Genomic DNA, 60,948 nt, shown 5'->3' with positions numbered 1-60,948 from the left:
CAGAGCCCGTCTACGGAGAGCCTCCCCACTCTCTATTAATCCCATACAAACCGAATTTGGCTGCAGTTCACCAGAGTTCACCTAGATGGCGATCGCGGGCGAGTCCAAAATACATGGGGTCCTATGGAGCTACATGGCTACATTTATTGTTTTCACCTGTTTAACAACTGAAACCCTCAGATTTTAATATATAAAATATATATTAAATATATATTATATTAAATATATTAAATATATATATTAAATATATCCCGAGAAAAGTGGATTTTGAGGGGTACAGCTCCATAGACCTCCATTCATGTGGACTCGCCCACGAGCGCCCCTAGATGCAGTACCACACCGGAAGAGTTCCGAGAGTGAAGGTTCTCCCCTTATTAGACCTCTGGTACCAACCCTTGCCCCTCTGTTATGGCCGCTGCATTAAAATGGTTTAGTCCTGGACGACTCGTCAGAATTACTCGGTAAGTCTGATCTTTTATTTTTTTGCATTGTTAAGTTAACGTTACCTCTGACGTTATCGATGGTTTAGAAGTCATGCAAATGATTTCTGAAACAATTGTTACTGTATGTCGTTTTCGTCCTCTGGCTTAAAGGCCGTGTTGCAGGGTTCATTTTCCAACGAATTTGCACAATTTGCTTGTTGATAATAAACATTTAAACTGTTATCCATTGTATTTGATGTTGTTGGGTATCACAAAACGGAATATAATACGAAAAAGCAGGTACTATTTCACAGCGTTTGAAGTGATTCTCCTTTCCCCCACAATGCATTGCATTACGTCACCTTGGGGAGTCTACAGACCAAAGCCCACCTTGAGACCCTTGAGAGTAATGAGAGAGGAGTAGACGAGTAAGGGATTGTTCAGCAGTAGATAGCGCAGATTATAGATAAATAGATAGGCTATAGATAGCCTAGATATGTATATAGACAGGTAGATAGATAGGTAGATAGATCATGTAATATGCTGGTCACAGGGGAGCTCCTCGACTAGCGGCCAAAATGCACTCGCTTCCCTAGTTACTGCAGCTCTCCACCAGTTTCCATCGGGACGGCACAGCCCACACAAGCACCTGCAAAACTGCGACTTGCCCATATTATCTCCCTCTTTGGTAAGCCGTACCCTGACGATGTCAATGGCAATCAATCACGAGCAGTAGTTATCGAAAATATTCATGCTGAAGACACGACCAGCCTAATCGGCGGCGGCTAGAAGCTAAGTAACTGGGGTGGCTCACAGGTGGGACTAAAAAGTTAGCCCAGCTAGCTATCATGATGCTTCATATTCTGATCTTCTGACTAAGTTTGCCCGGTAGCCTACTTATCTGAACTAACGACATGATCACCATCACTAGATATAAAGAAAATGTTGACTTTCATTCGGTGCTGTTCACTGACAGTAACAAAAAAAGTAATGTTATAAGCATAATACATTGAACTGAATAGGTGCATTATGTAGCCTATATAACGAGGCCTCTCAAATTCAGAAAATTGCATTAAACTAAAATCGGAAGACATTGTTATCTTTGTTAGACCATAGGGTAGCTGTGATATAAATGCTGTGACGAAACTCGAAGTGTAAATATACAAACTTTATGTTGAAAGTGTAACCGCGACCGTTTCCCATAGGAATGAATGTAAAACATACCCTTCAAAACGAGACCTCCCGAAATTCAGAAAAATTACTAAATTGATATCAGGCACCGTTATTACCATTGGTAGATCATAGGGTAGCTGTGATATAAATGCTGTGACGAAATTCGAAGTGTAAATATACAAACTTTATGTAGAAAGTGTAAGCGCGATGTCCATTGAAATGCATTGAAATGAATAAAGCGCAGATCAAGTAGTCCCCAAAGTGACGTCATCACCGAATTGCGTACAAAAAACGCGCTAATGCTAAAAACAACAAAAACTGGCATTTAACACCATTTGGAGACATTTTTAAAAATGATATACATATATTGAGTGCTTTATGTACCCATTAATCAACAGTGGTGGTTAACCTGCAACACAGGCTTTAAAACGATATCAGTTGGTAACGTAAACTTAACATTGATTTATCTGCTGGAATTTTGTGAGTAAATGGCTCCCCACTAAGGGCATGACTAATTTAATTCGCGCAAATCCAACCCCATATGACAGAACTACGTTATGGCATAATAATGTTAGGACCTGCAACACGGCTAAGTTAACGTTAACGTTATTAATCTTTACAGAAAAACAGTAGCAGCTAACGTTAAAGGCAGTAGTTAACATGTCAGTTCAGCCAATGTCTTAGCCTCAGTATGTTGCGAATGCAGTAGACCAATATTTCTCAAACTTTTTCAGACCAAGGACCACTTATAAAAACCAAGGACACCTAAAAAATAACCTCACGGACCACCTAGTTAAAAAAACAACAGTAGCTACTTCAACAGTATATTACACAATAGGCCTACTCACTCGACTACCTTGCCGATTGTCTTTGCACCTTAAATTCCCACATAGCAAAATTTGTCTGGCCCACCTCTGGGCCACTAGGCCTACCTTGCCTCAGGGTTGCCTCAGTGTTGGTCCACTTCTTGGTCCCCGGTCCAAAAATGGCCCAGTCACTGATAACTGACACAAAGAATTTGCTCTGGCCCACGTGTGACCCACACACAGTAAAATGACTGTTATTGTTTCTCTTGGCCCAGGTGTGGCCCACACACAGTAAAATGACTGTTATTGTTTCTCTTGGCCCAGTTGTGGCCCACACACATCAAAGTGACTTATTGAGTGTTGGCTGAATGGCTGGGTCCCCGGGCCTGTGCTGGCCCACACACCATAAAACTGATATGCTGAGTGTTGGCTGAGTGTCGGCTTGGTCCCCGGGCCTGTACTGGGCCACCCACTATAAAACTGATCTGACTGAGTGTTGGCTGAATGTCGGCTGGGTCCCCAGGCCACATGTGGCCCATTAACTACCAAAAGTACTTGAAAATAAACAGAAATCCAGAACTAAAGCTAGATACATTTTTACAAGATACTTTTATTGACAACAGGGTTTCCCGCAGGAAATGTGTTAGTCAAGGTGGTAGGTCGTAGGTCTCGGGGGTGGGGGGGGGTTCTGGTATCGGTTGCCATCCGAGCGAGGGGGGGGGGGGTGTTCTTGTATCGGTTGCCGTCGGTGGGGGTGTGGGTGTTGGCGTCTTGTTTGTGCGATACACTACAGACTGTATATTTAACAATTATTTATTAAACACTACAATTTTGAAATAAATAACCAGCTTCTCAAAATAACAGTTAACAAAGAACAAAGTAACAACACCAAACAAACTATACAACAGTATACAAATATTTCAAACTAATTTCAACTATTACAAACTATAGAACAAGTGCAAAAGAAAGTGCAAAACAACAAAATGGGCAAATGTGATCAGTCACTACTTATGGCAGAGCTGACAACTAGCATTGTTACAAGCCATCCTCCTTGGCTTTAAAAAGATCATTTCAAGGGCCCAGTAATTGCACTGTTTTACTATTGGACCATTAATGCTTATCTTCATGCAGGCTGTCAGACTGTTGACCTGCAGCCTGTTCCGCAAGTCTGTCCTGATCTATAGACCGAGAGTGAATGAAGTTTAGATCATTTGATAGTTTTGTGTTCCATATGGATGGAATTTGACCTCGGAGCGCTTTTTAATTTAGAGGCCGGAGTGGCCGCTCTGTTCCGCTCCCATACCGCTCACACCACGAGTCTGAGGCATGCCCACTAATAAAACCAAGACCATTAATTTTCAAAGATATTGGCCATATAGCCTAAGTTCGTTGATGGGACAAAGAAATAAGAGCAACGGCAATATATTTCACTCAGAACATTTATTTTAAAAGATTGCAACACTGATAGTGCAACAACAAACAAGCTTGGCAACGTTAACTAAAGGGATCAGTAATTGCCAAAAGAACGAAAATGACAAATCACGCAGTCGGCTAAATATTTTAAACTTGCGCCAAACGGATGAACCCAGCATCGGTGCGTCGCATAAATTAAAACACAAATTGAAGCAACATCTTGATCATTGGACAACCCTACCACTAAACCTTTCCATAGGCCTGCAACGTTTATGACATAAAAAGTGGAATATGAACGCATTTCATCACACCTGACAATTAAATGGAGCTGTGGCTGTTCGCGATTTGACTGATTCTTGAGATCAAGGAGCGAGATATTTGCACCGCTCAGCTCCGCTCACTAGCTCTGATTCGGAGGCATATCACGTATGTAAAGATTATAAAATCTGATTATTTTTTTTCGATTCATGACACGTTTCTTCTTATTTTTTAATGCGTTCTGCGGAGAAGGGAGATTGGCGTTGGTCACGTTTTTTTTTGACGACGTAGTTAAGGCGGCAGGCTGGTTTTGCCAAGGCGGCCGCCTTGACTGCAAAGTACTGCGGGAAACCCTACCCGATTAGATTAGATTAGATTAATCTAATTTTCCCCCCAATTTCTCTTGTAGATAGAGAAAAACTTGTGTATAGGAGATTCACAATTTTGTCCTCTACTCAGTGATAAAAACAGAATAAATGTATCACCTTTTGTTCAAAAGTTATGATACATTTATTAGACCTTTGCAGACAGCACGAAACATTCCATTTTTTCATACTTGACAGTGTTTCCCACAGAATTGGATTCAATTTGTGACGGTAGCTGACTTGGACAGGGGGGCGGGGGGTATTAAGATCGTCTTGGTAGTGTATAGGTCTAATTGAGTGCCTGTCACTTTAAGACTTTAAGACGAGTAGCACAGTTAAAAGGCTGCTGATGTGTGGATTAGGGCTGGGCGATAAAACGATAGCAATATGTATCGCAATAGACAAGTAACCGATATCAATAAAAAATAAGTTTAATAGAACATTCGATAATTAAAAGCAACACACACCTCCCGCCTTTAGCCATAAATAAATAGGCTAAATATAGCTTGCATTGTAGTATGTGCAACTCTACCAGGCGATAGAAGTAGGCCTACCTCAACACAGACTCTCAATGAGTCCTTGCCCGTGCACTCTCTCTCTCTCTCCCTCTTAACAGGTGCATCCCTCCTCAGCATGCACACGTAATCCAAACATTCACAATCCTGCAAGACAACTGGCTAAATTGCTATAAAATTTGGTTAGCATCATTAGCACGCTGCACGAATTTGTTCAAAGCTGTTGCATTTAAATTGACTGCTAAATTCTAATAATCTCAATCGCGATGCAAATGGAAAAGTATTTTCCAAGACTCAAACGGGCCTGTCCCAAGGAGAAAAAGTATTCATTTGAAACTTAAACACACGTGGGGAAACTGAACAGTCCTAACAGTAGACTAGGCCTATGATAAACTAGCAAATTAAGCTACTTTGTTTACAATATTTCCAGGCTTCAACCAGTGCTGCTTTTCATTCAGACTTATGTGCACATTTATTTATTTGAGTGTTTTTCATGATTATGTTGCTATTTCTTTTCCCTGTTTGCTTTGATTGATAACTGTGGTGATTAAAATCAGAGGAGGGTTAAGTTTAAAATAAAAGTGTTTAAATTGAACCCCCCCCCTTTTTTAAAAGAAAATCAATAATTATCGATATCGACTGATATGAAATACTTATATCGTGATACAGTTTTCAGCCATATCGCCCAGCCCTAGTGTGGATGCAATTCATAACGTTTTCTACATAGTTAAAATAAAGGTTCGTACTTCTCCTTGGGACAAGCACTTTTGAATTTTGGAAAACACTTTTCCATTTACATCGGGATTTTGTAAACATTCAGTGTCAAGAGTCAATAAAATGAGCCCTTCAACGAAATGACAAGCAGCTGTAGGCTAAGCAGGCTAAATTCGACATCCAAACAGTATTCTAACGTTATTTTTGAGATACTGCTTGATTGCATAACTGAACTTAGTTTAGTTTCTTCAATGTAGCCTATGTACTCTGTTGTGATAAGACCTTAGCAGAGTTAACTTCAATGCAGCAGTTTTGAACAAATTTGCACAGCATGGTCACGATGCTAAGCAGATTTAATAGCAATTTAGCCAGACGTCTTCTATACAATGCTTCTATGTGGCAACAACAATCCTTCAACAATTGTGAATATTTTGTTAAATGCACATGCAGAGGAGGGGCAGCCTGGGGGCAGCAGGCTACTAGAGAGAGCGGGGTGGGGTAAGGAAAGGCTGCGTGCGTAAAAAGTGCAGCTCAATGGCAACGCAAGGATTTGATCTTATATTTAATTTAAATGAAATTAAACATAGAATATTAATCTGTGGCGGTCGATTTTGATTTCATGACGCCCCGCCACAGATTAGTCAATACATGGGAAACACTGCTTGATGCCCTTGTGAGACAAAAAGGCTTATTGTGTGGCCATGCTACATGGCAGAGATAAGATATACCCACCATTGTAATCAGGAGAACTAGCCCTTTAAAATGGTACATATCATAGTTAATACGTTTGAGTGTAACACATATTGTTTTTAAACAATACCTTCAAAATTCAATTCACAAAATTCAAACACAAACTCAAAATAACCACAGAAATATCAATTTGTCAAGATTAATTAGTGGTGGGCGGTATACCGGTTCACACCGTAAACCGGTGTATATTTTCGTTATGATAAGAATTTTTAATATACCGCCATACCGGTGTATTTGATTACACAACGTTTGGAACGCTGCGCCGCACGACAGTGTTTCAGACGGGACTTTTTTCACACGCACGCATGGTGCGACTGCGAGGCAGGCATAGTGAGGGTAAACACAAAACACCTTAAGTTTTTCCCCTGAAGTATGACCCTTAAGGTTTAATTTATCCTTAGGTAAGGGGTTTATTTAAGGGTGTTGCACAGAATACCTTAAATTGTTTCTTTAGTTAAGGAAAAAACGTTAAGGGATACTGCATTGAAAGGGATTTACCGTCACAAAAATTCTATTGAGATTGTTCATTAGCTGTAACTAGCTGGCTAGTAGGTGATGTCGTTAGTTAGCAACCCACCGAACACAGTGAAGTTTAATGATCTTATCATTCATCTCACCTTAAGAATATTCGTTGAAATTATCCAGGTAGCAAGTAAAGCATGTTATAGACATGAACTGAGCAATTCTAGCTGGCTAGTTAGAAATGATCCTGACTGTCATCAGTGCACCAAAACGAACTTTTTTGTTAATGTTTTGCCTAGCGAACCGAACCGAAACTCATGGCAGGCTAACAAGACATCGACATCTACATGAAGTTAACGTTAGCCTACCACTAACGTCATGCAAACCACACAATAACAATAAGGCATGTTTCTAATAGGCCTATTTGACAGAGTAAGCATATTAGCAGAGAGGTTTTATTTTAAATTGTATAATTTTCAAAAAAGTATAATTATTGCAAGTTGCACTACTTTTTGTATTGGTTTTATACGTTTTATTGGTTATATAAGATGTTTGTGAAATTTGCACAGTAAAAGTTCTGTATTTTGACTGCAATTGTCTTTGCATTCTGATTAGATTCTTCATTAGAGTCATGAGTAGAATCATGATCTTCTTGAATTTCCCCTGGGGATCAATAAAGTATCTTATCTATGAGTGTCTCTTTGTAAACAGCATCATTTTCTGGGGCCATGCAAAACTGCATTACCACTAGTGTGGAGTTATTCTACATCATGACAGTAAAATAGACCATCCTTAGTCAATGTACTGCAGCAATTCCTCTCTCAACCTGTAGAAAATGCTGTGAACATCTGATTATGCATGAAAAAAAAAATACCGTCATATACCGTGAAACCGTAAGAATTTTGAAAAATACCGTGATATACAGTTTTGGTTATACCGCCCAGCACTAAGATGAATCTTACTTTTCACCTAATGTCTATTGTAGATATAGTGTGTAAAAGATAGACAGTGTTGTGTTCTCCTCAGTGAAAAAAACAGAATCAATTTATCACCTTTGGTTCAGAAGTTATGATTCATTTACTCATAACTGCAAGTTGCAGTAACAAGTATAATTTCTAAAGAGTAGGAGGTTTTCCTTTCCTGGTTTGACATCTGACCAAAAAATACACAGATATAATGGTCATGTAACAAATATAAGATGTTTTACCATCAAAACAAGATGCATAGCTAAATATAGGATGTCTTGCTGTACTCTGAAGAGGCTACATCAATTGTGGGGAGGAAAGATAAAGGCTGAAATAAAGACTAGGCAGATGGTAACTGCTTCTCCGTGTGCTTTATTCTACTATGAAAACAAGAATAAGAGGCACTGGCACATGTGTTAGGTTTACAAAAGAGTAAATAAATCATTTTATTTAGATAAGTCTTTAACAATTTTATTAAATAACCAGGAACAACTTCAGGTAAATAACATAAACATATGTTTACAAACAGGCAGTAACTATTAGAACTACAAGAATGACAAGACAACAGTATAACAAAGATCAACAAAACACTTTAACATGGTGAACAAAGCATCAATTCATATTAACATTCACACATATATACAATTAAAACATTAGAAGAAATGCAATACATTTAACAACCATACAGCATACAATTCAATATAATTATCGAAATCATTTGCCATACACATAAGGTGATACACTAACGCCACATTCACACCAGATCTGTGGTGTGTGTGTTGTCACAGCTGTGGTGTGTGTGTCTGTCCATCTAAGCCTAGCAGACTATGAGGTGTAAATGCTACTGGAGTTGCATGTGTTAGAAGGATAGGCAAATTGTATGCTTTCTACCTGACATTTCTACCTGACATGGGACTTGACCAAGCTCAAAATAAAGAAATTGTCAGATAAGAAAATTAGAAATTGAATTACAAATCTAACCAAACTATTATCACTATAATCCCTGTCATTATTGTTATAAGCAACACTCTTATCACAACCAGTTGGGCACACACACACACACACACACACACAAACATGCTTACCCAGCTGAGGCATTACTCTGCTCCTCTAGCACATCATTGTCTTCCTCTTCATCCAGAAGCTACCCATCCATGTCCCATGTCCATGCCATCGTGCCATCGTGGTCTTTGGGGTCATGTTTGCCATCAGCAGTCGGCTGCTTTCACCTCAGTTGCACATACTTCTCTCCCTCCATCTAAAATAACAAAAAAATCACAGGTCTGATAGGGAATAGGTTGTTTAGTTTTATTTTACATTACTTCCACATAATCTTAATCACCACCAACCATGACTTTTTTCACTAAAAGTATTATTGTCACTGGAGGACTCCAATATTGCTTGGAGAGGGAACATTAGTCTCCGAGCTCACTAAGTGTTAATTGCCTTGGCTTATAGCATACCAGCTTACAAGCAAACATTGATTCATGAACATGAGTCAGGAGATATGACAGAAAACATCTAGCATAACAGCATATGCATACACATACACACCGTGAATAGGCTATATGCGTAAAGACAAAACACCCCCTTAGAAAATAATGTGTCGATGAGTAGGCTTGGGTGTATGAGCTCCCATCATAGTTAGCCACCCAAAAACCTCATAATCGTAGCAGCCAACCTTACAGCCTAAAAGCTAAACAATACTAAGACACATTTATAACAAATCTTCAGTCATGCATTCATGAAAACAGCAGTCAACACACACGCGCATTATGTTACGGCCATGCATACAAGGTGTAATAACGTGGATAACAAGTAGTAATAACATAAAAAGACTTGTTTTTACCTCAGATGATCCAGTAGTTTCTCCTTTAGACGACGTCAAGATGAACCATGCATAGTGCTTCCTGCTGTTTTTCCTCTAGTGGAGGGAGACGTCAACTCTTGATTTTTCCTTCACGTAGTAAAAGAAATTTGCGCCACAAATCCCTTAACCAATCAAATTAGAGCGTGCGGTCTGCAAAGGGTTAAGTGACATATACGTAAGAGGTCGGAAATACGGGATAGTCGGTAATAGGTGATGTTCCGATAAGTAACTAAAGAGCTCAAAAAGGTTCAAATATATGCCTGGGGTAGGCTACTTGTAGAAGTGACATCCGATACCCTGACCGTGTGAAACATTAACCACACATAACTTTGCATTGAGCCTATAGGATAGGCTGCTACTTTTCAGTGAAGAAATCTGAGTTTGTACGAATATGTTCCCTTTATTTGTGTTCATAACTGGGTCAGTGACGTTTTAGAATTTCAAAACAGTAAAAAAATAAAAATGAAAAGACAAGTTAAATATGGCATTTTTTGTGTAAATCTGTATATTTTTTGATTTTATAAGTGCCCTTTATAAAAAATAACAATATGGCACTTTAATGTGTTTCATTGTATACAGTCCTTGAAAATGTCATACGGTAAAACGAAGTTATTTTTAGAAATAAATTAAATTTGATATTCATGACGGGGTCAAATACAACCAAAAATGCAATACTTGATCTGTTCTATAACTAGTTGCAAATTATAAACACTTCCACCATAAATACTAGATATTTTGTATTTTAACAACAACAGCATATCATCTATTAACATTTGTTCTATTTTTTTGCTAGAAATGAACCAAAAATGCCTTGAAGTTAACTATATATCATACTAGCTCTCCTCCATTATTTTCATTTACCATGTAAACTAATAAAGTATTTATTTTCTTTTTTTTTTAATTCAATCTTTTACCGTATGACATATTTTGCTTTACCGTATAACATAGTAGAATTTCAATGTTTCATTGCATTTTTATGTAATAAATTGATGTAGGCCGATTAAGAATAGTTTTAAAGAAACACAAGGGGTCATTCCACGTCAATTCAACCAGGGCCCACGCACTTAGGTCTCTGAATCATTCTGAAAAAATTACCAGGTGTACCTATGTTACCCAGGAGACACACTGTAAAATTACTCTTATGTAAGATCCATACTCCAAGATACAGCCAATTTTACAGGGGGAGGGGGGTGTCGATTTTGTTCGGCCTCTTTTTTTTGTCAAAGTTCACAAGCCCACAGCGCAAGAACTAAACCATGTAGGAGGCTCAAATTTTGCATGCTGGTACATAGATAGTAATAGTATGTAGCAAAATGGTCACGTTTGGTCTGGATAATCCTGCATGGTCTTAGCTGTCCCTCAAAGTTGATACAAATTTTATTGGAGTTTTTGGCTGGGCTCTGTTTAGGCCTTCAGAAAACATATACTCAACATAGGCTCTTGATTTATTTTCCTCACTGAGATAAGTAGAAACACTCTCACTAAAAACAATGAACAGAAAATAAATTCCTTCAGGGTCTGAAAAATCATTTTGGTTCTCATTTTCAGAGCACCCAAACACCTTGTGGGAATATGCAAAGATTTTTTTATATTTTTTTCTTTATTCTCCATGATCCTTTCTTTTTAAAAACACCAATTTGACTTGTCTTATGCAAATCTTTCTTTTTCACTTTCCACCCTGAACATGGGCAAAATGCACCATTGAGATCAATATGTTTTGTATTTTTTGTGTTTTTTGGGCACAGAGCTGTGTCTTCACAACCGATGCAATGCCAACAAAGTTCTTTAGCAACTGACCAACCTGGTGAATTCATTGGCAGTCTGGAGATAACGTTAACGTTAGGCCTTGTAGACTGCAGTCTGGAGATCACTGGAAGCACAGTCTAAAGTAGGCCTACTGGGCGATCGTGTAGATCCGCAATTCGGTGGACTTTTAACAGCGACCGTTTGTTGCTCCGTGAGATTGCAGCCCTTCACCGTTAACTCTAGTCTACAGTTGGCATGGCAGCTCGCAGGTCAGCAACAGCTCGGCGGCCACGGCAGATCTTTCGCAGAGTAGCCTAGGTCCAGCTGTCCCGAGAGATCCCCTCGACCAGACAGTGAAGTGCAGCACCGCTCACGGATGGATGGAAGGATGTCCGATCACTGATCTATAAAGAACAGTTTGTGTTCTTTATAGATCAGTGTGTCCGATGCCCAGGTAAAGCAAAAGCTAGCCATAGCAAGCTCCCAACGGACAAACGTCAACGACATCAGCTGACTTAGAAGCAGTAAAAAGGACTAAGAATAACACGAAAACTATCAAAAATAACGTAAATAAATAGTGAAAACATTTAACTAGACAAACCGATACAAAAAATAAACATGACATTACATAAAATTACGAACATTACATAAAAACAAACAAAAACATGATGCCAGACGGAGCAGCGTGTCTCGCCAGCGCCCCTGTAACCTAGCAACTGCAACTGCAAGTAATTAATATTCAGTTTCAAAATGGCTTCCAAACTTTGTTTTACCGTATGACAGGGAAAATGTGTTTTTGTGGAACAATTTGGTTTAAATACTAATGACATTTCTGAAAGGTCTAGCTTACTTTAATATTTATCTTAAGACTTGAAAAAATATGCCAAATGAAAAAGTTGATCATTTTTAAACATTTTTAATTATTTTAACCCTTTGCAGACCGCGCCGAACATTCAATTTTTTCATACTCGATGGCCTTATGGCACAAAAAGGCTTATTGTGTGATTATGCTACATGACAGAGATATAATTTACCCACCATTATAATCAGGAGAAATAGCCCTTTCAAATGGTAAAGAGCCACACCCACTGGAGCTTAGGAGTCCCACATTAGGCAGTGTCCCACATTAGGACAGTTTAGTATTAGGGATGCACGATATATCGGCGGCCGATATATTATTAGCCGATAAGTGAAAAAATGAAAATATTATTATCGGTCCGATTAACAGAATTCTGGCCAAGATTTGCGCAGATATTTTTTAAAGTCCTAATTTAGGCCTACGTAAGGTCCGTCCTGCTACACTGAGCTACTTGAGCTTGGTTGGCTATACTTTTTCCTCAATATAATGTTAGTGGTGTGAATGTATTTCACCACTCTTAACAAGATCTGTGGATATGCGATCATTTGGGAATCTGTGCATCTCAAAATCTCGTGAATGATCCACCATTTAACCTTAACAGAGCGGAGCTCAGCCCTATCTAGAGCCGTCTTGTGCTGGTGTGTTTGTACTTTACCGTGCTGGTCGGGGAAACAAATAAACAAACTCGTTAGTGGGACAAGTACATCAGTAGGCCTAGTTCTAAGTTGTGTTTTAGTATTATATTTGCATTACTTTAGCTTGGGTTTTGTATTATTACCTAGAAATATGCTAAGCATTCGTGCTTCAGTTCCAGACAGGTCATCATAATAAGTTATTAAAACCTTCGTGGCTAACGCCTTTCATTTCTGCTGCAGCAGGTTGTGCGCAACAGAGTAGACATAAGATACAGTCTGAGGAGTTGCAGCTTTATTCAGTTACCTGCAGTTGAAACTAAACCTAAGTTTCCCTCACAAACTCTGATTTGGTCGCTATACTGTAGCTTATTCCAAGCTGAGCCGTTTATGAGCATTTAGTCCTAAATGAAAACGATTCAAACTCTCTAGCCACTCACTCGCAATTCACTGACGTCAGGTTCACTTAAAGGAGCCACACATACTGTAGGGCTAGGCTACTGTTATGTTGTTGACTGCTGTATTATTGAGGACTATTCTAGTTCTGTCCATGATTTGGTGGTAGGTAAAATTACTGCAATAAAATTATGCTTATTAAATGCTTTCCCAAAATCACTTTTCACATTTTTTTTCAAGAGTAATATTATCGGTTATCGTATCGGTATCGGCCACAACAAACCAATAAATATCGGTTATCGTTATCGGCCCTAAAATTCCATAACGGTGCATCTGTACATGGCGCAAACAATGGAGCCTCGTTACACAATAGAAATAGTGCAAGCATTTTTTATTATTATTGACAGACAGATCTCTTCTTTTTTTCAGATTGCACATAATGTGTTATCTATTTAAATGTCTTTTTTAAAATATTTGTTTTTCTAAAATTATACTTAAAGAAATCCCAATATATCGCCTTATGCACAGTATTGCAATAGATTGAATCGTGACCCATGTATCATGACGTATCGTAACGCCAGATATATTAAAATATTTTGTATTGGTGTATCAAATCGTTTTCATATAGTTGTGAATTTAACTGTAATTGTGTGCATTTCACTCTATTTGATGTATTTTATTTGATAAATTTACACTTTCATTTATTGCATCAGCGCTGCAAAAGTGTTTGGCTGCCACAGTGTTCAACTGCATGTAACCGGATCAGCCATGGGTGTTTCAATGGAAGACTTCAATAATGCTAAGAAGAAGCTGTCCAGTCTGAAAAATGATCCTGGCAATGAAGTTAAACTGAAAATATATGCACTCTTCAAACAGGTGAGGTTTGCCTACACCCACCAATGGAAGTTCTTATCAGGGATGCCAACAGCGTGCTTTTTGGCGACACTGGCTTTTTTCATGTCATCTTGGGTGACTTGTGTAAATCGTCTAGCAGCTACATCCGAAAAGTTTTTTTCTTGGGTGGGGGGGCAGATTGATCAGAGCGTTTTGGCGGAGAGACTGCTGGTCAAATGTCCGGTACTTGTTATATTGTTATAATAATCAATATGATTTGTTTGTTTGTATGTTCGCTTAGCTTAGCACGAAGATAGTAGGGATGCACGATGATATCGGCCCGACATGGGTATCTGCAGATAAAAGCTTCATAACTTAATTATCGCATCGGCCGATATATTTCTGCTGATGTGCCTGGCCGATAAGGTAAATAGTCTCGCATTGACCAAGGATATATGGATGCAATTCATTATTTTTTCTATGTCATTAGATAAAATTAAGTTAAAAAAACTAACAAGTCAAAGAAAATCTTTCTGGCATCAGAAGAGATAAGTGTCTATGTACCTTGGCTGGGCGATATATCGGTATTACGACTGCGACCGATATATTTTTGAAAACGATATGTAGTTGAGACAATATCGTAATACCAGTATTATGTCAAATAATGGGCCATTTTATCAAAGCCAGAGTCATATTTTGTTTACCGTGATCAGAGGTTGGTGCTGATGCCTACCCAGATAGCAAACATACACTGGGATGGAACTGGGCCACAACTACCACAACGTCCGGCACGGATCTGCATAATGGACTTGATCCGGCGTCCAAACGCACATCGGTCCAAAACTGGTCTGGATCCGTTTGACGGATCTGGTTCCAATAAGGGCTAAGACTGGCCCAGTTCCGTATGATAGTCTGTGTTACTGACGTGTTCCAGATCTGCTTATCATATGCAATACGGGTCCGCTTATTGTGTGTGGTACAGACCCGTTTATCAGATATCAGCTGGCTTTATTTGACATGTGAAATGTGATTGGTAATTAATTATCCTGAAAAATCCGTTTGCTACACATTTGCTAACAGGTTCGTTATAGGTTCACCCAGGCTAAAGTTCGTAACGTTTTCCCAACAGCTCAACTAATAAACATAAGCTAGGCTACAAACACAACTTTACACATAAGTGTCTTATTATTTTTTTTATTCAACAACCTGGCTGTAGAAGTGCAATCCCAGACAAAGTTTAAGTCGTGTTAATTCCATCGTGTTCCCATCAATATTCAGGCTGTCTCAGTCATCTCCATGGTCAATCTGAAACAACACAAAATAAACATTAACAGTTAGCCATTTATTCCTTTTTGAAAATAGGCTAAGTCACAATTACACTTGTTTTTTTTTATCATCAGTGATCCTGTTAGCGTTATCACTGTTTTTTTTTTTTTTTTTTCAAAATAGGCTAGTTATTGTGATGGCTGTTTTGCTCAAGCTAAGCTAGTAGCCTATATTGCTGGAAAATAATAGTATAAACTTACTGTAGCCTAAAGTTATCAATCGCTCGGCTGCTTGTTGTTGTCTCTGAATAAACCAACAGAGATAAAAAGCAGATAGCCTACCTTGAAAAGTTGGGCTGTGTCCTAGTCCAACCCCAGGCTGGCAAATCATGTCAAAAAATGTGAGCAAACCAAAGATCCTTGATTAACGTTACTGCTTGGACATCTGCATGCGTGGCACGAATATGGGGTTGTCTCATAGCACTGTTTGATCTGACACAAACAACACTAATTTTACCACTGCTAGGTAATAATAAAAATAATGAAACGAGCATATGATCAATATTGAGCCAACTATATCTTCTTTTCCAGCCTTACTGTAGAAATGAAGTGGCCATGGGAACATAGTGCACCCCCATGGTTTCTAAATTTGTGCCATTCCAAAATACCTTTTTTTTCTTTAGCAGCCAGTTGACAATGAAGTAAGGAAAGGACAGTCAATTTAGCAGAATCAGCACCTTAATTAATATCATTACCACCTGGGTCTGCTGTGAAAAAAATGGTCCTTCGGCTCATATCCGTATCACAGGTTTCACACAAATCAGTGTTTTGTATTTTAAACGCATTTCCTGACTTCCAGTTGAGTTGCGGAAATCGGACCTGGGACAAATCTGTTAACCGGTGATAAAACAGCATTACTAGCAGAGCTGAAACCTCTATCAGGAGCAGATCTGGCCCACAGTCAGATACCGTATGTCCGCTACAGGCGGATCTAAAGGCTTTTATGCGGATCCGGCCCAAAGGAAATTGCTATCTGGGTAGTTCCATTGGCACATCAACGGCTAGACCGAGAATTCTCGTTGTGAAATCAAAACTCCACTGGAGCTCCACGCGGTTTTGTACATGCAGATTTAAGTTACAACACTTTTTACAGCTCTTCGACTCACGGTAAATGTAATTTTTGGTACATAGCCTAGCTAATTTAAATACACTTATGGGTGCTTGCGTTTAGCGATAAAGCACATCTAAAGTCCTAAGGGAGATAACCTACACGCTGATTTTATTAAGAGGATACCCAGCTAGCACAGTTACGTTGCGAGTACGTTGCTGCAATGTAACTGAATGACCCAAAATACATTGCCACAACGTCGTATCCAACGTTGCCAATCCGTAACTGCAACATTAAGTTACGTTGCAGCAACGTGGAATTGAAAGGTGCCGTTTTGTAACCGTAACGTAAGTTACCGACGCCACCAGTCCTGTTCAGCAACGTTGCCACAACATGCAAAGTGAAAGGTGACAATTCGTAACTGCAACGTAACTCCCCAACCTCGCCACTCCGTAACCACAACATCAGGTGACGTTGCAGCAATGTGGAGTTGAAAGTTGCCGTTCCGTAACCGTAACGTAAGTTACCGACGCCACCAGTCCTGTTTAGCAACGTTGCCACAACATGCAAAGTGAAAGAGGACAATTCGTAACCGCAACGTAACTCTCCAACGTTGCCAATCCGGATCTGCAACATTGTTGTAGCAACGTGGAATTGAAAGGTGCCATTTTGTAACCGTAACGTAAGTTACAGACGTCGCCAGTCCTTAACAACAACTGCAGGCAACATTGCGGCAACGTCGCAAGTGAAAGGTTTCATTATGTAACCGCAACGTAACTTGCCAATCCGTAACCGCAACAATAATAAAATTATAGTATGTGCCTTACATGACAACTACCCTTCTTACAGCACTTGTACATAGGCCAATTAATACCTGTAGGCACAGCAAATGCTTTGATCCGGGTGATATTACTGTTACTGTGGGAGAGAGACAACCTATGTAACATCAGATCCCATCTTCATGGTTATCCATTTTGCTATTAATTGCATACAGTCTATGTATGAACTTACCTTATGTGTGTAGCTGATTTTCAACCATTCAGGTTTGATGTCCTCCAACAAGATACACAATGGAATTGTCAGCTGGACTTTTAAGCAAACCTCAACATGAAATAAGAGACACCTTCCCCTTCCTCCTCATCCCCCACCTTGCATATGCACTCGTCCTCTTACATAGTTTCTTCTATCCATTTTCATTCCCACCTTCAACAACCTGTTTGCTTTCTGAACTGGCGTATATTGGTTTTGTCACATCATTTGAAACAAGTGAAATCAATTTTGAGTGGTTGTGTTTAATCGATGACATGTGTATGTCTATTTCTATTTCATTTTTGCCACTTGTGTTTACCAGTATGGATACAGTACATGAACATTAGTGCAGAATGTGTTTTGAGTATGAGTGTTTAAAGTTTTTCAAAAAATTGTGTTTTACCATGTGAAATGGTTTAAGGTATTGACAACAGACTGAATAATTAGCTTAATGAGTTCAAGCAACTGAGAACTTTCTTCAGCCAATGGATTTTAGTGTTTTAGCAACTGAGAAAAACTGTAAGTACTCATATATTTTAGATGTTACATGTAATGTACATATACAGTATATATCACCACATATGTATTGTGCATACATTGTATGTGCATGGTCTCATATATACATATATTGTGCATATATGTTACAATATATATGTACATATATCTTTACAAATATTACCAATACATTTCCCCATATACATCTGAATACATTATGGTGGATATTTCTAACTAATTTGGGGCAGTCATGGCTTACTGGTCAGGACTTGAAACCGAAGGGTTGCTGGTTCGATCCCCGACCAATAGGTAAAATGCTGACCTGATCACGATGTTGTGGCACCATTCTTCATGGTAGCAAATGGCAACATCATCAGCTGACCAGTTCGCAATGTTGTGGCTACATCACTCACAATACTACATGGCAACGTCATCGGCTGACGTCGCGGGGACATTTCCTGATACTAAATAGCAACATCATCAGCTGACCTGATCATGATGTTGTGGCAACATCACTCACAATACTACATGGCAACGCCATAGGCAGACGCCGCGAAACGTTTCCCATAGCACCAAATGGCAATGTCACAAGCTGACCTAATCACAATGTTGTGGCACCGTTCTTAACGGTACCAAATTGCAACATCATCAGCTGACCAGGTCACGACGTCGCTGCAATGTTACTAATGGTACCAAGTGACAACATTGTCTTGCAAAGTATCTGTGACGTTGCAACAACGTAGCCAGAAGGTAATGTCGCGGTGACCAAATGACAACTTTATGGCGAAGTTGCTGCAACGTCATGTGTTAGCTGGGTATGCACGCGAGGACTCGCGAGCAGTCGGGCATAATTTTTTATGATTCCCAAAACCCCATTCAATCATGCATAGGGATTTTTTCTTACGAACCGGAACATGCAAAGGTAATGGTAATGAACGCATACAAAATGACGGTAGTGTCTATCACACTCTTGGTGAGTGACTCAGTTACGTTGTTTAAGTAGCCTAATTGTTTAAAACGATTTAATTGTTATCGATAGCAAGTTACACATGTCTAGGCCATCATAGGCTACATTTGCTTGTCATGTAGGTATCAAACCCTTACGGTAAAAAACTGCATTGTGTGACAAAACTGCAGGTTTTTTTCTGCAGTAGGCCACTGCAATATTTTTGTGCCCAAAATATTGCGTTGTGCAGTACAATGTAGGCCTGTGTTGTCAGTCAGGGATGACTTATTGGTCTTTTGTTATTTGCACAGCTTTATAAGAGCAGCTGTAGCCTACTATGCCTATTGGTATTGGTACTGTAGGCCTATGTTATTGTTTACACTTTTTTGCACACCTGTGTTAGAGCAGTCTTAAATCATTCTAATTAAAGCTGGTTGTGTTGTCATAATTGTCATGTTGAGTGAATATGAAACACTCTGTTTAAAATATCGATATATATCGTATATCGCCAATCAGCCCCAAAATGTCGGGATATCAGTTTGTTTTGGTCCATATCGCCCAGCGCTAGTGTCTTGCAATGTTCATTTCTATGATTTTGGTAAGCACTACATGAATGATAGACATGACTAGTGAGCTAACGGGATAGTTACCTAGAAGGATCTCTCTCAAGATATAACATTTTGCCAATAGGATGCATAGCTTATTTCGGAAATGTCATTAAACTTGTGGGCAGCCGTGGCCTACTGGTTAGCGCCGGAGGGTTACCGGTTCGAACCCCGACCAGCAAGCATGGCTGAAATGCCCTTGAGCAAGGCACCTAACCCCTCACTGCTCCCCGAGCGCCGCTGTTGTTGCAGGCAGCTCACTGCGCCGGGATTAGTGTGTGCTTCACCTCACTGTGTGTTCACTGTGTGCTGAGTGTGTTTCACTAATTCACGGATTGGGATAAATGCAGAGACCAAATACTTAAACCCAAAAGTAGGCCTAAATGAACTAAATTCCATAGCCTAGGTAGGTTAGCAACACAAACTTGAAAGATGCATGTCAGCAAATCAACTTAACATAGCCTACTATTATTTGTTGCTGTGTGGCCACAGCTTCACTTAAACTAGTAGCCTTGTCTCGCTACTTATCACATGACAGCTGCAGGTGTGAAGAGAAAAGACACATAAGCTACAGGAAGCAGATCAGGGTATTGCGATACTTTAGTAGTATTGGTGCGTTCAATGTAGGCCTACTGCGAGACATGTACTAAAAGACAATTACACATTCACATCACAATCAGGAATTATTTTAATAAGACGGTAGGCCTAGACTAATAAGTATTTTATTTTACAATAGTAGACTAATAAGTGATAATTGTTTGCCTGACAGTCTTTAAAGTAGGCTCCATTTCATTTCCAGGGAAATGTTTTTTATGTTTTAGCCTATGTTACAGCAGGAATTAGTGCCTGGCATGTGGGGGGCGTGGCATCACGATGGTTGCTTCCCATCGTGATGTCTGTCAACCATCACAATGGACGATGATATCGTCCATCGGCACAACCCTTTTTTGCATACAGAATGGCTATACTGAAAAGAACCCCATGCCTAATGAGAATTATGGTGGAGGGGCTGTGCTATTGTGGGGCTGTTTTTATTCCCAAAGGCCTTTGGAACCTAATTAAGGTGCATGGTTTCATGAAGACCAAGAAAAAACCTGAACATTTTCAAAGGAAATCTTTCAATCTCTGCCAAGACACTAGAAGTTGGTCATGATTAGATCATTCATCAGGTCAATGAACCAAAACAAATGTCCAGATCAAAACAAATATGGTTTGCTGAACACAAAATCAAGCTTCAGACATTGCCATCTCAGTCCCCTGATCTAAACTCCATATAATAGTAAAACAGTGGGGTGAGTCAAAGAGGAGAATGCAGAAGTGTAGACCTAGGAATCTGGACGATCTGGGGAGATTTTGTAAAGACGAACGGTCTTAAATCCCTTGCTTTGTATTCTCCAACTTTATGGTGTGTCGTAAGAGAATATTACAAGCTGTTTTATTGGCAAAGGGAGGCCTAAGAAGGTATTACAAGCAGGGGTGCCAATAATTGTGAGTGTAAAATTGTGTGTGTAAAAGTGTTTTTGTTAAAAAATATTTATTTCTTTATGAGATTTTCCTGTTTAAAAAAAAAATTGCTTCCCTTCAAGGTTGGATTTTTCCTATTTTTTTCCATTGTGAGATTACAATAAATCACCAAGAGATGATTTTTTCTGGGTTTTCGCCTGATTTGGGCTCACATTTTTCACGACATAGCTCCCCCTGCAGCTTCGGTAGCAAGTGACTGCTACGCTAAACCCCCACTAGCTAGCGAGCTAGCCATCAAGAAACCAAGCTAAACACATACAGGGCTCACAAAACGGTCGAGCAAACACATTGTTCAAGAGACTATCAAATCAAATTACAAAAACGAAGTTCACCCAAGGGTAGGCTACTTACAATTTCAACAGCAACAAAGCCAAGTCAGAGTCCGTTTTGCAGTCTTCTTAGAAACTACAATCTGACTACATTTTCAAGGCGCGATTCGATACTCCCGCTGAGTTACATCCGGATGTGTTCGGACCGCGACCAGTAAGTTGGATATTCGTTTTTTCCGCAGAGAAGCACTAGGGGGAGACGAAGCACCCACCAAACGACCCAAAAAGTGCTGTAGAACCATCAGAACGACTCTCAATCTGCATAATTAAGGTCATTTTTGCTAAAATGTTGCAAAGGGCTTCTTTAAAAGCATCTTATTGACCTAAAATCATGTTGATTTACTTACCTGTTACAGTTTATTTCATAAGAATGAGAAGATGATTTTCTTTAGCCTTGAATGAGTGGTAGTGGTAGAGTAGATGGACCCAAAAAAGTCATGATAGTCATGTGGGCCAGATAAGTCATGTGTGCCAGGTAAGTTATACTTAATTTGTATAACTCAGTATTATAAGTTATTGATTTGATAAGTTATTTTATTTGATTAGGCTACTCAAGGTCCCTGTAATACACCTAAACCTGGCATGTTGGATTTCATCAATAAAGCCAAATGGGATGCCTGGAAGTCTTTGGGTTCTGTGTCACAGGTTAGTACCTATGTCATCTTCAGAAATATCGACACTTATAAACTCTCTTTATTAAGTCAAGTTTTAGCTTAAAGGAACCATATGTAAGATTGTGGCCAAAACTGGTACTGCAATCACTTTCAAAATACTGAAGAGCGATGTATCCCCTCCCCCTCCCCCCTGACTCGAGGTTGCCAACCCTGATGGCGAAACACTACTGACTTCGTGATTAGTAGATAGGTGGAGGGTGGCGCATCAGGCCAAAACACAACATGACATGATAAAACACAACATCAACATCAGTTGAGGGCTGCAACTTCCTGACCGGAAGTATCCTGGCCGGACTACTGTTAGTGATATAAGTATTTGAAATGAACATGATTTCTTAATGTCTAGTGACATATCAGGGCCATTTTATGATTAATTGAAATATTTTTCTTACAAACGGTTCCTTTAAAGTAGTTTTTTTTTTTTTTTTTTTTTTTTTTTTTTAAACATAGATCTCTGTGGGGCATGAACATAGGGATAGGGCTCATGAACATGCCCCTAGAGTGTAGTGCTATAGCTGCCTGTAAGCTTTAGTTGTGGGCTGCAGCAACTCGAGCTAAGTAGAACCGACTGCTTGCATTTTTTTTCATACTGACAGTACTCCGTGACATTGAGACAGACATCTATGTGAAAATCGTCAGAATTCTCCTTTAAGTTTTATTCAAACCTTATTTGAAGTCCTAGAAAAGAAAAGGCCACTCTTTGTCTCTTAGGAGGAAGCCAAGCAGCAGTATGTGGATCTTATTTCTTCTTTGGAGACAGCAGAACAACCTGAAAGAGTCGCCCAGCCCGTACATGGAATATCCTCCTACCAGACACTACTGGTATCTACACAGGACAAAATCACTACCATTACCCTGAACAGACCACAAAAGAAGAATGCCATCACAGTTGAGGTGAGACATTTTCATTAGGATTTTGGTGGAATGTTTTTGCAATGCTGTCACAAAAATCACGTATTGAAAAAGAAAATCCGGTCTAAGAACAACCCAGGGTCTATTTGTCTATTTTTGGATGATAACAATGGTAAATTTCAGTTTAGGACCAAAACAAACAAAATTGTTGCTAGACCTGGGGGGTATTCCATCAACCTCGCTAAAGGCCAAACCTGGCTTATTTCAGTAAGTCTCGCTAAATTTAGTGAGAATTCCGTTCCATTAATGAGGTTAACGTGAATCCCAGCTTGGTAACCATGGGAATTTATGCCACAGAACTAACCTGCTCCGTAGCAGGTTAACTTTCCAGCTAAATTAAGCTGTGTTGCAAAAAAACCCAATCTGTCGGAAAACGAGTCCAAAAAGATGGTTTCTTCAACCTGTGCTCTCGTCACCTGTAGCCAACTTTAAAAATAGAAGTAGGCCTATAGAAACGTTTTTTTCCGACAGTGCACCAAGCATGGATTTACACATTCACTAGCTCCAAAGAATGTATGAAGATTATACGATTAAAAATGTTTTAACTTCACATGCGTGTGGTTCTAGAAATTGTGCTACTATCGTCACTTACGCTCGTGGTGGTGTAACGCAGCAAACGCATAGGAAAGGAATTCAATTTTTGCGTGTTCGCAGGTTCGCTTCCCATACGAAGTATTAAGGCTACATTGTTTATAACCTTGATAATGGCATTTTTAGTTATAATCTTGGATGAAAGACATATGTCTACTGCTGATAAAGGGTCATGCACATTTGGTAGGCTGTTCAGTGACAGCTTTTCCAGTGCAAGCCAAAGGATAATTATTCTGTAGCCTAGGCAGCTAATAATTAAAACTGCTTCATGTGTCAACGATTGTTCATAATTATAAAATCAACTGTGTGCTACACAGATTAAATACTAGGCATAAATTAAATTGAAAGCCATTGCATTTCAAACAACTTTATTTCAAACACTTTGGGACTTATGGGAGACAATAGGCTATTATGTTGATACTCATTTATTTTATGACCACCTAAACCTAGACAATAATTTAGAGTGAACTCTTTTAATATAAGAACGTAGGCTAATAGATAGTTTTGAATATATGCCAAAGTTGTATTTGAGTTTATACCATTTATTCATTCACTCGTTTTGTTCAAGCATAGACTATAGTCTATGTGTTCAAGAGTGAAGCCAAAGTCAAACTCGCAATTGATTTCAAACCATTAGCATTGTTGTTTTAAATGTATGCTTTCATTATTCTCCAATTTCTGTAGGCAATCTATTTTTTTCTCTCAATGTTAAATTTGATGACTTTCGATGAAAATCCTGTAGATGGCGCTTGCCTATCGAACAGGAATCGTCTAGTATTGTCTTAATTTTACGACATATATCGTCTTTTCGTCAATCTACTGTTTTGGTCTACTTTTCTACCTCGTGCACGAGCAGAGATGAAGCTGAACTAAACCTCGCTTAAATAAACAAGGCCAAGATGCCGCTAACTTGAGTTAATGGAACGGCTTCAGCCCCAAGTGAAAGTCTACGCTAGTTCAAGCCAGGCTATTTCTGTTAAGCGCCGCCTTTATTAGCGAGGTTGATGGAATACCCCCCTGGTGTTTCCCTTTAGGCTTGTTGATTTGAAGTTTTTGCATTGTTTCACGAGTGTCGGGGATTTTCCTGTAGCACCAAAAGTGCGTTTGGCAACTTACTTTAAACTACCTCAGTGTAAAGTGATCCACTCATTTGTGTTTCATTAAGATTAAATTGTTCTTTAAGTTACGATGTAACAAAGCCAATTCCATTTTTGTTGGCCAAGCCAATATTTGGCAAACTCAGCTGGCAATTCTAAGGCTACAAACTGTAGGCCTAGGCCTATACCAAATAATATAAATCAGGGCTGACAACAAACCTGCCCATGCCCATTGCCCATTTTCACCAAATAAGATAATAGGCTAATAACTGTCATTATTTGCTCCGCTCTAAGATGCCCCCGGGTGCGTAAGTAAAACAAAAGCGTGCAACTAAGCACTTTTCTGACTGCGCACATTCTGCCCTTGACTTGACTTTTTATGTGCCATGGAGACAGTTATGTGTTTGGGAGGAGCTACTCCAAAATCAGGTGTTTCTTATGTTAGCAACTCTTGCACTCATTCTGCCACTGACTTAAGCACTTTTCCAACTAAGCACTGCTGAGGGCTGTATTAAGGTCGAGTGCCACTACAAGGTGAAACAGCATGCATATTGTTAGATGCCGACAGTAGGCCTAGTTCTAAATACCTGTAGGTTACACAGAACGTTACAAATTAACATTATAGTAATAGCTTAAAATGCTTAATTCCCATTACAATGTCACAAGGTGGAATATTTCTTTTCTTTCTATTTATTATTATATTTTTTATTTGCCTTTTGTATCTTTTATTGTTCTTGTTTTGTTATTTTGATTATTGTTGTTGTATGTTTTGTAACTCAGTCAATTTCTCCCTGAATAAAAAACGGTTGATGATGATGATTGATATTATGAGAAGCAGCTGCCATTCAAATTTTATTTCTCAACAGTGAGTTTTAAATTATGAATCTACACACCTCAGGCACGTTTTGAGTCTTTGTAAACTATTTGGATATTTGATTTAGTTTTTTTTAAGTATATTTAGTATTTTAGTATTTTTTTATTTTCTACTGTCTCTATTGTGCAGTGGAGTTTTTTTTATATTTATATACTTATATTACTTTTTCTGCTGTAAGTGCATGTTCTGTGTGATGTCTGTATGCTACTGAGATCAAATCAAAGACTTTGATCAAATCAAAGACTGGTTTGTGTTCTATCTGGATTTCAGAAAATATAAGAAAGTGGCCAATATTGAATATTTAATTATGGTAACACTTTATATTAAGACACACATAGACACACCATTAATTAGCTGCTTACTAACATGTATATTAGTAGCATACTAGCCATTTGTTAGTCATTATACGTCACTAATTAATACCTTATTCTGCAAGACCTTATTCTACCCTTACTAGACCCTTAATTAAGAATTTCCCCTTTGTAAGCTCCTAATTACCCCTTATTCATAGTTATTTAAAAAGTTGTTGCATATGAATTATGACCTAAATATGCATGGCTTAGTATGGGGCTTGTAAGGTGGTAGTACCACAAGAACAGTTACTCACCCCTAATAATACTTATCAAAGATGCTCTTTTCAAATGGAACTAGACACTAAACCACAAGTGCTAATAGTGTACAAATAACTCAAGAGGGTCATTCCACATCAATTCAACCAGGGCCCACGCACTTAGGTCTCAAAAAAATCTGAAAAAAATTACCAGGTGTACCTATGTTATCTAGGAGACACACTGTAAAATTACTCTTATGTAAGATCAATACTTTCCAAGATACAGCCAGTTTTACAGAGGGAGGGGGGTGTCGATTTTGTTCGGCCTCTTTTTTGTCAAAGTTCACAAGCCCACAACGTGAGAACTAAACCATGTAGGAGGCTCAAATTTTGCATTCTGGTACATAAATAGGAATAGTATGTAGCAAAATCGTCACGTTTGGTCTGGATGATCCTGCATGGTCATAGCTGTCCCTCAAAGTTGATAAAAAATGTATTGGAGTTTTTGGCTGGGCTCTGTTTAGGCCTTCAGAAGACATATTTATTAGGGGTGTAAAGATTAAACGATACGTATCGGTATCCGTTTTTAACGTGTAAGATACGGCTACATCGATACGTGAAGCCCCGTATCGGAAAAAAACCTGAAATGAACCGGTCGTTATATCGATTTACTTGTTATGAATCGGTGCACAACCTTTTCTGCTCGCTCAGAGGCTCAGACTCATTTACGTTCCAAGCAGCGCGTTCATCCCACTTCCGTTCATCCCACTATACGTGGCACGGAATTGTGGGTAATGCAGTTCGTTTTTGGTTACATTCATTGCCCAAAGTTACCTCATTACCCATACATCTATTGCAACTTAACCATGTGACAACTTGCACTCGGTCGGCTTTTGTTTTTCGAAATCCAGCGCGAAATTAAGCACTTATAGCATTCCTAAACAGCAACGATAGTCTGTAGAGTACCCTTACCTTTGATGAAGGGATTTCCTTAATGTTAAATAATAATTTGGCCCTTGCTGCTAAAACGATGCATAAATTATTAGCCAATGATTTTGTTCATATTCACTCAGACTTGTGGCATTTTAGGTTTCTGCATTAGGTCTACTGTTGGAACAAAATAAGCCCAGAGAGTTCATGGATTTGTACGCCTATTTTATTCTTGTAGGGTAGGCTAGGCCTATATGAGAAAAGGCCAAGAGTGTCTTAAGCACTGTTTTATTTTATTTCGGTATTGTCTTACCTCAACAAGGCTACAGCTCAATGAAAACAATCAGATATAACTCTGTAAAATCTGTCTATAAAAATGTATTTTTATGTTGTATGTGGCTGCTGTGCTTGACTGAAATGTAGACTATTCTTTTTTTCATTTCAATACAGTATATGAAACAAACCTCAGTTTAGATAATCATATTCACACATTTTGTTGCCTAATTGACAACCATGACCATGATAATTGATAATATAAAATGAATGTGCACCTTGAGCAAATTATAAAAAATCTTTCAGAATGGTTTCCATTCTTGAACTGCATCGAATTGCATCGAATCGCATCAGATCGAATCGTACTGAATCGTTTTTTATAAACATGTATCTTTTCTTGTATCGAATCATGCCCATGTATCTAGATGCGAATCGTATCGTCTTTTACATGAGAGATTCACACCCCTAATATTTATACTCAACATAGGCTCTTGATTTATTTTCCTTACTGAGATAAGTAGAAACACTCTCACAAAAAGCAATGAACAGAAAATAAATCCCTTCAGGGTCTGAACAGCAGACCTCACAAGTCTGAAAAATCATTTTGGTTATCATTTTCAGAGCACCCAAACACCTTGTGGGAATATACAAAGATTTTTTTAATATGTTTTTCTCTATTCTCCATGATCACTGCTTTTTAAAAACACCAATTTGACTTGTCTTATGCAAATCTTTCTTTTTTATTTTCCACCCTGAACATGGGCAAAATGCCCCATTGACATCAATATGTTTTATATAGAGTTACCACAGTGCCACTTGTGGTTGTATAGAGTAACCTGTGGTAGCTCTATACAAAACATATTGATCTCAATGATGCATTTTGCCTATGTTCAGGGTGGAAAGTGAAAAATAAAGATTTGCATAAGACAAGTCAAATTGGTGTTTTTAAAAAAGACAGGATCATGGAGAATAAAGAAAAAAATATAAAAAAATCTTTGGTGTTTGGGTGCTCTGAAAATGAGAAATCAAAATGATTTTTCAGACTTGTAAGGTCTGCTGTTCAGACCCTGAGGGAATTTATTTTCTGTTCATTGTTTTTTGTGAGAGTGTTTCTACTTATCTCAGTAAGGAAAATAAATCAAAAGCCTATGTTGAGTACAAATATGTCTTCTGAAGGGCTAAACAGAGCCAAAAACTCCAATAAAATTTTGATCAACTTTGAGGGTCAGCTATGACCATGCAAGATTACCCAGACCAAACGTGACGATTTTGCTACATACTATTCCTATTTATGTACCAGCATGCACAATTTGAGCCTACTACATGGTTTAGTTCTTGCGCTGTGGGCTTGTGAACTTTGACAAAAAAAAGAGGCCGAACAAAATCGATACCCCCCTCCCCCTGTAAAACTGGCTGTATCTTGAAAAGTATTGATCTTACATTAGAGTCATTTTACAGTGTGTCGCCTGGGTAACATAGGTACACCTGGTATTTTAGACCTAAGTGCGTGGGCCCTGGTTGAATTGACGTGGAATGACCCATAAGTCTTTGTAATGCAGAATATGTTCCCTATTCTAAAGTTGGGTCTAAAATCGTTTTTTGTATTTGTGCTAACTTGGCTGTCTGCTTCTTTTGTGCGCTGTAATACACTTAAAAAGTGTGAATAGGAGGCAACTTTAGTTTAGGGAACACATGGGGGTTAATAAGTGCCAAATTAATTCTGAATTAAATGTGAACAAAGACCCAACTTTAGAATAGGGAACATATTCTGCAGGGCACTAGAACATGGGGGGCGGGGGATGTTCACTTTTGCAACATACCTCTATAGTAAAAACGTCACCCAGGGATTACTATACATGCAAAATGAATCTTTACACGAAGAAATGCATTAACATCTCGGGTCTTTCTTACTAACTAATGTTAACATGAATAGTTAGCTAGGCTAACTTACACAGTATGCTTACAAAATGTTAGTTTATAACATCAAGTAGGTGGTTGCGTGCTTAGCATTTTTCTACGAAAGCAATTTTAAGATAGTTAACGTTAGGTCTTGAAAGCCAGTTAGCTAATGCTAACTGCCCGGTGCACCTGCTATAGCACGCTTGAGTTGGAAATGGCGGCATGGTACATGCAATAAAGTTCGATACTTATTAAACTACACCTTTTCCATGCCTTCGTAGTACAAACGTCACGTGGAGATTACTAGTCATGCTAAGTTACATGGAGAAGCAATTTTAAGATAGTTAGATCTTGAAAAAGATAGTTAGCTAATGCTACGTTTTTCTATTAGCAAGGGCTAGCTTCCATTTTGTTGTAAGGTATCGTGTGAATGAGTTGTCAGTCAAACCGTGTTTTACGACTATTTCCATATTATATTTCTAAAAATACAACCCAAACCATATTGAATCAACATTGAGCTGCGAAAGAGAGGTTCACTCACCAAAACGTCTTTGTCAGTTGGGAATATCTTTCCAAGTCAGGAGAAAATGGCTGTCGGTCATCCTCACAGACAGTGAAAGAAAGGTCACCCTCACGAAAAATTACTTCAAGGAGCGGTTAGGTGTCTGCGCATGCGCCATTTACGTGACGCAGCGTGAAATGGAGGTGAACTATGATAACTAGTGGATATGACAAGAAAAAATAAGTTGTACCAATTGTCATTGGTTTTCACCACTAAAACCCAAATATATAAGTTATCTGAACAACAGAGTTAAATTGAAGTCTACTTGGCTAAATATTACAAGTTAACATAACTAAAAGGGAAAATATTTTTTTACAGTGTAGGCAGCCAAACTTTTCCTCGTGCCCTGTCCATTATCATCAATGTTAAGCATGTTGTTTGACAGGCTTTCTAGTTGAAAAATTGTGGTAGTGACAACATTGCTGACTGCCGCAATCGCCTTGTCTAATGCTAAATTAGATTTTTCAATACTCCGAATGAGACGCCTCTGCACACCACATTGGCTATAAGGCATATTAAAATGAAATCAGTTGAAAAATAAAGACTTAGACTAAAGTTAATTGAGACCTCTAAGCTTGGACCATATTAATGCTTAGTAGACTCCCAAAATGGCCACAGTAGAATTCTCATGTCTGTGACATCACCTAGAAATCCTCAATAGACCGGTTTCAGGTCCCTAACAACCGTCGTTTAGGACGAACTCGAAGGACAAGCAAACCCAGAGCCGTATAGCAAGATATTGAAAGAAAGACGCAAGGTGCTTGAAAATGGTTAACTTTTGGCAGAGAAAAGAAGACTGAATTTCCCCTGTGTGGTACAGGAGACATCAAATGCTTTTGTAATGTGTCCGTTCAAAGCTAAAAATGTAAAAAGTTGACACTCCATTTGAGTCGTTTGTTTTAAGAAAGAAGACATGGGCTTGCAAGTAATGTTATTGCATAGGCCTACTATAAGGTAGCCTAGCTTAGCTAATCCATCATAGGCTACTTTCCTGTCAATTAACATCCAGCACAATGCATTTTGTGCATTGTATTTCAGCCAATCGTTCAATGTGTGGCCAGCAGCATAGTCTACTTTATCAAAGTTTATCCTCTGACCCTAGGGGGAAATGATTGTCCACCCCTGTCATTATGTAGCCTTTGAGTAGGTAATGTTCTCACTTTAATGTAATTATGACCGCCGCTACATTAAAGTGAGAACATTAGGTTTAGTCAGATTTTTTATTTATTTTTTTTTTTTTCGCATGCCCAAATTTCCGTCAATGATTCCCAGGACACTGAAAGACCGGGGTACACGAAACTTGGTGGGCATGTAACCCCACATGGATAGCATGGAACCATCGTTTTTCGTTTTGATCTGTAGCCCCCGCTGGACTGGACCCCGAAGGAGGGTAGGGCAGACACAGTTTTCTGTGAATATCTCGAAAACCGTAGGGTTTAGGAGGACCATTTTTTTTTTGTATGTTGATCTCAAGGGGCCATGTCAACCCATTCCATAACCACTCATTTCATGTATAGCGCCACCTAGTTAAACACAAAAAAGTAAAAATGAGGTGTTGTAATTGAAAGTATCTGTGACCTAACATAGTCAAAACTGCACGAAATTGGAAGTGTAGGATCATTATGACACCCTCTGTATGCACGCCAAGTTTTGTGGAATTCCGCTCATGGGGGGCCACACAATAAATTAATTTATGTTACTATACACCAACTGGCCTGTAGGTGGTCGGAGACAGTTTTTCTGTGAATATCTCGATAACCGTGAGGGCCTAGGAGGTCCACCTTTTTTTATGTATGTTGGTCTTAAGGGGGCATGTCAACCCATCCCATTACCACTTATTTCATGTATAGCCACCTAGTTAAAAAAATTAAAAGCAAAAAAATTAGGTGTTTTCATCACAATATCTCTGGCTGACAAGGTCAAAACTGCACGAAATTAAAAGTGTAGGATCATTATGACACCCTCCGAATGCATGCCAAGTTTTGTGTACTTTCGCTCATGGGGGGCCTTACAATAAAATAATTTATGTGTACATTTAGTGACGTACACCAACAAGGATTCCCGGGACACTGAAAGACCGGGGTACACAAAACTTGGTGGGCATGTACCCCCACATGGATAGCATGGAACTGTCATTCTTCGTTTTGATCTGTAGCCCCCAAACCCCCCCCCCCCCCTGGACTGGACCCCCAAAAGGAGGGTAGGGCAGACACAGTTCTCTGTGAATATCTTGAGAACTGTAGGGCCTAGGATGACCAATTTTTTCCGTATGTTTGCCTCCAGGGGTCATGTTAACCCATTCCATGTGCACACATGTGCATAAACAGATACACACGCACACACATACATTTACAGTAATCATACGTATGACACATACTCACACAGTAGACATATGTACGCATGCATGCACATGCACAAACACACATACGCAGGCAAACACACAAGCACGCACACATACACACACACACACACACACACACACACATAAACATAAATTTGTACACGCGCACAATTCAAGAATTTTTCCGTCATCTACTCCCTGAATTTTTGGTCATTGATGCCGGGACAATCAACCACCGGGTACATGAAATTTGGTGGGTATGTAGCCCCACTAGACTTTTACGGAAAAATTTCATTTAGGTCCCCCGGGACCACCACCAACCCCCCCCCCCCCCGTGCTGGGGCCCCTGAACCGCAAAAAAAACCCGTTTTTCCTAAATAACTACCTGAACCGTGGGCACTGAGGATGAAGAATCTTTTATGGTATGTTGGTCTCAAGGGCCCACATCAACCTGGCTCATAATCACTCATTTGTGATTTGCACCCCCACCCGGTAAAAAAATGAAAATGCAATATTATTCTGCTTTAATCGCCCCTATCTTCAGTTAAGATGTTCAGAACTGCACCAAATTTTATGTGTATGATTGACCTGGCATTCTCCGGGGGTATGCCAAGTTTCGTAGAATTTCATCCATGGGGGTCTAAAAAAAGAATTAGGTTATGTGTACATTTAGTGACTGTACACTCATTGGCCTGTAAATGGCGGTGCACACATATACACATGCACACACAGGCACCCACATACTATCGGTATTAGAACGGCCGATACATAATTACAAATTCAGTAGGATTAAAAAGAAAGCCAAAATAAATATTCATCATCATCATCATGGCTGCATTTTCAGTATTGGCTAGAAGTAGTCGTTTGTCCACTAGATGGCGCGATCGTTGCAGTGAGACGTAATTTTGTTGGAAGTTAAAAGTGGGTTGGAAAAACAATGGGCGCTTCATACAAGGACTGTAATTTACGCAGCGAACATCTAATAAGGATAGGACGATGTTCACATGAAGTGTAATTCCCATTTCTTCTTGAAGCGAAATAAATCTGAGGATGTTTATCGGACATGCTTGGTTTTTTTACTGCAGGTGCGTTAATCTTGTAATATCAATAAGGACCTAGGTAATGTTACCGTTAGCGTTGGTTGAGTGATGGAGGCATTTGATTTATTGCATTTGTAGAAAACTATAAATGCGGTTATACCAAGCAAATGTATAGCAGCACTGTTTGTATCTTTCGACTGTCATTTATTGCACGTGCTACAAAATCATTCTGTGCAATGGAAGATTTACCAATGTTACACCGGGTCTGATACAGTTTTGCCTATACATGCGTTGAGACTGAGGCGCCTGTTTATTTTTTTGTTTTAAGTGCGTGCAGGGTGTGAGGGGAATCGATGTGCTTTGATTACAGCTTGGTAGTTGTAGTCTGTGAAATTAAAAAAACGCGTGTGTGTGAAGTATCCAAACAATGACACCTTCATTTCATTATGGCTGCTTTAGCAAAACACCTTAAGCTACTGTGTAGTGGGTCCCATTTAGAAGTGGCTACTTCATTCGCCGCTTTCCTTGACTCATGGAGCTGCGTGAATGTTATTACAACTTTTCGCCAATTGATATGACAGTTTAAGTCCGCTTGATACTGTAAGGCGTAAGCCATTGGTTTCCAAAGGAGATTTTATTTGTGTCGCCAGCATAGCCTATTGACAATTTATGTTGTAAATATGCCTACCTTATAATCCTACCTGTAGCTTAGGGAAGCTAACAGCTTTCTATTAGGATCTAGTTTGTTAGTTACCGTTTTGTCATAACTCCCTGATGCATTTTTGCATTTAGAATAGCCAGAGCGTGTATATCTCAATCGGAAAATTAAACAATATCGGGTGCCTATGGACTAGGCTGGGTGAGCGCTATTTATTTTTTGATTTCTTAAAAGATTGAGCTTGGTCTGATGAAAGCCAGACTAGCCATGGACCTCAGTTAAACAATGCAAGGGAACATGAATCAGCCTATATTTGCACTAACAATAACGGACAAAAGCTCTTCAACTTTGGCCCGTTAAAATGTGTATGAACAGTCTAGCGACGCATTTCATCAAGGCCCATTTGGACATGTCAGTTATTTGCACCACTGGTTAGATGTAAAACAGCATTTCGTTTCAGACTAGGCTACTGTTACTTAATTTGTTCATTAACAATAACGTTTCAGACTACTGTTACGTAATTTGTGCATTGACAATAAAGTATTACATGAACTAAAGATGACTAAAATCTTATGTAGAAGAAGAAACATTCACAAAAAATCCATCCATCCAAAAATGACCTTTGTTTTTGATAGCTGTTGAAAACGGCATGGAACTGACAGAGATGTTTTTGTTTAAAAATACATAAATAAATAACATTATGCTGATACCTTTTGCTTTTCCCAAATACAATGTAGCCTACAGGTGTAAGTGACCTTTCATCAATCCAGTTGCAATGGATGAACTGTGATGAACTGGCCTACTTGTGATTGTTTAGAGATTTTAAAGGTTTTATAACAATGCTACATCTTCTTTGGCTATTCTACAATCTATTCACCTTTTCAGCACCAGTAGGCTACTTTCTGTGCAGCCGCACACACACACTCAGGCATGCCAAACAAGCATACACAAAAGTTTCAAGAGTGGGGGATGGAGTAAAATATGGAGACAAATTGAAGTGTGATTTATTTTCGCGGAACGGATGTACAAGACTGAGCGGCGGTCATATTTTGTACCGCTATGCGGTACATCTAGTTATAAACTAATTGTTTGTGCAGTCGAAGCCCTAACATTTACATTAGCCTAAGCCTAACCTAACTTTAACGTTACACTGACTGGCCAAATGTTTAGCCTACCTTCCGTACAATCTGTTGCTTTTTCATAGGTAAATCCGCTACACCTCTAGATGAAAACAATCCAGACTCGGCTACACCGAAATATTTCGGCAATTTGTTTTTATTCTTCATCTTATATCAAGTTCAGCCAGCTTGCTTTCTATGCGCTGTCAGTGTAAACAAACTAGTGCTTGTCCTCCGAGTTCGTTCTTGACTCGTACGGTTGTTAGGGACCTGAAACCGGTCTATAGGCAGGCAACATTACGGCTACACCCTAGCAACGGCTACACCCTAGCAACACCCCATCCATTGGATAGCTAAACAATTCAGTTTACTGTGAAACACTGAGGAAACTAACAAAGCCATAATCTCAGACAGTCCAGAGTCAATCAATCACAAAAATAAACCAAAACCTCTCTGCTGACACTTCAGCGCATGTCCAGGTGAGAAAGATTCAACACCAAACTCCACCTAAAACACTGGTGATGACCTTCATAGGACTTTGCAACCTGATCCCACCAGCCAATGGTCTACATGGCTGTGAAAACTCAGTTTTGGGCCGACTTCATAATTTGGTGTCAAAACTAAGAGACTCCAACCTCTTCTTGTCTACCAGGCCCAACCAACTCAGCAACTGCAAGAATGCAGACCTTTTCAAAGTGGCATTGCTACCTCCTTGTCTGGAGACAACAATCAAATTACCAGTGGAGTGAAACAATTCTGGAGAGCCTTTCACCAAGTTTTCAGTTAACTGTTGCGCAAACTCCAGAATCTTCCCTGGCTGATGATTCACTGTGACCCACTGAGGCTGAGCCACCCCTCTTTCAGGGTCAGGAGCATCAACAAAATCCTAAAAAAACACATGTTCCACAAATAACGGGCAGCGGTGGCCCACTGGTTAACACTCTAGACTTGTAACCAGAGGGTTGCCGGTTCGAGCCCCGACCAGTGGGCCGCGGCTGAAGTGCCCTTGAGCAAGGCACCTAACCCCTCACTGCTCCCCGAGCACCACCGTTGAAGCAGGCAGCTCACTGCGCCGGGATTAGTGTGTGCTTCACTGTGTGCTGTTTGTGTTTCACTAATTCACCGATTGGGTTAAAATGCAGAGACCAAATTTCCCTCACGGGATCAAAAAAGTATATATACTATACTTATACTTAAATAATCCAGCCCCTGTCTCACAATACCCCTTCACTTCTGTAGAGAGACACCTTTTACTTAATTACCATAGCCAGTTCCCCGACCATCGCCACCAGCAGTACAAGCTGAATTCAGCCCAAGTGCAGACTCATGGTCAACCAAAAGGAGCTCTCCACTTGTTCGGATTCAAAAAGCCAAACACTGTACAAAAGATCAACATGGATCAATTGATTTTTCAAATGGCAACTCAGAGCCACCCACAGGTTTATCTTCAGGACCCAAAACTCTCAATCGGCCACTCAAATGCTCAGCATCCCATATACTATCAGAGAGATCAACAGAGGACTCCTCCTCTTTGCACTTCATAACAGGGCAAGAGGTAGGGTAACCCTCAGGCACCACACACCTCTGCTAGTGCACCATTAAAGATTCTGACTCACTGTCCTTCTCTGTGCACTCCTCAGGAGAATTACAAATATTTTACAATTACAAATATATTCTAATCTACACCATTGGCTATTCAACCAGGAAGCGCCTGAATCGTCTCAAAAGTTTAAAATGACTCCATGAATTGTACATGCAGCAGAGTGCGTAACGGCACAATAGATTTGTAATTGAAAGACATAGTAAACATGGAGCGTTTTTACCGGTGGAATATATTTGTAAGGAAAGGACATGTGGACAATACTGAATATCTCACCTGAACTCCTCCTCGACTGCCCTATTACTGTCACCCTATCTGGATTCCTGGCCCGTACAGCCTAGTGACCCATCACCTGCCTACGACAATTCTGCCCGGATTCCTGGCCCGTCTGCCGACCCACCACATGCCCCTTCCCTGGACAAATCCAACGCTGGACTATTTGAACTTTCTGTCACTAAATCAGGATTAATGAATTATCAAACCAGATACGTAATCACCCCACCTCTTGTAACTTTCAGCTCAAGTGCTTTTTAACACCATATCTTATTCTCTACACCTGACTATCATATGCATTTGTCATGTATACAGACCTTACTGTCCTGTATTGACCTATAGGCAGATGGGTCAGGCCCTTGAGTCGTGGATCTGCTCGAGGTTTCTTCCTATATGTATCTCCAATTCTAGGGAGTTTTTCCTCGCCCCTGTTACCCATGGGCCTCTCTCTTTCTTTTATTTTCTTCCTTTCTTTCTTTTTTCTCTGATTGCCTACATTCTGTAAAGCGCCATGATACATGTGTAATGTTTTGGCGCTCTATAAGCACAATAAATTGAATTGAAATTGAATATTGTTTGTCATTGTTTTGAAAAGTCTCAAATCAGTTTTATAGTTACAATTCCTGACACACACACACAAAATACATGAGACACATTTGATCCCCAAGGTGGTATAAAGGTGTACCTGCAGAAAAGATTTCTGACTCTAGGACAGCTTTTTGTGCGTAGAGCATTGATAGGTAATTGTAGAATATTTGCCACCTGTAAATAGACAACACTATACACATGTGAGCAATGTGTTCTGTTAAAGTTAAAGCAAATTCTTTTCTGTGCTCATGTAATAGAATTTACTAGTAAGGAAAACAAGTTACAGGATGTCTACCTCTAATGCTTCTTCACTTGTCTATGCCATTTTTCACAGATGTATAATGAAATTATCAAAGCACTGGACCAAGCTGCTAAAGATGATTCGGTCATCACTGTCTTCACAGGTAAAGACATACAGATGTGTGGCTGAAAATATCAATTTCGACCTCAACTTTATGATATTTTGACTTTCACTTACTTGAACTGCATCGTATAATACGACAAGACATTCATTTATCATGTAAACCGACCTTACTGTTCTGTACTGACCCTAGGCAGGCCCTTGAGTCGTGGATCTGCTCGACGTTTCTCCCTACATGTATCTCCAATTCTATGGAGTTTTTCCCTGTTACTCATTGGCCTTCTCTGATTGTTTAACACTCTGTAAAGCGCCATGAGACATGTGCAATGTTTTGGCACTTTATAAGTGGTATTAAATATGAAATTGAATTAAAATTGTTGTCTTGAGCTAAGATGTACCAATGCTACCTTGGCATACAGTGCTGCCATAAAGATAATAAAACCCTTAAGATTTTTAAACATATACTTTGTTATTTATTAATTCATTAATTTAAAGTAGCACTATTGGTCCCCCTTATAATTGAGAAGCACAATAATAAATGAACCTGTTAATATAACACATGTGTCTGCCTCTATGGGAATTTAACATAGGGGTGTGTTTACTTATGCTCCCTGAATTTTAAGGTAGAACATTTATTTATTTATTTATGATTTATTTACGATACATTATTCACTCACAAAGAAAAGTGTCCTTGAAGGTTGGATTTTTACTCATTTTTTTATTAAGGCATTAAGATCAATTTCCAAAAGATGATTTTTTTTATTCCTCTTTTTAGTCAACTTTAGCATGGGTGTGCTAACTTTGTAACGTGACTGTAAAAGATGATGGATGAGTTGACACCATCTCTCAAACAAAAATGTCTCTCAAAAATGGTGTGGGGAAATTGTGATTGTCTAGGAGTACTTTGGTGCTGGTAAGGTGTGTAATTTGAACAAATTAAAATTAAGGGTATAACTCTATTTCATGATAGTTTTTGGAAAAAATTTTCCAAGTTGTGTTTGCCCATTCTTTTGCCATTCTCTGTGGATAGCACACCATTCTCATCCTACATCAGCACTGCGATCCAGAGCACAATAATGGCACGTATTTAGAGAAGTAGATGTAATTTAATGAAATTGTAGATGAATCCAGAATGAATTTCTGTAGATAAATATATGTGCTTTATTTGGGGTAATTCAAACATTTTGAATAGGAGTGTGTGTGTGTGTGTGTATCTCTGTCAATGACTTAGGTAGTGGAGATTACTACTGCAGTGGAAATGATCTCACCAATTTCACCAAAATTCCTGAGGGAGGGATGGAACAGATGGCCAAGGATGCAGGAGAACTGCTGAGGTGAGAGACATGTAGTATGAACAGATTAAATGCTGTTGGATTGTTAAAACTGAAAGAAAGTATTGACATTACAGTTATGATTTTAATGTGATGCACTGACAGTTTATGTATTCTTTGTCATTAACAGACAATATGTGAAAGCCTACATTGACTTCCCTAAGCCTCTAATAGGTGTTGTAAATGGTCCTGCTGTGGGAGTATCAGTCACTGTGCTCGGCCTTTTCGATGTGGTGTATGCCACTGAAAGGGTGAGATGTTTCTTGATTCACACAATAAGTAAAATTGCTTAGACCCCAAAGGAGAGCCTACTGCTGAAAACAGCTTTTCTATGTTTAAAGATATGCATGTTAATATCTGTGGTTTATCCATTATTTTCACCTACATTTTGAAGTCACTAGTCTCTTAACATCATGGGTCAGCACTCTTGCTCACAGCACAACACTTGCAGCACTCTTACTCATAAACAAATGCTTATTGCCAGGAGACTACCCACTGAATCATCACCCACAATTAATCATCAAAAGATTATGTTTTATACCTGTTTTTTGTCAACTTTACCCAAGGTGGCAATAATTCTGGAGGGTACTGGGTAAGTGCAGTCAATGTAGCCTTGTCTAAAACAGCCTAGGCTATGTTACACAATGTTACTCACTGCCTATTACAATGGGAAACGTCTGGTAGCCAAAACACCCTTCATCCTCTCTCTCTCTCTCTCGTATGCCCACACTCAAACACATGCCTTAACATTTCTTACCTCGGCTCTCTGTAAACTTGCGCAAAGTAGCATGTTGATATTACTTTGCTTGCTGACTATCAGATACGTTTTACTGGTATAACCTAGAGAACTTTAGAGAAAACACTCATAAAATGCATTCGCAAATTAAAGCTGCAGTTGGCAAGTCTGACAGATTGAGGGGACTTAGCCAAAATTTTGAATGTTTACAACTCTCATGCCCCTCCCCCACTACCACCGAGCACCCTCTCATCAAGTTTGTGCTCGTCAGTGTGCACCAGACTGTGATTGACAGTCAGATCTCACACAGCCCTGCTCTGATTGGTAGAAGTGCTGTTTTTTTTTCTAAAACCGGCTGATTTATGTTGTTCTGTCGGAGCATAGTGTCGGTTTTAGTGAATATGATAAAAAAAAAACATTGCAGCTTTAAGAAGAAGAGATGGAGAAGGAACAGAAGGGGAAAATCTCACCTTAGCCTAATGCAAAAAATCCTCAGCGCTTTGTTAAACAGTGTCGTCTGTTTTGTTTTATTTTTCTGTAGCTAAGAGTGTCTTTTTTTTTTTTTTTTTTTAAAAAGTGTCCCACGTCAAGTGCTTTTTTGAAAGCTGATCAATTACAGTAATAGTAATGAGATGTTTATGTCCCATAACAACTTGTAGAAATTGAGATGGTAGCGGTGGAGAAACTTATTACGATCAACTTTGAGTACAATGAGCTATATGAGACATGAGAGTTAAGCTATCACCATTCGTTCGTGGAGTTAAGCTAGACATGTCACAAATTTCTTGGTCAGTGTGTGTATGTGTATACACTTTGTTGAGCAAAAGACTCTCAAATGCTTTTTGCTGCCAGTGATTTTTCTAATCAAATAACAGACACCCTGGCCAACTTTTCTTGTCAAAGAAAGATGCCAAGTGTCAACATGGCCCAGTGTTTCCCCTACTATGTATTCAGCACTGGCGCCGCTCCTAGAATTTAAGCGCCGATGTAAAAAAGGTTGCCTAATTAAAAATAAAAAAACACACAAGTGAATTTCAGCAACAGCTGCCATCCGTTCATCTCCAGGTTTGATGTCAACAAATAATAGTAGGCTAACGCTAAAGGCGCAGTCAGGAATTTCACAGGAAATCACATTTGTTTGTGTTTATGTTTAAGTTTATTAGCAGATGCAAACATAGCCTATTATTTTACCAAGGAACCAAATTAAACACTTCAGTTAAGTCAGTCAATTAGGGTATTCCAAACTTTTGACAGGCATAGGCATGGATGGATTATGAACCCTTTGGACTCAGCAGCAAAAATGTTGTTTTGTGAGTTTTCCCCTTGTTATTATATTTTTGCAACGTCTTTGACATATTCTGGTCACGGTAAAATATTACTTTAAAATGACGATAACGTTGGTTCTACTTAATGGATCCAAAAACCAATTAACTTAGCGTAATCCCTGAACCTTCCCCTTTCGATAGTCACCAGTGGATCCATGCCGCTGGAATTCTGAGGGTTAATGTCTATAAACTTTGCGCCTCTGACCCTCCGTTTCCAAAATAGGGCCCTTAATGTTTTTGGAGATCCTGTTATTACCATGAGTGGTAAGCCTTCAGCCACACACCAATGGGCACTTCTAATATCACTGATATCAGAGTTATCGCCTTAGATTACCAAAATATTAACAATATTAACCAAGATGTTTGGGATTTACAACTTTTGAAAGTCATCTAAAGCATTACATGGTGTTTTGAATAGAGCTAAACGCAGTTAAATATTTGGCCCCCAGCAACTGAAGGTTTGATGTATACCCCTGAACTTGCTTTTGAAAAGGAATGCTCCCACAAGTGGTACATTTGGGAATTCTGCTATACTTTCATTCAACTATTGAAGTAAAAGTATATCACAGGTACCTTTGGTTAACCTTACATGCGATGACCTTGTTTGAAAGCTGGCTACTCTCAGTGTCTGTTATTTTTTACCATGAAAGCATAATCATTTATGATAACAATTACATGCATCTTAACCCTTACAGGCAACCTTTCATACACCATTTAGCCAGCTTGGACAAAGTCCTGAGGGGTGTTCGTCCTATACCTTCCCAAAGATGATGGGTGCTGCAAAGGTATGCACATATCAGTCATGCTAACCATTATTTATAGCAACATAATGGTGCTCCAGATGGTGACAAAACTTCTTTAGCTGTCAGTCGCCAGTGGCAGCTGTACCCCAGACTAACACATATCCATTAGCCAGCTTATATAACATCATGATTTCACAGGGTTCAACTTTGGCATGTGCTTGTCTACATTTGCAAAACTCGGATGACTTGCTTGATCAAAGTAAACATGCACTTCTTGCAGGGTTCAGGCTTGGGTTAGAGCAGCCTAACTGCCCCCATCATGCACTTGTCTTAGGTATGGTACCACGCTGCAACCACAACATGGCTAGAGGAGAGGACAGGTTTAAGTTAACATTAGGTAAAAGGCAGTAGGAATTAGTTCTCTAGTGCTTTCTCGCGCTATGGAAACCATGCTACCTGTCTGGTAACAACTAGTTGGTTTTCTGGTCTTCATTTCAGCTCACTAATGTTGTGCATTGTGGATTTATCGCCATTATCATCCCAAAGGCGAACTCTATGTAGAAATAGTATAGTGTATGGATAAACAGAGTGGAGTTCATTTTATTGTTAGGGCTACACAATTTAGGGAAAATATCTAATTGCAATTTTTCTGACATGTATTGTGATTTGCAATATGATTTTTGAATGTCAATTAATTGATTCAGTTCAATGTTCCAAATGTTTTTTTAATTTGTGCCACCCCTGATTGGTGAGCATTGGTGTCATTTGATATTCCTTTGCATATTTGACTAGGTGTAGTCCTGCCGATGGATTTTTTTTTAGTGCAGTGGTGTCATCCCACTTGTCTTGTTTCAGTATGTCAGTGTGAAAAAAGTATAGGCCAATATGGGAAAATAAATGTGGGATAGTATTCTGAAAAATATTTGAAACAGAGGTAACTGTGCTCATCATATAGTACCTTTTGTTTGAAGATAAAGCATTATGTCTGAGATCTAGTCAGTTGGCAAGCTCTCAAACCACAACCACACATTGTGTTTTTCCCATTTTAGGCTAGTGAAATGCTGTTATTCAACAAGAAGCTCACAGCCACCCAGGCCTGTGAGCAGGGTTTGATTACTGAAGTCTTCCCTGACAGTAGCTTCCAGACAGAGGTGTGGACAAGACTGAAAGCTTATGCAAAACTGCCTAGGAATGTGAGTACATTTATCAATCAAAACACTATCACACCTGTGCGTTATCCCTTGCCATATGTTTCATATATATTACATACCAAAGATGGAATATTCATATCACTTCAATCTGCAGAACCAGTTTTCTGAAATGGTTAGAGTTAACTGTGTTGTTTATTGTAAGCACAACACAGGATTGGCACGATTAGCACATTAGCGATTTACTTGAAATGAAAATATACACAGGTTGCTGTAAAGGTTTACGGAATTAAACATGGAAAAGTTACAACTATATGCTCCTTCAATAATTGTACAGGCTGAATAAGTATTGACATTTTATACAGTGTCTTTGATATGCATAAAATGTACGCCAAAAAAATGTAAGGAAATTGTTTACCTGGTAAAATTACCCAATGAGTTACATTTTTTAGGTAATTAGTTCACACTGAAAAAATAGATATCCAAATCGGTAAGGTATAGGGATCGACCAATATGGATTTTTTAGTGCCTATACCGATACCGATTTTTTTTCCATCAGCCTTGATGACCGATACAGGCTGCCGATTTTCTTGAGCCGATATTTGGAGCCGATACTGCTTTTGCTCCCTCAATTTACATCATACAAATTACACATAATTACAGAAATGATGTTATTGAACTTATGGATGGGTGCACTGCATATGGTTAACTGTGCAAGGGTAAAAGGCTTTCATCAACATCTTACAACAGAGCATTGCTTGCTGACATATTATAAGACATAATTCAGGTCATCACAAAATGTCATTTGTCAACACATTTAAATAATTTAAGAAAACAATAAGCCTGAAAAGTAGCCTAGCTATTGAAATAACCACAAGTGCTTGATTTGTAATTTAAGACTGCATGGTTTCAATTTTTCTGTCTATATTTTTAAAAAAAAAAGCTGCCAGATTTGTCAACCACAGAACATAAATCAGCAGAGGAAAATAACGCGGTGTCAGATGTTTCTGTTCTAAACGGCATCAACGTTAAAAGGTTTGAAAACATATCTCTCACAGTTTTAAAAGCTCTCCTTCAGGTAGCGCAGCACTCTCATATCGCTGTGATGTGTGTGTCCCACTGAGTGAGACAGATAAGACGCACACACAAACTTCTGTTTGGTAGCTGACGAAAACTCAACCACCATTGAACTGGATAGATAATGATAACGTTAGCAAACGGCTCTAAAAACAAGTAAGGCATACACGGTAGCCTACACTTAATGATGTTTTCTAAACAAAGTTCGGGTGGAGCCTTCGGGATGATTGACAGCAATTAACTCACCCACTGCCGCCGCAGGGTAGGCCTATTTAAGCCGACCTCCTTTTCCATACGTCACACGCTCCGACGTTCGCGAAATCATTCAGTCTGCGTATTGTTCGCTTTGACAAGACAGCTCTCATGGAACTGGAAATCCACGCCTCTTCCAGCGATCTGGAGGACAACTTCGTCCCGCCAACACCTGTCACCCAGGGCCCTCCGCCGGGCAAAAAATAATCTTATTCGTTCCCCTCGCCGCCAGCGTAGGGAATCAGGGACACAGGGTCGCAGAAGGTGCTCCTCTCCTGCCCCGTCGGCGGGCAGCATTTCAGCTCAGCAGCCTCAACTTCGCGGCAGCACCAGGACCCAGCGCCAGCAAGCGCCGACCCTACCCACTGGACAGTGGCTCGTGATCCGCAGCACTCTCCATTCCCGCGGCATCGGCGTTCCGTGGGTCGGATAGGAAGTTCCATCTCCTCCGCCTTCTAACGCAGTCGGATAACCCGGTCTTTTTTAAGCCCCCGCTCCCTCACTTTGTTTTCCTCCCCGACCAGGAATCAGGCTGCTCTTTCTGGCATCCCGGGCGCCCTTCCTTCCGCGGCCATTCAGCTGGACCTAAGCACACACCACCAGCCACCTCGCGAACCGGGCACGCCGACAGAACCTTCCGGCACCACACGCTTCAGAGCGTATCATTCCGCTGCTTCAGCCACTGCCACGTCAGCGGCTCAGGCCCATTCCCGCCGACTTTCTTTCCGCCGCATCTCCGCCAGTATTTCGGGTCCAACCCCACTTCTCCCAGGCGGCCCGGTAGCGCAAGCGTCGCTTCTCCCCACCCCTTCTTTCCTCCCCCATCCACCTCCCCCTAGCCAGGACTCGGTCCAGGGCTGCCCCACCTCCAGTCGTTCCGGCGACTGCTCCCTCCCTCCCCTTTTCCCCTCCCCTTCCATTCCGGGAGCCACGCCTGTACTGCACGCCTCAACTCACGAAGCGTCAGCTCGAAGAGTCACCTCGCTAGCTCCCCATCTCTCTTATGAGTTAGCGAGCACCTGGTCTCAGCCGGCGCCGATGGCGACAGCGTCGCTACTCCCCCTAACCCTCTTTCCTTCCCCGTCCCACTTCCCGCCATCCCTGTCCCAGGTTGCTCCCCTTCGGTCGCGTCAGCATCCTCCCTCCCCTTTTTCTCCCTTCCCATCTCTTCCCCGGCTCCGCGCTAGACCAGCCCGCCGCAGCGGGTCATCAGCATTCAGCGAGTGCTTTGGATCACGACGTCCCATTCCGGCTTCCAAGCTATTCATTAGCCACAGCAAAGGCCCTGCCCCCGCCTCCCCACGCTGCAGCATTCGAACCACCACCCGTCACAGCGTCCACCAGGAACCTCATTTTGTCAGGTGCAGACGTAGACCTTTCTACCATTCTTCCCTCCCTTCCTATTCCCTCTCATAACCGGGATTTAGTTTGCGGCGAACTGGTTTTGTCTTTAAAACATTCTGGCCCAGCATCAAAAATGCTGTCATTCCCCGAGTTCACCGTAGCTTTTACCAACTACACAGAAGTCGTCTGTTTCGTGTTCCCCAGTCGATGCAAAGAGCTAAATGACTACCTGGCCATCATCGCCGGCCTAGCCGTATCCTACGGGGGAGCTCATTTTCATACGTAGGCTACCACTGGCTGTTTTCAGCAAAATGCGCTACCAGAGTCGGCCTCTGGAACCAAAACCCCTACTGGGGCGCGCTCGATATGGAGCTCCATAACCGCGTTTTCCTAGGACTTAAGCCATCTTGTCCCCTCTGCAATAGCCCCAGTCACGGCGCGGTCGAGTGTCCACTAGTCAACTCATTCCCCAGGGCCGCCCTTTCATCTCGCATCTCCTAAACTGCGCTCAGCAACCCCATCTCTCGAAGACGTCGTATCTCTAGATGCCCAGTGTCTGGCCGATATCAAACTCTGGAGGATGTTTTAGACAAATGGATGGTCTGTGCATGTTCTACGACGACTGCCAATCATCTCCAGAAGAGCTCCAGTTGTACACCGACGCAGCCCCCTCAACAGGCTTCGGAGGCTTTTTCAAAGGGCGCTGGTTTGCATCCCCGTGGCCACTAGAGTTCAGAGAGCTAACAACTGGAAACGAATCGTCAGCCGTGTTCGAACTCTACCCCGTAGCCATCACGGCCCTACCTGGGGGAATGAGTGGACCTCCAAGAGCGTGCTAATCCACAGCGACAACGAAGCCATAGTGCACGTCATCAATAACTCGAGCTCAAAATCGCCTGCGCTTTCCCCTCTTATTAGGCGTCTAATCTGGATAGCAGCCAGCTACCAGCTTATTATAAGAGCCGCGCACGTCCCCGGTTGCCACAATGAAATTGCTGACTCTCTCTCTCGTCTTAAATTCCAGAGATTCAGAAGCTCGGCTCCAGAGGCGGACCCGTACCCTACTCCACTCCCCAGCTTTTCGGAGACCATCTTCCCATAAACCACCCCCTCAGCTATCTTCAGCCCATCACGGCCGACCTAGCCCTTCAAGCCCTCGCACCCAGGACCATGCAGTCCTACTGGACTGCTTGGTCGTGCTTCAAACAGTTCCACGCAAAGCACTCACTACCATTTCCCAGTTTCGATGCAGTCACCATATCATCATTTGTATCATCATATCATCGCCCACACTTCACTCGGGATCAAAGTCTCTTCCATTAGAGTCTACCTAGCTGGCATTCATTTCTTCTACAAACGCCCCCACGGCTCCGAATGCCCCTTCTCCGACACCAGGATAGGCTTGTTAATTAAAGGTATCCGTAGGCAACATCCAGTCCCCCAAGACTCCCGCCTTCCCATTACCTCAAGCATTCTCGCCACCTGCCTCGCTACCCTTCGCAAAGGGTTCATGTCACCGCATTCCGATTCCACCATCTCCGTTATGTTTCTAATGGCCTTTTTTGGGCTGCTGAGATGTAGCGAGTTTACATGCCCTTCGTCTCTCTTCATTCCCGATGTCCACCCATGCATCGCAGATCTAGAGCAGCTAGACCAAGACACCATTCGATTTACCATCAAACAGAGTAAAACCCGAAAGTTCCGAAAAGGACACTCCATATCCATTTAACTCCGCCTCAGATCTTCAGCCTTTCCAATACCTATCTCACTACATCTCATATCGGTCAGCTCAAGCTTCGTCTACTAGCCCGTTCTTCGTGTCAGACGAAGGGCTACCCATCACTCACCACAGATTCCAGACACTCTTAAAAACCATTCTAGTCAAATCTGGTTTTCCCGCGGATCGCTACTCCGCACACTCCTTCAGGATAGGAGCTGCCACAACAGCTGCGCTCAACGGCTTATCGGAGCAACAAATTAAAATACTGGGCCGTTGGTCCTCGGATGCCTACCAGTCTTACATCCGCTCCAATCTAGCGGATTTACGACTTCGCCAGCAAGCACTTATGTAGTTGGTAGCGGCCTTTCTCTGTGATCTTTTGGGGTGCAAGCGGTCATCGCTCTATCGCGATATCCGCTCCAGGCACTCCAGGACCACGGACAGCTACACAAAGTTTACCTGAAATGAAGTGTTGGGTCTTCTATTCGCGGACCCTGATTCTGAAGGGGAATATCTGCCTTCAGGAAATGACCGTGATTCGTTTAGTGAGGCTTCAGATGCGTCCCTGCCTTCAATGATGCAGCTGGACAAAGTGAGAGTTTACTCCATAGTTTAGCTTACACCAAGCACAAACGTTCAATCGTTTGCCCAATGTCACTGGTGGGAATAATGTTTCACGGGTTCGGAGTGTTCATCGGGAAGTTAGCAGGGTGTTAGTGGTGTGGCGAACAAGGCTGGAGGTAGCCTAATAGTGCTAGCTTCTGTCTTTTGCCTCTCCACAATCGCGGCGACAGTAACGTGGTGGAGCCTTTGTCTAATGCGACTGGGTATGTTAGACGAGGTCGAAGTGCTCATAGGAGAGTTAGGGGGAAACGTAGTGGCAGTATGGGGAGTCGCAATGAGAATGACAGTAGGCCTGGTCCGAAAGGCGCAAATTCTCTCCACTTCAAGTAGAGGCAGATCTGGCCATGCTGCTCGCGATGGTGGAGGTGGTGACACGCTCTCCCTCTCCCTCTCCCACGCGCACATTAGGTCATGCATAGTCTATCACAAGATGATGGGAATGCCGGCCCTGTATGGATAGGGATAGGGAGTCATTATCTCTACAGCAAAAGGCCTGCTACATAAAAAAAAATGTTTATTTTATTTATTAGTAATGATTTACACTGTTGATTTGCTATCTATTTCCCTGATCATTTAGGACATACACTATGTGTTCCTTTTTGTGTGTTCATGTCCTTGTGATGTATGTGTCTGTGTGTGTCAGCTAAGAAAAAAAACATCAACAAAAACAACAAAAAGAAAAAAAAATACTAACATTGTCTCTTGTCTTGTCTCGTCATCTCACTCCTGATCTGTGCCTTGCCGTGGCAAATGAGCTTTTGAACTAAACAGGTCTTGTCTACTTGTGTTTGTGTGTCATCTGAATAATCTATATGTGCCCCATACATGGAATCAGAGTGCCTACTGTATGTAGTAAATGGAAAATCTCTACAGCAAAAGGCCAGTCTACCGCTACATGCATTTGGTTTGTTTCGGCCATTTATTAGTAATGATTTACACAGTTTGTTCACTACTTACTATTTACCTGAGCATTCAGTATTGTGCAATATAGCATACAGAAGGTGAGGGACATTTTGGGGGGAAAGAAGTGGTGCATTGTATCATTCAAACATGCGACTTTTCATGAAAATTCTATAATCCAAGATGGCCGCCACCATATGACGTCATAATATGCTAATTAGATATACACATTTAATCTCTACATAAACTTTGGGTCATCCTTAATATTTCTCTAATTTACAGAAAGTCTCTATCTCTTATCACTTTTAAGATATAGCCTTTTGAAATGAAGATGTCAAAATTGATCGTTTCGGAAAAAAACCTCTGGCGCCTAAAGGGTTCATGTCAAGGTAATGTTAACATTACGTTACATTAGCCTAATGCAGACCGAAAGACCAATGATTGCTTTATAGATTGATAACAGGGCAGAATGCATGGTGCTTTTGAGCCCAGGCAACACCATAGGGCAGTCTCAGCCAGCCGTTAAGTTAATGTCAAGGTAATGTTAACATTACATTACGTTAGCCTAATGCAGACCGAAAGACCAATGATTGCTTTATAGATTGACAACAGGGAAAAATGCATAGAAAATAACGCCTATGCAAAACAACTAAATATAAGTCAAGAGTACATTAAAAATAAACTAAAAAGAAAAAAAAAACATTACATTAAATTATAAAAATATTTAAAAAAAATATCAATCAAAAACAAAATGTCAGATGGAGTGGCGTGACTCTCCTGTGACCTAGCAACGAGGTTGTTATTGTATGTTAATTATTGAGCATCTACATTTCTTGTCTGGTTCTGCCCGCTTGTATCCCGGGGCTCTTTATATCAACAAAGGGGTAAAGGGGATGATGTTGCATTATTGAAAATGAAAGTGGCATTGGTGGAGCTAGATGAAGCAGTAAAAATCAGTCCTTCCAGGATTTTGGGGAACTTTTTTGACATTGTTGCAGCCTAAAATGGCTGATTTCGTGGCAACTTTTTGGAAAAAATTGCGATGAAGTTGCCGTGTTTTTAGGCGTTTGTTGCAAAGAAATTTTTAATTGAGGGCAACTAAGGGTAGTAAAGATCAACTCTGACCAAGATGATCACACATCTTGGTATTCTTATAGCCAGGGTGTTCCCATGCTGCCTTCAAGCGATTTGATTCACGCTGCTAAGGCAGCCTGGAGACCATGGAGCAAATGTTCGCCTGAGATAGGGAACCAATCACAGAACAGGGGGGAAAGCAAGATGATGATGAGCTATGCACAGACGCATTTGAGAGACATCCGTGGCACCCAATAAACGGATCTGGGCATTTTTCAAATACGAGAAAATGAACGTTTGGTTCCCAGACCACGTCTCATTGAGAAGTGGTGGCGCTAGCCAGGCTTGTATTCTTATTAAAAAACAATAAGAAAAGTAAAGGATTACAAAAAATCAAAGTGTTTTATGTGTAGCTAAATGAAGAAATGCTTTGGATGGGGTAATTCACAAAGCAGTATAAGCTTATCTAAAACTGTCCAAAAAAGACAGCCACCCCCTAAAAAGATGGTATCATGTCATATGTTTCAATACATTCATACATTTTGGAATTCATATTAGGTTCATATTTTTAAAATCATTCATATTCTGAGATCTACATAATTACTAATAGCCAACTAAGTATTTAGTTATTTCAGTGTTTCATATTGATTTTTAAACCATTAGGCTACACTTCCCTTTAACGTCATTACATTGTATTTGTGTTGTGCAGGTCTAATTGAGCGCCTGTCTCTTTCAGGACGTGAGAGTAGTCTAATTACATTTCTGAGTGGATCGGAATGCTTGCATCCCACCGTTTTCTATGAGTGGAAATAACTGTGCATAGTGCATTAGAATATGTGGATGCACTTCGGGATATTTTCTGTCATTATTTGAAATAAATGTTAATAAATAACTCAAATGAAATCTTTCTTTGATCATAGAAGAGATAAGTGTCCGTTATGGCCACATTTCAAAGTTCAAAAGAGCAGAAACATAACTGCGACTGAAAAATGCTTAATTTTAAGGTTGTTTTAATGAGTGCTAAATCTATCTAGAAAATATAGACATATAGCATTAAGCAGTCACAGCAAGTTCCATGTCCAACAACCCAAGATTGGCTGAGTTACAAGGTCAAGTTTCACATCAAAACATAACTGATTTTGTGGGGCTGAACCAGTGCTGAGTGTCGCCGCCCCCATCCACCCCCCCCCCTCCAACCCCCAATCGCCCCTGCCCTCCCCGCCCCGCCCTTGCACGCACGCATTAGAAAGAGCTGGATGGAACTTGCTGTCATCAGTTTCACATCAAAAATAAAAGATCGATTGAGATATGATCACACTTGCGGTGATTTAAACAGAGGTCAAAAATTGACGTCACAGGGTGCGTTGAACTCTGCTTGGTTCAAGGATTCCAACGATACCTCATTTTGATAATCGGGTCAATGGGTCAAAAGTTACGTCCGTGAACGCGCGTCCAACTTTGGCCTGTTGGTGGCGCTAGAGCACTCAAGGTGCCGGCATGAAACTTGGTGAAATTAATTATTGGACTGTCCCCAATCAGTATGCCAAATTGTAAAACTTTTTACCAGACGGTTCTATGGGCTGCCATTGACTTTCATTGCAGAATAATACACATCAGCAACTACAGGCCAAAATGCAATTTTGCCAATTACAGAGCCCCCTTGAGGTCAAAAGCCACCAAATGTATTGTGCGTCCTCCCGATGGGGTTTAAGGAACAAGTAGTAAGTTTGGTTTTGATACATGAAAGCGTTGCTGAGATATGAGCTCACTTCCTGTTTGGCGGCTTCGCCGCAAATTTCGATTGGCTGTTACAGGCGAACGCTTCTGTCAATTGTTCCAGAATAAAATGCACTGTTAAGGCATGATCTGAAGATGTTGTGTGCCAATTTTGGTGAGGATCAGCTGAACTTTGTGACCTGCGAAAACTTGTTCGTGATTTTGATTAAATCCAATATGGCAGCCGAATCAATTACGTTGATGTCACAAGTTGTCCTCTGTATACCTAAGGGCCTTCAACAGTATTGCTAGACACCACTAGTGCATTTTAATTCTAAGCACAACAGCAGCTACAGGCCAAGAGACATGTTTCTTAATTGCAATGCCCCCTTGAGGTCAAAGGTCACGGATTATCAATCCGTAGTGTATTCCATTAATGGGCTATTTGCCTTGCAGCCTGTCGACTCGTCTCTTTTTTTACCTATTTGTCTCGTGTCCTTCGCGGTACTCATGTAGCGCATGCGTTCTCACAGACCTGTCACTCATCAGCCAATCTCCGGGGTCAAGCTTGTGCATGAGAAATTTAGGAGTACTCTTAGCGGTAAAATAAAATGTTTTGTGAATATGGGCCCAGACGTGTAAAGTGTAAAATGCTAAGGCTTTCTGCCTTCTTGTCTTTGTTTATGTATGCCTCAGTCTCTAGCCCTTTCTAAGCAACTGATTCGGACTTCAGAGAGGGACCGTCTCCATTCTGTCAATGATCAGGAAGTGGAGCGGCTGGTCGAGCGCTGGCTTTCAGATGAATGCATGCAGGCCATCATGAGTTTTTTCCAGGCCAAGTCAAGGCTGTGAGAGGAAGAAGGCCTGAAGACCACCTAGCATACAATGTCCTGCTGTCACATTTTGTAATTGAAAATGTAAATTTTGTATGCCAGTTAGTAATTGCTATTCTTTTTAAATGCCACTTAGATGTTTTATATATAGTGTAGTGAAATGAAAGAATGGAATTGTAACGAAATTTCCATTTAGACAAGTCTTTGACAGATCTGGGTACTAGACTGGACAGTAACAGTCTCCTTTGTTGTGATGCACTACCTCCATACTTACAATACAATGCCATATGTACAATGACATGTTTTGCTAATATAACTCCACGTGTGCCTGTATTGAATGATATATTTCTTTGTAATGTGCCTTTCATTTACAATGAATTGTACAGCCCTCCAATACAATAACAGTTTGTTTTGTCTTACTTCCTCGCTACCACTCAGTCCCTTGTGCTCCCCAATCAGGTGGGAAAAGGCTACACTCAATCTTTGGCCTTATTGTAGATGCGTTTCCACAGGCTTACCCATGTACTGCACTGCTAGAGATCATGTGTGTATCTGGAGGATATTTCTGCATGACAGTAAATACCCAAGTGGTAGTGAGAACCCCATTTTTGGGCCTGTGGGTCATAGATTTTTTTATAGTTACAGTAGCTTGAATAGACCGGTGTGCTCATGTTGCTCATCTGGCACAGAACAGAATTGCACATTTTAGTGAAATTAATGTTAATTATTTTCAGCATTTTGAGAGAAGTTACTTTATTTGTTCTGTAGTAATCCCATCCAAGGGTAGTGTAAATACATTTTATGCCATATTATACCTCTGCCCGCTCCACTGTGTCAAACAATAATCCATGACCTTCTGTTTCACTGAGGTATAAATGTTAGGTGACACATGCATGGAGAAAAGTCATTCGGTATGTGAAAGACACTGCTTCTCATGAAAGTTCTAAGGGATTTATAGTTGTTTCCAGTCAAAGGTTAGGTGTAATCCTTTGCTGCATTCTTACATGCGTGTTTTTATGTACGTCTTGGAATTATAACTATTACATTTATCATTTACCCTAAATCAAGCCACATTAAAATTCAACTTCCTCCGATGTTCCCCTCCCTCAAACTTTACCAGGCATGTCATCAAAGTCATTGTAGTTGTTCAGATCCACCGGAACCTCCACTCCTACTTTAAACGCTAGGAAATGTGGAATTGTTACGGTGGACATTTGTGGGTTTTATGTCAATATATACACATCCATAGCATATTATCATACTCATAATAGACTAGTGATCATTCACTGTGCTCTACATTTTTTCAAACAATGTCAAACAACAGTGCTAATAGAGGATGTATAAACAGCAATATAAAAACAAGCATAATATTTACCAATCAAAGCTAGATAAATGTATTTACATATTATATTACATGTATATTATAAATATAGTGCTTTTCTAGACACTCAAAGTGCTTCACAGTGAAGGGGGAATCTCACTAACCACCACCAATGTGTAGCACCCACCTACATAATTACATAATTACACTTTATACTCAAATAAACCTTACAAATACAAAGTAATTACAACTGATTAGTCAAAGGCAGTGGAAAATGCTGTTTTTAGTTGGGGTTCCAGTAATGGGCAGCATAGCAGCAAAATGCCATTTCACCCTTGTTAGTTTTAACTTTCAACACAATAGTTTACAACCCCTCTTTTTCTTTTTCTTACATTGATGCGCTTACTTTACCTGATTCAATCATATACTGGGGACACTCAATTGGAATTACTATTTAAACATAATAATGTGTTTTATACAAAACTTTATTGGATGTTTTTGCTGGACTGGATATTGCTTTAAAGGAACACCGTTTTATGAAATTGGATTCACCGTCTCCCCTAGAGTTAGATAAGTGAGCGAAAGCATTGTTTCTCTGTGCATGCCATGGAGGTAGTATATATAACCAAAGATAATTAATGCGTAGCAAGATGGGTCGTCCTAGTTCATGTCTATGAGGGCAAAGTGAAATTCAGTCCCCACCTGCACAGGGGCGTATCACTGACGTATGACTGACGTTTGAACGCCTCGGTTCCACGCCAGACAGAAGCCAGAATACAAAACAAACTTGGTGAACACCTTCATTAATGTTGATTTTCTCCCTACTGGAGGGTCATACTGTCACAACATTCACCTGAAATGGGGAGGAGGGTTTGGAGATCATGATACCGTGTCCGAAATGTGCATCTATTACTCAGAAAAATTACCCTGGTTTAATGGAATTGTCTCTGCGAGACACTCTGGCAAAGAGAAATGATGCACGTTACTTTTACCCCAACATTCCAGGGAACCAGTTAAACTGATGAAGACAGCGCTGCAACGTTGGAGGACAGTAAACATGGTCTAGTGTTATCCAATTGCGTGCAGTGAGATTTTTAAATGCATGCTTGTTGCAGCCCCTCGAGTTGGGCCATTACATTGTTATTGGCCAGACCCTTAACCTTTCTAGATTATCAGGGTGTGGATTTTCCAGGCTACAGAAAAATAAGGCTTTGACAAATTCGGGGAAATTCTTGGATTCTGCCATAGACCTCAATGTTAAAAAGGGAGCTCGATCACCGCATAAATGGGGATTAGTGCACCCCCCCCCGTGCAGGGCGTTTACTACTGCTACCCTATTTGCATACAAGTATATTCGTAATCAACCATCTTTAATATAACTGGAGAGAGTGACTAAATCCTGCCCCCATTCAATTTCAATGGCCTATGCTAGGCTAGCTACTTCAGCCAAAAAAGTTTGAAATTGACCGCAGCCATCTATAAAAAAAAAAAAAAAAAAAAGGCGTTTCATGGACGCTCATTTCCGGCACCCGCTAGAATTAGCCAATTAGGTTCCACATTACAGACGTAGACAACGTAAGGTACAACGGTATGCCGTTGATGCAGATTGGATATGCTCTCAGAGGAAAAGAAGTTGTTCGGGAAAACACTTCACCTACCCTCACTATACTCACTATAGGCACACATTTATTTAATTGGTTGGGCTAACATTTTGGGGACGTTTGTGTAGAAGTTTGCCCTCAAAGTCTTATAATGTGATGTTCAAATGTGACAGGTTAAACAATGCGAGTCAATATTGAGTAAGGATTCACTTTAGGCACACAAATAATGATCCCTAAATGCTTTGGACAGGCTCTATACACAGGTTTCCTGTTTACCAACAAAACTCAATGCGCACGCAGCCTTGGGGCAGAAGACACTTGGTGGCTGTCCACAACGTTATAAACTTAACCTAAATAGTCGGCTGCTGTAAGCTACAATCTGAATTTTTTGTATACCCCTGTTGTCTAAATGATAATAACATCTCATTTCAGACTATATTTCAGAGTTTGCCGTTCATTTGCATTATTAATATAACATTGTATTTTGTCATTTTTGGTGAAGACATGCATTCCGTTAGGGATATTGAACATATTGAACATTCTCTAACCATCGTGATTTCAAATTGGTGCAGTTTTCAGCACAAAAACTCATTTTATTCTTTTCATGGACAGCACTGCTCTATGCTGTTCTATGGTGCTTTCTGCCTCTTAGTTGTGCACGCATGTTTTCATGACGTTGCATAGAAATCCATGTATTAGGCATAAATGTGCCATATGTAGGCTATTCAACAAAAATTACTATTTGAAGTAGACATGAGACGTAGGAAACTTGTGGATAGCTGGGATTTTTGCTGCACCCAGTGTGAATTTGCAGCTTATTAAACCTACACAGACAGGCAAAATGAAACCAACGCAAATTAAACTTACCGATAGAAGACCAAAGTTAGGTGGTGTAAGGTGTATTGTGGTTCGAGCAACCAGACATTTCAAGAGTTTGCAACTGCTGTCACTATCAGACTTTCCTATTCAGTTGTTGCTATCTAGGCTATTTAAAGTAAAGGGGTTGTTGGATATTTGGCTATTGCATTGATAGGCAGCCTGAGCATTTTAATCAAATAGCCTACATAGCCTAATCATGTCAATGTTGCTGGAAAGCAAACTAATAGAAATGAATTTCGTTTTAAATCATGGGGAGACATAGGTTATGCCTAGATGATCCCAACACTTTGTTGATATGGACTAAAGGTAGGCTACAAGCATTTCCAAATAGTTTTTATAGCCTGATAATTGGCTGATAATTGGATTTAGGTCATTGCGAGTTGAGTTCTCCCAACACACATTCCAGAGAAGCATGCACAGAGAGTAGAATGAAACCAAAGAGCTGTTATTTATTACCCTGGAAATCCAGAGTTCTCGCAAGAGCACTAACCCTAACCCTTAATCTTTCTAGATTATCAGGGTCTGGATTTTCCAGGCTAGTTATTCCACAGTCCGGTTGACTTTCAAGAAGTGAAAATAAAGGATGCAAAAATACGGATAAACTAAACAATATGATATAACAGTAGATTCTATATGAATATGTGAGTACAAGTATGCGCTATGCGGTCGGAAAACTATTCCATCTGGCCATCTAACCTGCTGCAGTGTCAATCAGTGAGTCAATTAAGGCCTACACATTCGCGCCTGAAAGGCACGTCAAGATGGAGTGGCTATGTCAATACGTTACACACGTGCAGGCTATTATTCCCTCAGAATTAGGAAGTAACTTAGAATTTGTCTGATTCAGAATTCCTAAATGTGGCTCCTAGAGTCACAGTCAGTTACCTTGCCAACCCACAAATCATGCAAATAGTATTATAACATTTACTTTTTTCTTTTATTTACCACAAAGCTTAATATAATACACCCTAAACCATGCTGGCAGTAAGTCAAGAATCCGTAGCTTAAGGCAGTCGTTTTATTTGTCGTCTTCCAGAAATGCTTTACCAACATGGATGCGCGAGGAATCTCGTGCCCAGCGCTAAACCAAAGATGGTTGATTACGAAGATACTTCCTGAGAGGCCATTTCCTAATCCTGGAAATGTATGCAAATAGGGTAGCAGTAGTACACGCCCCGCACATTTATGCAGTGATCGGGCTCCCTTTTTAACATTGAGGTCTATGGCAGAATCCAAGAATTTCCCAGAATTTGTCAAAGCCTTATTTTTCTGAGCAATGGATGCACATTTCGGACATGGTATCATGATCTCCAAACCCTCCTCCCCATTTCAGGAGAATGTTTTGACAGTATGACCCTCCAGTCGAGAGAAAATCAACATTAATGAAGGCACACCAAGTTTGTTTTGTACTCCGGCTTCTGTCTGGCGTGGAACCGAGGCGTTCAAACGTCAGTCATACGTCAGTGACACGCCCCTGTGCAGGTGGGAACTGAACCAGAGCCCGTCTCTAACTGAACTCCACTTTGCCCTCATAGACATGAACTAGGACGACCCATCTTGCTACGCATTAATTATCTTTGGCTAAACTCATGCATGAGCAGTCATCTACCAATCAGCATCAGTGATGCGCGGTCGGCCCGAAATTGAGCGGTCCACTCGCGGTTATGAGTCATAAAAAAATATTTTAATGATATCCGGGTCATTTGTGGGCGGGTCAGTTAAAATGAATTGAATATATATATATGGGTGGTTGACGTTTTAGGCCGAAAAAAAGTTTTAAAAAAAAATTCATATATTAGGCATGGAAATCACTTAGCTTGTTGTACTGACCCTTCCATTCCCAAAAATATGTAACCCAAAAGCCTTTTTATTTTCATAATTTCTTGATGTCACATCAAATGATATGGTGTCACGCCATATGATAAATAACACCACGAAACAATCTGTTAATACAAAAAAATTATTATATGTATTATGTGTATTATATGTATTTCACAAGCAACAAAAGACAGTTTAAGACAGGTATATCATGTAAAGGTTCACTTTCAGAAATCACAACTATGCAAAACAGAATGCCACCAAATATTGTATAGCTCTTGGGTTGCCTGAGTTTTTTTTTTCTTCTCAATGGTGGGCTTCAATCTGAATGTTTGTAGTTCCCCTTTGAGTTTATTCTCTTTATATCTGTTGAAAGACAAATTCAACTATTTATTCAGATAATTTAAAAGGTTTTCCTGCATTATAATCAGATTCAATTGTTGCAATTACTTATAGTGCTAAAGACAACATTAATATTATTGTTTTCTTTAACACCAGAATTTATTTTCTCAGACTACTATTGATATTTATACAACAATTGGGTTCTATGGAACTATTTATTTGTTTCTGATTGGCCGAGAGACGTTCCATGAGTTGGAACTGTCCCCTGGAACTGTCCAGGGAACTGACCTATCGCAAGCCCCGCCCATCGAACGCGGATGATCCAATGGCAGTCCAGTAGCTCTGCAAATGTAGATAAAGTCCGACAGCTTCACCAGAGAGGGTTAAAGCGGAGCGAGAGGCGCAAACGTTCGACAATTTCCGCGTTCGATTATTGCAAGGGGGAGGGGGGAAAATCCCCCTTTATGCAGACCAGAGTAAACCCTCGCTGCACTAATGTCAATGGAGACTTGTGGAATTTTACCAATAAATTGGTCATTATGTCTTTCTGGATTTGTTGAGGTTTTTTTTGGAACATTTTGTCATAATCTGTAAGTGTTTGGGATCATTTCAAGCCTAAAAGTGTAATTTTTTAGTGTTCGGATTTGTAATAAAATAACTTAATATCAGACCATGCTGCTGCCAGTTACTGTCCGGTTGTTAGCATGCTAGCTAGCCTCTTAGCTAAGGTAACATTTTAAACAGAGAAGTGTAATTTCTTTGAAATGACAACTAGCTGAATAACATTACTGACATTAGTTAAAGTGGATACTCAAGTTTATACTCAAGTGAATTTGCAACAGTATATTAAGTTTAAGCGAAGTCCTTCAACTACTAGTCACTTGTTAGCGCATAGCTGTATTGCCATAGCTACTCCCATCCACTTGTATAGCATTTTAAGCTAGCGTTAGCTAGCTAGCTAGCTTGGTTCACATGACTAATTAAATTATTCATATCATGTCCTAAAGAATGATTCATTGGTATCATACATGATTATAGACAATAATACTGTGAACACAATTATGTTTATCTGTTCTTATTGCTTATTAAGAGAGAAAGTTTATTTAGTGACGTAAGGTGACACTCCCACTTATGCAGACCAGAACTGTTCCGTTTTGCTCCCATAGTAAAGAATTACGTTGCTCTATCTTGCTAGTAATCAAGGATCTTTGGCTTCACCTTACGGCTCCATAGAAATGCCTGGAAGCCGTGATTTTTTTCCGGTTTAATGGGATTGTATAGTGATGTAAATGGAAAAGGGATGGCCAAACGACATGTGTGGGATTAACGCAACACCGATACACAGAATAATGACTTTCAATCTTGACTAGAGAATGTAATTCCAGGGAATTACCAGTGCATGAAAATGGAAAAATGGCTGCGGAATGAAATATTGTTAAATATATTGTCTAAAATATAATCTAAGTAAAAAGATGGAGGTCAGATAGAGAAAAAAGCTGGCAGGGAGTCATCAATTGATGACAACTGACAGTTGGAATGGCCGAACAGTTAAATAGTTGAGTAGTTTAAATAGTTAAATTATTTTATAGCGAATTATTGTATTGAGGACTTATTTTGAAGTTGAAGTTGTTGAGGACAGAGGAAACAGTTGGCGGGAGTTGTAGTTGATGACGACTGACAGTTGGAATGGCTGAACAGTTAAATAGTCGGACAGTGAAAATGGTTAGGTTATTTAATAGGATATTATTGTAGTAAGTACTTTTTTTTTTGAAACAGTTGTAGGCAGAGGAAACAGTTGGCAGGAGTCATAGTTGATGGCAACTGACAGTTTGAAAGGCTGAATAGTTAAATAGTTGGATAGTTAAAATGGTTAAATTATTTAAAATGGAGTTATTGTAGTGAGGAGTTTTATTTTGAAACAGTTGTGGTCAGGGGAAACAGTTGACAGGAGTCAAAGTTGATAACAACTGACTGTTGCTAGAGTAGTTATGGTGGTTGCTATGCTGGTTGCTAGGTTAATGATGTTGGTTGCTAGGTTTTAACTGTGAATGTGGTTGCTAGGCTGTTGCTAGGGTACTTGAAGTCGTTGCTAGGTTGTTGCTAGGGTGTCCATGGTGGCTACTATCAGAAAAAAAGGAGTTACTACAGTGGTTTGCTAGTATAATTATCTTGGTTGCTATGGAAACAGTTGAACAGTTAAATAGTTGGATTGTTTAAATGGTTAAATTATTTAATAGGGAATTATTGTAGTGGAGACTTTTATTTTGAAACAGTTGTGGGCAGAGGAAACAGTTGAACAGGATCTGTAGTCTTAAGAGAGCCAGATTGTATGCTTAAAGCCT

At 40.1% G+C, this 60,948-nt stretch overlaps 1 protein-coding gene and 1 long non-coding RNA gene across 3 annotated transcripts; one reads left to right on the top strand and one right to left on the bottom strand.

Annotated features, from left to right (window-relative positions):
• Nucleotides 1-337: 337 nt before the first annotated feature.
• On the top strand, nt 338-53,064 carry eci2 (enoyl-CoA delta isomerase 2). Of its 2 annotated transcripts, XM_048266015.1 has the most exons (10): nt 338-461; nt 14,060-14,222; nt 22,028-22,126; nt 22,867-23,049; nt 37,796-37,865; nt 39,054-39,156; nt 39,284-39,404; nt 41,910-41,999; nt 43,007-43,150; nt 52,509-53,064. In XM_048266015.1, the coding sequence occupies exons 1-10, from the start codon at nt 409-411 to the stop codon at nt 52,662-52,664; spliced, it is 1,182 nt and encodes a 393-aa protein (XP_048121972.1). In that variant the 5' UTR covers nt 338-408; the 3' UTR covers nt 52,665-53,064. The 2 variants fall into 2 exon arrangements, with proteins under 2 accessions (XP_048121972.1, XP_048121973.1); XM_048266016.1 differs by lacking the exon at nt 14,060-14,222 and having other exon boundaries at nt 348-461.
• LOC125309239 lies at nt 15,378-15,832 on the bottom strand. The gene is made up of 2 exons (XR_007196091.1): nt 15,788-15,832; nt 15,378-15,485 (listed from the first exon to the last, which is right to left on the bottom strand). It is a non-coding gene; the product is annotated as an uncharacterized LOC125309239 (long non-coding RNA).
• Nucleotides 53,065-60,948: the final 7,884 nt, after the last annotated feature.

Source organism: Alosa alosa, chromosome 16, assembly GCF_017589495.1.
Source record: "Alosa alosa isolate M-15738 ecotype Scorff River chromosome 16, AALO_Geno_1.1, whole genome shotgun sequence".
Lineage (NCBI taxonomy): Eukaryota > Metazoa > Chordata > Actinopteri > Clupeiformes > Clupeidae > Alosa > Alosa alosa.
This window is presented reverse-complemented; position numbering and strand designations above follow the sequence as displayed.

Coding starts and splice junctions, on each gene's coding strand:
- eci2 (XM_048266015.1), top strand. CDS start 409: ATGGCCGCTGCATTAAAATGGTTTAGTCCTGGACGACTCGTCAGAATT. Junction 23,050..37,795: donor AGAATGCCATCACAGTTGAG/GTGAGACATTTT, acceptor CATTTTTCACAG/ATGTATAATGAAATTATCAA. Junction 42,000..43,006: donor AGATGATGGGTGCTGCAAAG/GTATGCACATAT, acceptor TTCCCATTTTAG/GCTAGTGAAATGCTGTTATT.